The 72,089-nt window shown below is 41.6% G+C and overlaps 2 protein-coding genes, 1 long non-coding RNA gene and 1 pseudogene across 3 annotated transcripts in view; 2 read left to right on the top strand and 2 right to left on the bottom strand.

Annotated features, from left to right (window-relative positions):
• Positions 1 to 386: 386 nt before the first annotated feature.
• BEX4 (brain expressed X-linked 4) lies at positions 387 to 2,002 on the bottom strand. The gene is made up of 3 exons (XM_020901496.2): positions 1,850 to 2,002; positions 1,320 to 1,398; positions 387 to 982 (listed from the first exon to the last, which is right to left on the bottom strand). Exon 3 carries the CDS (start codon positions 975 to 977, stop codon positions 615 to 617), a length of 363 nt encoding a protein of 120 aa, XP_020757155.1. The 5' UTR covers positions 978 to 982; positions 1,320 to 1,398; positions 1,850 to 2,002; the 3' UTR covers positions 387 to 614.
• A 37,597-nt stretch (positions 2,003 to 39,599) lies between these two features.
• LOC139034195 (uncharacterized) lies at positions 39,600 to 43,621 on the top strand. The gene is made up of 3 exons (XM_070464628.1): positions 39,600 to 40,272; positions 42,667 to 42,719; positions 43,421 to 43,621. The coding sequence occupies exons 1-3, from the start codon at positions 39,600 to 39,602 to the stop codon at positions 43,619 to 43,621; spliced, it is 927 nt and encodes a 308-aa protein (XP_070320729.1).
• On the top strand, positions 41,356 to 48,015 carry LOC110142363 (E3 ubiquitin-protein ligase RNF168 pseudogene; annotated as a pseudogene).
• Positions 48,016 to 71,742: 23,727 nt separating this feature from the next.
• Positions 71,743 to 72,089, bottom strand: part of LOC139034194 (uncharacterized) — a 6,908-nt gene continuing 6,561 nt past the window's right edge. The window contains exon 3 of the long non-coding RNA XR_011486622.1: positions 71,743 to 71,902. This is a non-coding gene — a long non-coding RNA (uncharacterized lncRNA). The remainder of the gene's footprint in view (positions 71,903 to 72,089) is intronic.

Genomic DNA, 72,089 nt, shown 5'->3' with positions numbered 1-72,089 from the left:
ATGCAAAGAGCCAGCTCATTGGAAAAGACCCTGATGCTGGGAAAGATTGAGGGCAGGAGGAGAAGGGGACAACAGAGAATGAGATGGTTGGATGGCATCACTGACTCAATGGACATGAGTTTGAGTAAACTCAGGGAGATAGTGAAGGACAGGGAAGCCTGGCATGCTGCAGTTCATGGGGTTGCAAAGAGTTGGACACAATTTAGTGACTAAACAACAACAATAATGCATTCTTAAAGTCCTATCAGATATTGAATTATGAATATGATCCTTCCTGGTTGGTTGAGGACAAAAAATAACCAAAGACAATTGATATTTTGTGTCTAGGGAGCTAGAAGAGAAAAGGGAACATTAAAAAAAATAAAACAAGGTGTGTAAGAGGAAGATTGCTTTTAAAACTGCTTTATTAATTTCATATTATGAAAAGAATACTTTTTCTTATAACTGAATGATATTGCCCTCCTGACAGAAAGTTATACGATGAGACAAAATAGTATTCAGTTAGAAACTGGTAAGTGGAAACACCAAAAGATTTACAGAAAAAAGTAACTCACAAAAACTACAAGCATGTAGAGCAGAGGCCACATTATTAACCTCAGGAAAACTCTTAACATTCAAGGTATAAGGCAAAATTCATAATGATTGTCAGGTTCAGGAGTTTGGTAGGGCACATGATGTCTCATCTGCTGCTTCTTAGTCTTTCTTTTGATTTCCATCATCTGCCCCACATACTTTTCTACATTATCTCCCACTTCATTGTGATCAATATGCCTGTTGGGTATAGCCCATCGAAAATTAGGGACAAGTCGTCTAACCCATCCCAGCCAGATATTTCCTCCAGACTTCTGGACTTTGCCCCCTCCCAAGTCTAGTGATTCTTCTCCAGTCTTCAAAGGGGCCTGGTCCCCTCCTTCGTTTTCCTGTTGGGCATCTTCCATGTTGAAACTTTCTATTGCTCGTTCCTCTTTGGACGCCATTGCTCCTAGGAGACAAAAGATGCAACAAGGGACTATTTTCTGGGTGGAATGATCAGCACCGAGGACAGAGGCCCTACTACGCACCTCTCAATATTCCCAGTCCTGGTGGTCAAAGGCTTTTCAAATTTTCCTTTTCCCGCCTGAGAGGCCTCCTATGCCCTCTAGGAAGCCCCCAGTCCGAGCATTAACCCCCTACCGCGCTCCAAAGCCCCCATTTTTCCTGCCGATCCAGGCCCAGGTCTCTGCAGGCACCAAAATGGAGGACGGGGTTGCAGGGAGCATTTGGAGTCTTAGGGTTTTCCCCACGTTCCCCCCCCCCCCCCAACTGTCCCTCGCACCGACCTGGGCCTATCCTTGCTGTCTCCTGCTCCTCCTGATTCTTGCTGCAAGTGCGCCGCCACAACACTTCCGACTCGCAGACCTACAGAGGGTCGGGGTGGGGGCAGGTGGATACTGCAGCCGGGCGCTCGGCTCCTTTCTGGCCCTGCGTCCCCTACCCCCAGCCACCCCCACCCAGTGTGCCCCGCTCCCATGCTCAACCGCCCCCTTCCCAGTCCCCACACGCCGCGCCGACCAACATTTTCTAACCCGAGAAGAACGGGGGCGGGGCAGGGGTGTGGGAAAAGCTCGCGATGGTGCGAGAAGCAGGTGTTAGCAAGGGCCTGCCGCCTTAAGGCCTCCCGGCCAGTCCCCCACCCCAGCCCCGGGAAGGCCTACCACTTTCCGCGGCCAAATCCCGGGTGTCGGGGCGGGGGCGGGGTGGCGTTGGAGCTGCAGTGTGCACTCCAAGGCAACGGACTGCCGAGGAGGGGTCCGCAGGCTGCGTCCGCTCGCCCGCGCTATCTTTACGGACCCCACTCCGGGTCCCTTACCTGCTCCTCTCGCTTCTCCTCCTCTTAGGGGTCGTCCCCGGCCCGGGCTCCCTCGGGGCCACTAGGAGCAGGTACCAAGAGGCAAGGAGGCGACCGCCGGGTCTGACGCGAAAGCGGGGCGTGCAAGCAAGACTAGGCACTGGCCGGTCACGTGGGGCTTGTGTCGCCACGGAAAGCCACGCCCTCGTCCCGCCCTTCCTGCCCCTCGGGGTCTCGCAGAGCCAGCGGTGCCTTGCAGAGCCTTTGGTGGTGCACACACACCTTCCGTTGTCCCTCACTCTTCACCACCACCACCCGCCGCCCTGTGACACTTGTCCAGGAGCCGGCCGCAGAACCCTCCTTTCTTCACGTGTTCCTGGGCCTTTCTTTGCCGGCCACCTAAGGGCAATATCTTCCCAGGAGCAGATAGCCATTCCCATTTCTCTTCTGAGGACTTGCCTTTTCCCTCCTCTGCACTCTGGATACCCCTCTCCACCTGCTGGGATTTAGGCGCAGCATTTTAGGGGATGCTAAACCCCTCAGCACTGAAGATAATCACACTTTAATGCACTATTCTAAAAAACAAAATTAATGCAAGAATATCTGTGATGAGCAAGGTGTCCCACCCACTTCACTTCCAAGCTGTTATTCTCATTCATTCATGATTGTCTCAATCATTGTCTCAATCTTGGTATCAATCTTCATTATGATTGTCCACCGTTTTCTTATTTTCTCTGTATGCAAATGCATGGGGGAGAGTGGGGAACAGGAAATGAGTCAAGGAGATGGCGTTGATTCTAATTATTTTCACACTTTTTTGTTTTGTTCCTATTTTTGATTAAAAATTCCTTCTATTTATAGTTTACATTAACTTTATCTTTTATTATGGAAAATTTCAAACATATGCAAATATAGAACAGTATAATGAAATACAATGTACTCACCACTGAGCATACACAACAACTGAAAATGTATCGAGACAACTCATGGCCAATCTTATTTAATCTATATCCCCTTACCCACTTTCCACCCTTAGAGATTATCTTTGAAGTAAATCCCAGACATATCACTTTGTGCACTTCTACAAGGACTCTTTTAATTACAACCATTATACCATTAACATGTGCTTAAGTTGCTTCAGTTGTGTCTGACTCTTTGTGACCCTATGGATCATAGCCTTCCAGGCTCTTCTGTCCATGGGATTCTCCAGGCAAGAATACTGGAGTGGGTTGCCATGCCCTCCTCCAGGGAATCTTCCTGACCCAGGGATGGAATCCATGTTTCCTTTGTCGCCTGTGCTGCAGGTGGATTCTTTACCAATAAGCCACTGGAGAAGCCCCTTGGCTATGACAATTTGATGGTACTGTGTCTTGGTGAGTGTATCTTGCTTTGTTTGTTGAGCTTCTTGGATGTGTGTATTTGTGATTTTCCTCGAATTTTAAAAGTTCTATCCATCATTTCTTCAAATAATCTTTCTTCCTTCTCTCTCTTTTTTCTTTCTGCTCCTCAGACTGAGTAATAGACTTATCTTAAAGTTTCCTGATTCCTTCTTCTGCCTGTTGACATTTGATGTTGAACCTTGATATTGAATTTTTCATTTCGGCTATTGTACTTTTCAGCTTCAGGATTTCTGTTGGTTCCTATTTATTTATTTTTCCTGTTTATTGATATTCCCTATTTGGTGTGACATCATTTTCCTGGTTTATTTTAGTTCTTTATCCTTTACCATTTTGATCATATTAAAGACAGTTGATTTAAAGTTTTTGCCTAATAAGTCCAATCTCTGGGCTTTCTGAGGAATGTGCATGCTAAGTTGCTTCAGTCGTGTCTAACTCTTTGTGACCCCATGAACTGTAGCCCACCAGGCTCTTCTGTCCATGGGATTCTCCAGGCAAGAATACTGGAGTGGGTTGCCATGCCCTCCTCCAGGGGATCTTCCCTACCCAGGGATTGAACCCACATCTCTTATGTCTCCTGCACTGGCAGGCAAGTTCTTTACCACTAGCACCACCTGGGAAGCCCTTCTGGGGGACAGTTTCTACTAATTTTATTTTTCCTGTGAATAAGCCATATTTTATTTGCATGTCTCATAATTTGTTTCCTGTTGAAACTGGACATTTTGACTATTATTATGTGATGAAGGAGTCCTTGGGCCTAGAAAAGAAAACAATGGTCTCAAAGGCCCTTGCTGAATCATCTAACTTTGGGGAAAACAAAACCGAACTTTAGGTCCCGCCCTGATGCTCCAGGCCGGTTGCATCTATCTGGGACTTATCACCCCCTGTCCAGAAACCTTCCACCCCCTACACCTGCCCAGAAGACTTATCACCCCCTGCCCAACTACAAATGCCATCTCAACTAAAGAATACCCAAAACATCCCGCCTGATTAACGTTTCCCTTATCGCTTCCACAAACCTCCCTATAAATATGGAGCCTCCCTGATCCCTCTCGGCGCTCAGCCTGGTCGTTAGGCCGACTGTTGCCCCTCCTTGCCTGAATAAAGGTAACCTACTTCTGTTGAGGTCGTCTTTCCTTTTCTGCCTCGGCCTGAACTATACCTTACCTGTGATACCTCTGGGAATCATATTCTTCCCTCTCCCCTGGATTTGTTGTTGCTGGCCATTGTGATTTGTAGTTGAATTTTTGTTTAGAGATTTTTCAAAACTGTTTTTGTAAAGTCTTCATCCTTTATCATATGTATCCACTGAAGTCTGTGTTGCCTAAACTTAGTGATCAGCTGGTGTTTGGACAGTTTATATAAATACCTGGAGTCAATAAAAGTTAAGAAGAAAAAAGAAGAAACACTCTTCCAAGTCTTTGCTGATTGGTCCTTGCTGGGGAATGCATTCAGTGTTTAGCCAGGAAATTTACAACTCTCTTAGTTTTTACTTCCTACTTCAGACTTTCCCTGGGTGGCTCAGATGGTAAAGAGCCTGCCTGCAGTGCGGAAGACCCGGTTTCAACCCTCGGGTTGGGAAGATCCCCTGGAGAAGGAAATGGCAACCCACTTCAGTATTCTTGCCTGGAGAATCCCAAGGACAGAGGAGCTTGGTGGGCTACAGTCCGTGGGGTCGCAAAAAGTCAGACCACAACTGAGTGACTAACACTTTCTTTTCTTTCAGAGTCTGAAGGACATCTGGAGGTGAAAGCTTGGAGTCTCCTCAGGCCTGTAAAGCACATTCCCATTCTGGGCATATGTGTGGCTTTCTTGATCCCCCTGTATATTAGAGAACTTTTAAAAGCCCTTATTCCCCCCATGTGTCTCCTTTCACAACCTCTTTCTCCCAGTTTTTTCATTACATTTATTGTTTATGCTGAGTTTTGTCCTTTGCCCTAGGCAGCTAGGGCAAATATCTGAGCCTTTAAATGCTTTTAGCAAAAACCACTTTACTCCTTTGGAAAGCTCTGAATCAGGCAAAACAAAGAGAAACATTTTGCCAGATGAGTTGAGATCCAGAGCAACAATTCACTGAGAATAAACTCCATAATGCTCCTTCTGGTACTAGCAACCTTCAGCAGTTAATCTGGGGTGTTGGGGGTGACTCCTTGGCAGTTTAAAATACCACAGCACTCACACTGCAACACAGGAGCTTCTCTCTTCAACAGGTTTTCCCCTGGTAATGGAACAAATGGAATATTTCCTGCCATATCAGTAAACAAAGGATGTCACAGTCATCAGCAATTGCAGCCACCACACGGATGGTGAGCTGGTGAGCCCTGAGGGAACTCAGGAAGGAAAGAATACCTGCCATCTAGCAGCCATCAGACTGCAATCACTTCCTACTCTGAGCCCCGAGGAAACTCAGGATATGAAAACACAGGATACTGGCCCCAGATAGCTGAGGTGCACATCAAAGGAATGATTTCAGTGAGTCCAGACTCTTGCATCTTCCCATATAGAGAAAAGCACTAAATTCTGTAACTTGACATATCTGGTTTCTCTAACCAACAGCAGTCTTTTGATGTTCCTGACTACCTGCTCTTTGTTGCAAAACTCCTATATATATTGGCTCCTCCCTCACCTCCTTGGAGCAGCAGTTTCTCAGAGCTATCTGGGATGCTGTTTCCCCAGCTGAAGCCCTCATTTTGCCCCAGATAAAACTTAACTCACACCTCCCACATTGTGCATTTTTTTCTAAGGCAACATTGCTGTAGTTGTTTGTGTTTTTTATTTTTTTGTTTGTGTTTTTTTAAAAATTAGATTCCAGTGTGATGCAAAAGTTTATTCTGACAGTTTTTGGTATGGACTCTGGATTTCTTATTACTCTGCAATTTTTGAGATGTCTTCTCTGTATGTTTTTAAACTCTCTACAATATATGTCAGCATGCAATTTTCTTTCAAAATTAACCTAAGAAAGCAGTACAAGATTATGCTTGATTTTCAGTAATTTTAAAGTAGAATACTTGGTTAATTATGTTTGGTACTTTGTCACAAATAAATTTATATATTTGACTTGATTAAAAAACATACTCTCTGGAATATAGCTATGGGAATTTCATATTTCTAAATATGTTTAAAAGTTATTACAAGGTTAAAAATTATAGATGAATGTAAAAAATAAGTTTTGTTACCATTGTGAATAGTAAATATTTGGGTACTGTTTGAGTTCTTCTCAATTAAAAAATCATTTCTATTCAAAACAAATTTACTTAAGTTTTAAAGTTTACTAGTACATGTTTTCCCCATTTACCTCATGCTCTTACCATGTCTGGTTACAGGAGCCTTCCTTCCCTTAAGTCTCACAAAAATAATCAGGAAAAAAAATGAGTGAAAGAATAACTACACATGACAAAAGATCCAAAATGATAATGAATGTGAAAGTGAAAGTTGCTCAGTCGTGTCCAACTCTTTGTGACCCCATGAACTATACAGTCCATGAAATTCTCCAGGCCAGAATACTGGAGTGGGTAGCTTTTCCTTTCTCCAGGGGATCTTCCCAACCCAGGGATTGAACCCAGGTCTCCTACACTGCAGGCAGATTCTTTACCAGCTGAGCCACAAGGGAAGCTCAAAAATTATAATAAAACATCATAATGAAATAGAATAAGTCCTAGCAACATTAAAAAACCCCATTTGTGCAACACGCTATTTCTAGTCATATGGAAATCAGCACAAGATACAACCACACTTGCTCCATGAGCCAGACTGTGGCATTATTTAGAAATTACCAACCCACAAAATGAAAGAAGGATTTGCATATTAAAACTCAGAGCTCTAATACTTGAAATATACCACATAGACTTTGAGATTGAGGATCCATGTTATTAATGGTCAGTTGATTTTGCAAAAGCATCAACCTCATTTTTCAGCCATAATTGCAGAGACTGAAATGCAAGTTTTCTGACTCTGCATTAGGTATATTTCTCATCACACAAGTATACTTCTTAGTTCAATTCTCCACATCAGGGATTTCTGGGATAAAGTTACAATACAATATCCTTTAACATTCTCCCCTCTCCCCTAATAGGCAAGACGTGGCTTGCAAAGTAAACATCCTAGTGGGTTATATGCAGAGGGAAGCAGGCCATTACAAAAGGAGGGATAAGTCTAGTGAAGTGGGAGAGTTACTTGTCCAAAGTGGATAGAACACATAAACAGCCACTCCACAGGTTTCTTTTGTGGCTATCCTAGATAGAAAGACCCATGGTTGGGCCCACTCTAAAGAGGTTCATCCCAGAGGTAGCATCTTGTAAAGGAAAGAGCACAGCCGAATTGGGAGATGAACACCTGGGCTCTTAATACTGGTTCTGTCATATGCTCACTGAAGACTCTTGAAGTTCATATGTTGGGAGTTCCTTTGTGCCCATTTTTGTCCACCTTTCCCTTTCATTCCACATTCTTTCCTTTGGCAGCCATCTCACCTATACTTATATCTTCAATCGCCATTCATCCACATATGACTTCTGTGTTTCCCTCTCTAGGTCAGTCTCTGATCTAAATATCTTGCTACATTCTTAATATTCCCACGGGTATACAAAAATATTGAGAAATTGAGATGGTTCATCATGTTCCCACCAAAAAGGATCCATTATACATTGCTCATCCCAGTTGATATCACTATCTGTCACACAGATAATCAGGTGAAATAACTGAGGATCACACTAACGCCTCCTTCTATATCCCCCATCCAGCTCTCAAATCTTTCATGAGTTCATCTGTTTGTTCATTATTTCATATGTCCTTTTGTCTAGTAGAAAGAAGACTATTGCTGGCTCAAGGGAGAATGGGGATAATCAGTCACACAATCAGAGTCCTAGAGTGATCCATTGCAATTAGAAGGGGCTACTTTAGGAAGTTTTTTTCACAGCAGGCAAAGTAGGGAGCATAGGTGGTGAGGCAGGTAAATTGGTATGTTTGGTGCTAGGGCCGTATAGATAATCTCTTCTGTGATAGCATCTACTTTTCCAAAGAAACTAGAAGCCAAAAGAGCAGTTAAAAATGTTGAGGTCTGAGAGAGTGTTGAAGGTTTGGACACAGAATAGATTGTTGTGCCACAGGGTTCTCAGATACTGAAAAAGTATATTGACAATGGAAATGTGGTAAATTTCCCAGCTAGGCCTGAGTTCTTTTCCTTATCTTACAATAGCTTCCCTTGTACTTTTTTTTCTCACAACTCTCCCTACTTTTCCCACCAGGTTCCAGCCACACTGGTTTTTATGTTTCTGGAACAAGTCATACTCATTCCCACTTCAGAGTATGCTATTCCTTAGGCTAATATCAAAAGATTGCATACACACTCAGCTCATTCTTATCATCAAAGTCTCAGCTGAAATGTCACGTCCATAGCATGGCCTTCTCTAGTGACAAAACATGGTGCAGCTCCAGGGATCATCATGTACATTGTAGTCAAAGTAAGTGATGATCTTTAAAGTTGTCAAACTGGGTGGCCCTGGAAATCCTTGACTGCTCTCTACATAAATGTTATTTTTGATCCCATTTCTCTGTTTTATTTTCTTCATGGCACTCCTTGCTCATTGAAATTAATAAGTTATTTTATGTGTATCCAAAAAATAATGGAAGCCCTATAAAGGGAGGGGCCTTTCCTGTCCTAAGCACCCAGTAAACAAGTGCTTCATGGTTCAGTTGTTACCTACCAGGTACACTGATACAGAAACAGATAAAGTTGAATGGCAAAACCAAATTCTTGAGTTCTAGACTCCAGGGAAAGTATTTAGCAGGTCTCAGTTAAGGTCTTAGAAGTTGCGATTTTAACAAGATCCCAGCTGATTCTTATAAAAGTGACCCGTGCCTCATGCTTGCTGCTGCTGCTGCTAAATCGCTCCAGTCATGTCTGACTCTGTGCGACCCCATAGACGGCAGCCCACCAGGCCCCCTTGTCCCTGGGATTCTCAAGGCAAGAACACTGGAGTGGGTTGCCATTTCCTTCTCCAGTGCTTCATGCTTAGGCCAATGCATCTTTTAAAATGTTACCCTCATTCTCAGACATAAATTGTGGCAATATTTTCTTAGGTTGGCCTCCCAAAGTAAAAGAAATAAAAGCAAAAATAAGCAAATGGGACCTAATCAAACTTACAAGCTTTTGCACAGCAAAGAAAACCATAAACAAAATGAAAAGACAACCTACAGACTGGAGAAAATCCTTGCAAATGATGTGACCAACAAGGGACTAACTTCTAAAATATACAAGCAACTCATACAAGTCAGTATCAAAACAAACAACTCAATCATAAAATGGGAAGAAGACCTAAATAGACATTTCTCCAAAGAAGACATACAGATGGCCAATAGGCACATGAAAAAAAAGATGCTCAACATCACTAATTTAGAGAAATGCAAATCAAAACTACAGTGAGGTATCACCTCACACTGGTCAGAATGGCCATCATCAAAAAGTCTACAAACAATAAATGCTAGAGAGAGTGTGGAGAAAAGGGAACCCTCCTACACTGTTGGTGGGAATGTAAATTGGTGCAGCCACTATGGAGAACAGTATGAAGGTTCCTTAAAAAAAATAGAGTTACCATATGATCCAGCAGCCCCACTCCTTGGCATATATCTGGGAAAGATGAAAACTCTTATTTGAAAAGATACATGCACCTCCTGCTCTCCACCAAGGGGCCCCTTCCCAATAAACTCTCTTGTCTTGTCACACACACACACACACACACACACACACACACACACACACACATACACACACAACACACAGAATGGAGGCAAAGTGGGAATCAAAATGGCATCTTCTGAAGTGCCCCACTAGGTGCCCAACATTGGTACTTTAAAAATGAGGAAGGCTGAATGTCAGAGCAGTTAAATATGATTTTCAGGTCCCACATTTAAAAGGCTAAGATCATCTCTGCGAGGGTTGTCTGACTCTAGTGACTATGGTCTCACCACTCTCCCACTTGAACTTCTCTTCTATATGGTGACCTTGCAAGGATGAGGAATGAATGAGTTTATGCTTTCTGGGTAGGAAAATCTATGCTGAGTGGTACAGGTTACCAGGGGATTTGTACTAATATTTATCTTCCTCCAATTGAAGATTTCTGATAGATACACAGGATTAGAGCTCATGTAAGAAGTCTGGGATGAAATGTGGGTAGGATCCCAGCAGATACCTAATACATGCATGGTAGCCATGTTATATTTTACTCTTTCTTTTTTATTTTTTACTTTTAGCAGTTAAAAATTTTTTTAAAATTTATTTATTCTAATTGGAGGCTAATTACTTTACAATATTGTAGTGGTTTTGCCATACATTGACATGAATCAGCCATGGGTGTACATGTGTTCCCCATACCTGAACCCCCTCCCACCTCCCTCCCCATCCCATCCCTCTGGGTCATCCCAGTGCACCAGCCCTGAGCACCCTGTCTCATGCATTGAACCTGGACTGGCGATCTGTTCCACATGTGATAATATACATGTTTCAATGTTATTCTCTCAAATCATCCCCCCACCCCGCCTTCTCCCACAGAGTCCAAAAGACTGTTAAATACATCTGTGTCTCTTTTGCTGTCTTGCATATAGGGTTATTGCTACCATCTTTCTAAATCCCATTATATGCATTAGTATACTGTATTTGGTGTTTTTCTTTCTGGCTTACTTCACTCTGTATAAAACTCTCACTGTTTGCAGATGACATGATCCTCTACATAGAAAACCCTAAAGACACCACCAGAAAATTACTAGAGCTAATCAATGAATATAGTAAAGTTGCAGGATATAAAATTAACACACAGAAATCCCTTGCATTCCTATACACTAACAATGAGAAAACAGAAAGAGAAATTAAGGAAAACAATTCCATTCACCATTGCAACAAAAAGAATAAAATACTTAGAAATATATCTACCTAAAGAAACAAAAGACCTATATATAGAAAACTGCAAAACACTGATGAAAGAAATCAAAGAGAACACAAATAGATGGAGAAATATACCATATTCATGGGCAAGAAGAATCAATATAGTGAAAATGAGTATACTATCCAAAGCAATCTATAGATTCAATGCAATCCCTATCAAGCTACCAACGGTATTTTTCAGAGAACTAGAACAAATAATTTCACAATTTGTATGGAAATACAAAAAACCTCGAATAGCCAAAGCAATCTTGAGAAAGAAGAATGGAACTGGAGGAATCAACCTGCCTGACTTCAGGCTATACTACAAAGTTACAGTCATCAAGACAGTATGGTACTGGCACAAAGACAGAAATATAGATCAATGGAACAAAATAGAAAGCCCAGAGATAAATCCACACACCCTATGGGCACCTTATCTTTGACAAAGGAGGCACAAGAATATACAATGGAGAAAAGACAGTCTCTTTAACAAGTGGTGCTGGGAAAACTGGTCAACCACTTGTAAAGAATGAAACTAGAACACTTTCTAACACCATACACAAAAATAAACTGAAAATGGATTAAAGATCTAAATGTAAGACCAGAAACTATAAAACTCCTAGAGGAAAACATAGGCAAATCACTCTCCGACATAAATCACAGAAGGATCTTCTATGACCCACTTCCCAGGGTAATGGAAATAAAAGCAAAAATAAACAAATGGGACCTAATTAAACTTAAAAGCTTTTTCACAGCGAAGGAAACTATTTTACTCTTTCTGAGTCTGATTATTCTCTCTGAAAACTAAAGTTGCTGGACTAGGTAACTGATAAGGTCCCTGTCTGCTTTGTTTTTATAAGGGCTAAAGATGTCTACTTGGTAGTTTTTGTATGCTACAAAGTGAGTCAGAGTTCCTCATCAACACCCCATCCCTCCTTGTAGGCTGTACTTCTGCCATATGAGACTGTCTCCTGGCTGTTTAGTCCAAACACATTGGGTACATTTCCTCTTCCATGTTCTTTGCATAGTCAAGAATATCCATATATGTATTCCACCTCCTCTCAACATCCTACTCCTCCTGTACGATTTAGCTCAAAACTCATCTCCTTCCCTCATGATTCTGACTGGCCTTGCCTGGCACACAGTATTCTCTCAAGAAGGACAAAACAAAAGAACGAGGCAAAAAAAAAAAAAAAAAAAAAAAAGAATGAGGCCATTGCAGTGAAGGCTTAATATTCTTAATGCATAAAAGCAATAAATATCAGGACATGTGGTTAATTGTATTGGTAACTAGGGAAATGGAGGTGAAAACAACAGAAAGCAATATTTCAGAGTAATCAGTTGAGGAAGACTTATTTTAAAATTCTCTAAATACCAAAGTTCTGATTTGCTTTTGGTTTTATTTTTTGTTTGTATGATACATGAATTGAGACTTTTCACCCATTGCTGGTGGCAGTTTAAAAAGGTAGAAACATTTAGGGGCATAATTTTCTAATTTCAAGTAAATCTTATTCATATCCTAAGACTCAGATGTTTCATGCTTAGGCACATAACACCTGGAAACTCATATATACATACATACATATATTAATAAAACACTATATTACTTAAGGAGTGGGGTGAGTATTTTGTAATACTTTTTAAGGCCACATAGCTTGTTAAGAGGATTACTAGGATTCTAACCCTGATTTTTCTCACTCTACACTAGCATACTGACTCCCCCACAGATAGTCACCTTTTGAGACTCAGGTTTGGGTTTGTGTAAATTTATTTGATGTGAAAACCCTCATAGAATCTTGCAGGTGTAAAGAACAGAACCACTAAGTAGGAGGTTGTAGACAAGTTTAGGGTTGAACAGAGAGAGAGGTGTGAAGTAAGAGTTTGAATTCAGGTCGCCAATGCCTGGCATATAGAAGTTGCCCATAAATATATAGTGAAAGGAGGAATGAAATGTCAATATTGGAAAGATCAGTCTCTGACAGTGATCATATTTGTTCCCAACATTTTCTTAATTATATACAAGATAAAGGCTTGTTTTATACTTCCAGTTTTAGAATCTGCTTTGTAAAAATTAATTTTTAAAATGTTAACTGTTTTGACAATGTGAAATATGAACTTTGGGTGATAAAGTATATGTAGGTTTATTGATTGTAACAAATGTAGCACTCTGAGGTGGAATATTGGTAGTAGTGTGGGGGAGATTGTGTGGGTGTGCAGGGGCATGGGGTGTATGGGAACACTCTGAACTCTCTGTACTGCTCAATTTTTCCTTGAATTTAAAGCTGATCTACAAAATAAAGTCTACTTAAACAAACAAAAATATTCATTGCTTTGGTTTTCCTTCCTTGCTAAAGGAAAGTGTTTTTCTTCGAGAAAATTTAGAAATTAGAGGTCTTCATCAGCTGGTGACAAGGACTGAAATTGCAACTTGAATCTCATGGTTGAGAATAACAGATTAGGAAGGGGTGAGGGAGGACTAGGGTTCCCTTAAACTCATGTAACAGACTTTTCTAGATGTGAAATGCAGCACAAGACCCTGTGCTTCCATTGATACTACCTATGCAGTCTCTGAGCCTCATGACAGACAGATCCTACCTGATCAGTAAAATTTGGGATGATGGTATACATAGTTTCTAATTTGCTTACACCCCTCTTCATGATTAATTATGGACATATTTTCAGAAAAGTAAATCTCTCATTACAATAATAATTTGCAAATAAATTTAAGACCAGATTCCAATCTCCTGTTTTAAAATGTTATTTTTATTATAATTACATAAGTAGTAAAGTTTGGATGTAAGGTAAATTCAAACAACACAGAAATACATATAATGTCTATATTTTGCCACAGCGCTGGAGATATCCATTACTGTAGTTGGTGTATGTAATAATTTATATATAATGTACACTATTTGAAGAGCTTTATAGAAATACCATTTTGTCGGAGAACATTCCCCACATACAGTCACCTGTAAATGCTGAATTCAGTGTTTACACATTGTCCTGGCAATGCAGAAGAATCAGAAAAACTAAAGATTGTTTATCATATTCACCAACTTTTAGGCCTTGAACCCTCTATTTTCTTTACTAGGCCTTACATTTTCAACATTAATACGAACTGGCTTATGTTTCTCTTTTCAATGAATAGATAAACAAATATACCAAAACCCCGAAAAACCCTTCCCTACAAATCAATATTCCTGAGCTACATCCTCCCCTCTCTCTTTTCATTTTCACAAACAACAAACTTCTCAAAACGTGGGGAACTATTAATATATTCACAGTCTCCACTTTCCAACTTCCCTGTCATTCCTCAGCCCATCCTTGTCTATTGCCTCTCCATTTAGCTCAAACTGTTCTTAACAAGGTCACCAATGGCATCATTGTTATAAAATCCAAAAGGGTTCCTTTCAGCCCATTTCTATATAGGAGCCCTGTTTCCGATGAAAACAATACATGCTCTTTGTTTCACCTTGTTAAAAAAAATCACAAACTTACAGAAAAGTTGCTGGTATAAAACAAAAGATCCTCTGCCCCACCCCCTTCTCTGGACCGTAAAAGAGCAAGTTACCAACACAATGCTGATGCTCCATAGCTCCCAAATACTTTAGAGTGTATGTTTTAAAGACAAGAATATTCTCCTGTGTAACTGGAAGACAACCATCAAAATCAGGAAGTTATCATTAATAATAGTTATTACAAGCTAATCCTCAGACCCTGTTCAAGTTTTTCCAATGATCTTAACAATATCCTTCATAGCAAAAGGATACAGGACAGAATCTTAAATTGTCATGTCTCTTTAGTTTTCCACAGTCTAGCAAAGCTCCTCAGTTTTTTCTTGACTTTGATGACCTCAACATTTTTGAAGACTGTGAGTCAGTTATTTTAAAACCCTTTCCTCCCTCTCTTCCCTTCCATTGCTTATTGCCTTGAGACATTCAGAGTCACAATTCTATATCTGACCACCAGGGGTATTGTCCACATTGACTACATTTTACAAAGGAAAAGCTATAATTTTCTTTTCTTCTTTCTTTCTTTTTCTACTCTTATTTCAGTAACTCATCAAATTGTTTACTATTTCCATTATACTTTTCAAGTCTGTTTTGTATATGACTTCTCTGGCATGTGATTGATTTGAACCAACACTTCACCTAAGAAATTACATAAATGGCAAATAGGTACATGAAAAGATGATCAACATTATTAGTCAATATGGAAATGTAAATTAAAATTACAATGAGGCAACACTACACCCCCGTGTGAATGGCCAAAATTAAAAATAATGACTACACTAAGCACTGACAATATCGTGCTTGGAGGATTGAACTCTCATACACTGCTGATGGGAATGAAAAATGTACAACCACTTCAGAACCAGTTTGGCAATTTCTCACAATATCGATCTTAAATTTGTCATATGCTCCAGTAAATTGAACCCCTAAGTAGTTACCCTACAGGAAGAAAGCATGTGTCCATCTAAAGACTTAAATATAAATGTTCATACTGGTGTCATTTAAAAGAGCTTCATATTGGAAAGAACCTCATATCCATCACCAGATGAATGGATAAAACAAATTGTGATATATCCATATAACGGAATACCATTCAGCAATAAAAAGAAATTACCTATACAGGCAACAAATGAATAAATCTACAAATAGGCTGAATGAAAGAAGCTAGAAAAAAGTACATTCTGTGCAATTCTATTTACATAAAATCATAAACAATGAAATTAATTAATAGAGACAGAAGTCTAGTGGTTTCCTGGGAAGGGAAAAGATCCAGGGGAGGAAGTTTGAGGCCAGAGGCAAGTGGGTGGGGAGGTTACAAAGAGGCTCCTTTGTAGTGTTAGTTTCATGATATAGACATGAGGTAGGAGGTAGATGGACTCCCCACCACCCAGGAAAAGTAATTTAAGTTCCTTCCTTGTGGACAAAAACTCCAAACTATCAATAGCAGAACAATTGAGAGAGGAGGCTGGGCCCTACCCAGATAAGAAGTAAAAGACCACATATTATTCATTTTTTCTCCTTCAGAGGCACAGGTCAGTAGTGGCCTGCTGCGGGGACAGGGTTTCTGGATGCAGTAAACCTTGGAGGTGCAGTGTGAAATGAGTCCTCTTGGAGGAGGTCACCATTAGCTCCACTATAGAGCCACCAAGCAGATGACCCACAAACTGGAGAACAATTATACCAAAGAAGTTCTCACACTGTTGCAAAAGTTCTAGGGCCCACAACAGATTTCCCAACCTGGGGATCCAGCAAAGGGACTGAGAACCCCCAGGGAATTTGACTTTGAAGGCCAGTGGGATTTGATTACAGAACTTCCACAGGACTGGGGAAACAGACTCTTTGGAGGGCACAACAAAACCTGTGTGCACCAGGACCCAGGAGAAAGGAGCAGTGACCCCACAAGAGACTGAGTCAGACTTGCCTGTGAGTGTCCAGGAGTCTCTGGTGGAGGCATGGGTCAACAGTGGCCTGCTGCAGAGTCAGGGGCACTGACTACAACAGTCCTGGGAGCTGCAGTGTGCTGGCATAAGTCCTTTTGAAGGAGGTTGCCATTACCTCCATTACCCCTACCATAGTTTGGCCTCAGGACAAACTACAGGGAGGGAACACAGCCCCACCAAGCAGCAGAAATTGGATTAAAGATTTACTGATCATGGCTTTGCCCAGCAGAGGAAGACCCAGTATTCCACACAGCTAGTCCCTCCCATCAGCAAGCTTGCACAAGCCTATTATCCTCATCCATCAGAGGGAAGACAATATGGAAACCACAATCACAGAAAACTAAACAAACTGATCATGTGGATCACAGCCTTGTCTAACTCAATGAAACTATGAGCCATGCTGTGTAGAGCCACCCAAGACAGACAGGTCATGGTGGAGAGTTCTGACAAAACGTGGTCCACTGGAGAAGGGAATGGCAAACCACTTCAGTATTCTTGCCTTGAGAACCCCATGAACAGTATGAAAAGCAAAAAGATATGACACTGAAAGATGAACTCCCCTAGTCGGTACGTGCCCAACATGCCACTGGAGGAGAGTGCAGAAATAGCTCCCGAAGAAAAGAAGAGGATGAGCCAAAGCAGAAAAACATGCCCTGTTGTGGAAATGTCTGGTCGTGAAAGTAGAGTCTGATGCTGAAAAAACAATATTGCATAGGCACTGAGAATGTGAGGTCCATGAATGAAGGTTAATTGCAAGTGGTCAAACAGGAGATGGGAAGAGTGAGCATTGACAGTTTAGGGATCAGTGAACTAAAATGGATGGGAATGGGTAAATTTACAAATGGGAACCCCTTATGATTATACAGTGGAAGTGACAAATAGATTCAAGGGATCAGATCTGATAGAGTGCCTGAAGAGCTATGGATGGAGGTTTGTGACATTTTATAGGAGGTGGTAATCAAGACCATTCCCAAGAAAAAGAAATGCAAAAAGGCAAAATGGTTGTCTGAGAAGGCCTTACAAATAGCTGAGAAAAGAAGAGAAGCGAAAGGCAAAGGAGAAAAGGAAAGATACATCCATCTGAATGCAGAGTTCCAAATAATAGCAAGGAGAGACAAGAAAGCCTTCTTCAGTGATCAATGCAAAGAAATAGAGGAAAACAATAGAATGGGAAATACTAGAGATCTCTTCAAGAAAATTAGAGATATCAAGGGAACATTTCATGCAAATATGGACACAATAAAGGCATGGACCTAACAGAAGCAGAAGATATTAAGAAGAGATTGCAAGAAAACACAGACGACCTATACAAAAAAGATCTTAATGATTCAGATAACCATGATGGTGTGATCACTCACCTAGAGCCAGACATCCCAGAGTGTGAAGTCAAGTGGGCCTTAGGAAGCATCACTATGGACAAAGCTAGTGGAGGTGATGGAATTCCAGCAGAGCTATTTCAAATCTTAAAAGATGATGCTGTGAAAGTGTTGCACTCAATATGCCAGCAAATTTGGAAAACTCAGCAGTGGCCACAGGACTGGAAAAGGTCAGCTTTCCTTCTAATCACAAAAAAGGGCAATGTCAAAGGATGTTTGAACTACCACACAATTGCACTCATCTCACATGCTAGCAAAGTAATGCTCAAAATTCTCCAAGCCAGACTTCAACAGTACATGAACTGTGAACTTCCAGATGTTCAAGCTGGATTTAGAAAAGGCAGAGGAACCAGAGATCAAATTGCCAACATCTGTTGGATCATAGAAAAAGCAAGAGAATTCCAGGAAAACATCTACTTCTGCTTTATTGACTATGCCAAAGCCTTTGACTATGTGGATCACAACAAACTGTGGAAAATTCTTAAAGAGATGGGAATACCAGACCATCTTACCTGCCTCCTGAGAAACCTGTATGCAGGTCAAGAAGCAATAGTTAGAACCGGACATGGAACAATGGACTGGTTCCAAATCAGGAAAGGAGTATATCAAGGCTGTATATTGTCACCCTGCTTATTTAATTTATATGCAGAGTACATCATGCAAAATGCCAGGCTGGATGAAGCATCAGCTGAAATGAAGATTGCTGGGAGAAATATCAATAAACTCACTTATGCAGATGACACCACCCTTATGGCAGATAGCGAAGAGTAACTAAGAGTCTCTTGATGAAAATGAAAGAGAAGAATGAAAAATCTGCCCTAAAACTCAACATTCAAAATACTAAGATCATGGCATCCAGTCCCATCACTTCATGGCAGATATATGGGGAAAGAATGGAAACAGTGACAGACTTTATTTTCTTGGGTTCAAAAATCACTACAGATGGTGACTATGACATTAAAAGATTCTTGTTCCTTGGAAGAAGAGCTCTGACAATCCTAGACAGCATATTAAAAAGCAGCGACATTACTTTGCTGACAAAGGTCATTATAGTCCAAGTTATGGTTTTTCCAGTAGTCATGTATGGGTGTGAGAGTTGGACCATAAAGAAAGCTGAGCGCCAAAGAGAATTGATGCTTTTGAACTGTGGTGTTGGAGAAGACTCTTGAGAGTCCCTTGGACTGCAAGGAGGTCAAACCAGTCAATCCTAAAGGAAATCAGCCCTGAATATTCATTGGAAGGACTAGTGCTAAAGCTGAAGCTTTAATACTTTGGCACCTGATGTGAAGAACTGATTCATTAGAAAAGATCCTGATGCTGGGAAAGATTGAAGGCAGGAGGAGAAGGGGATGACAGAGGATGAGATGGTTGGATGGCATCACTGACTCAATGGACATGAGTTTGAGCAAACTCTGGGAGACAGTGAAGGACAGGGAAGCCTGGTGTGCTGCAGTCCATGGGGTTGCAAAGAGTTGGACATGACTGAGGGACTGAACTGAGCTGAACTGAAGATGGGCCTCAGGACTACTACAAAGAAAGTAGCTGCTAATGGAATGACATTCCACTTGTTAAATCTCTTTCCCATGAGATCAAAGTACCTTCTCTACTTTTAGGCTAGAATCTCACAGGAGCTATTTATTTTCATTTTCTTAAATATTTATTTATTTTTGATTGTGCTGGGTCTTCATTGCTTCACTCAGGCTTTCTCTAGTTGCAGTGAGCTGGGCTACTCTTTGTTGCAGTGCATGGGCTTCTCATTGTGGTGGCTTCTCTTGTTGTAGAGCACAGGCTGTAGAGTGCACAGACTTCAGTAGTTACTGCACATGTGTTCAGTAATTTTGGCTCCTTGGCTCCATAGCTCAGGCTCAGTAGTTGTGGCACTTGGGAACAATGCCCCATAGCATATAGGATCTTCCCATACCAGGAATCGAACCATTGTTCCTTGAATTGCAAGGCAGATTCATAACTGCTGGACCACCAGGGAAGCCCCGGAGCCATTTCATAACATGCTTTCGTCCAGATCTATGAACTCACTAGAGCCAGATGTCATATTCCTCCATGGAGTGAAGCGTTGGGGTCTCCAGAGGACCACTGCCCTTGAACCTGGAGTAGAAGCTCCATCAGCCATCAGGACACAGGTCCTCAGAACCTCCCTCCTTCAGACACCTGATATAGCAAGGCCATCAGCATGAGGAACCCACTCCAGTACTCTTGCCTGGAAAATTCCATGGATGGGGGAGCCTGGTAGGCTACAGTCCATGGGGTCGCAAAGAGTCAGACAGGACTGAGCGACTTCACTTTCTTTCTTTCTATAGTTCCTTTTGGAGAAGGAAATGGCAACCCACTCCAGTGTTCTTGCCTGGAGAATCCCATGGACAGAGGGCCTGGTGGGCTATGGTCTATGGGGTTGCAAAGAGTCAGACACGACTAAGCAACACACACACACACACACACACACACACACACATCAGCATGAGAGCTGCACAAGGAAAGACACATCCAGCAATCACCATGGTTTACCAGTGTAACTGCGTGCCCTGCACCATGCTAGGCACTGGGTTAGTTGACAATTACACTGAAACAACTGGGTAGTGATTGTAACAACCAGATGTTACAATGAGCTTCCCACCACAGCCTTTTTCTTCTCCTTTCCTCATCTATCCCTTAACAACAAAGTTGAAAAGGAGTAAGAAGTGGCCTGACTTCATACAGACGTTCACGATCCCGCAGTAACCAAAGGGCCATAGGCTTACTCATGTGTTACCAATGAATGTTCTCAGCGATCCTGTGGGGAAAGCATTCTTATCCCCATTTTACAGAGGGAAAAACTGAGGCTCAGAGAGAGTCGCTACCTGTCTCACCTCCCGCGCCTTAAGGAGGAAAGTGGCTCCAAGACACCCCTGGCGCAGGACGCCACACTCACTGGAGCCTGGCGGGACCCCAGAGCTTTACCTACGAGACAGCGGGACACCGAGCCCCAAAGCGGGAAAGCGGCAGCTTGAATGCGGATCCCTTTGTCTCCCCACACCCCAGAGCGATCCAGCACCCTCTGCTGGGCCCCATACCCTCAACTGAGTCCCAAACACCTGAAGATTGAACCTGTGGTACTCCTCAGGTTACGCGTCTCCGCAGAAAAGTTGTCACGGTCGCCAAATTTACGTCAGGTTTCCATGGCAACGGCGAAAAGCAGGCTAGTCCGCCACATCCGGAAATGCCTTTTCACCCTCCTTCACCACCCTGAACTTTGGTGAAAGCAGAGCACATTAGCTTTGGCTGCCACCAGAAAAAGCGTACTAATTAGATGCACTTGACTGGGATCAGGGAAACTGGCAAACTCCAGGAGGAGAGTGGACCCAGAGAAGTATCCTGGGGTTCTTAGAGATGGGCTAATCAGAAGGTTAACAGATGTCATCTGTGGCAGAACATTCAGAGAATGCTTGTAATCATGTGACTGAACAATCTAGGAACTCGGAAAGATGTCATTTAAAGAAACATTCAGAGGTGCTTCAGGGAGGCAGGCCTAGAATAATATAATCATTTAATAGGCAGAAAGAAACCTGGTTGATTCCCTATACAATTGGTTTCTGTTTGGGAAATTCTTATTATCCATTCCTGATATTTTCTTCCATGAGGAGGGACATCCATGACCAAAACATTTCTAGCTTCTCTATAATTCACTTCTCTACTGTGGGAATCACTTACCTGATTCGTGGCTTTGGAAGGAGGAACACACAGCCCAGACCCTTTGCCTTCAAAACTCTTGAAGCAAGGTGCCTTTATGGAGCACATATTTGCTTTGCTCTCAGGGGTGTGTCCACAGCTCTTCTCTGAGTATTGGTGGCTCCCCAACTAGTCCTATGATCTGTTACAGAATGTTTATGTCTTTAAGGGGTTCCCCAAATACACCCTTTCTCCACATCTGGATTCTGACCCAAGAACTATGACAAAAGAATAAAAAGAACATCAATTCTATTACTTATAAAGGTGATATTGGGGAAAATGGTTTAGATTTGTAGGCAATTGAGCTTCCTTTTAATGAACCCCAGAATCGTACTGACTTGACCAACTAAAAGTGCTTCATGAGGACTTCCATGGTGGTCCAGTAGTTTACAATCTGCCTGCCAATCTAGGAGACACAGGTACAATCCCTGGTCTGGGAAGATTCCACCTGCCACCGGGCAACTAAGCCCAATTGCCACAACTACTGAGCCCATGCACCAGGGAGCACTAGAGCCTGTACTCTGCAACAAGAGAAACCACCATAATGAGAAGACTGTGCACTGCAACTAGAGAGTAGTCCCCCCCTCCCCTGCTGCAACTACAGAAAGTCTACACACAAAAAGGAAGACCCAGTGCATCAAAAAAAAAAAAAAAAAAAAAAAAAAAAAAACAAAAAAACAACTGTTTCAATTGCAGCAAGCAAGTTTTTTAAAAAGTGCTTCATGAGAGAGTCACAAAGGCCAAACACTACAATGTAGAGCTATCTGCTGCTGGTGAAGAAGCTCTGTCTATATGTGTTTAAGGAAAGTAACTTTTTGCCAAAGGTCATCCCAGTAGCAAGAGAGTGTTTCAGGAAACAACCTTTGACAATCATTTTTCAAAGTGAGTAAACACCCCTAGTTCTGACTGCATACTCACCAAGCAACTTTTTGAGGATATGATGCTCCATGGGTTCATGGAGCCAACTGTAGTAACAAACACAGGAGATTGCATTGGAGGCTCCTTTTGTGGAGGGGGATTAGAAGTAGGTTCTAAATCGCAAGAGTAAGGTGAAAAATATGCATCACGAAAATTTCCTGTGGAAATCCCTTCAAGAAGAAATGGAAATATTCAGAGATCGATACCCACATATAAACCGGCATGCAATCTATAGCCAAAACTATAATGAAGTCCTACCAATCCTTCAAGAATCAGTGAAACCCTATCCTAGTCAATGATTCCAGACCACAGGAAAAAGTATGTTTTGGATATTCATTTTTACTTAATAAATTCCCTCAAATAATAGTCATTTATTATCTCTCAGGATTTAGTATATTGATTTGGTTCAGTTGAGTGATTTTTGCCCTACATGATGTCTGTCACTCAGGCTCACAGTCATCTGGAGGTGTCATTTGGCTGGGATATCCAAAAAAGGGTACTCACATGGATGATTGGTGCTGATTATCTTCTGAGGTGCTCAATGGGGACTGTTAAACTCACAGTTTCCTACCCCAGGGTGTCCTGATTTAGTAAATAAAAATAAAGGACACCAAGTTAAATTTCAGTTTCAGATAAACAAAATCATGTTATATTTGGCATACTTTTGCTAAAAATCATTCTTTAGTTCTTTGGAATTCAAATTTAATTGGGTGTCCTGATTTTATCAGGCAACCTGACACAAGGAGAACTTTGTGGAGGAGAACCAAGGTGCTGGTAGTGAGGTATGGCTGTCTTGTCTTCATGATGTGTGTGACAAAAAAGCATGGGCTGCTCACCAGAAACAGGTGGCAGAGAGGTTTCCTCCCAAACCCAGTGCCATAGTTAAGGATACAATCGGCAGCCTGGGCACCTTTTTTGTGGGTGACAGATATGTACAAAATGTGTTAGGACACATACTGCTGCAGTGTTTATCTCTGTTCTCTCTATGTTTACCTTCCCTGCAGCAAGAGCCAGGCTTGATGCCCCTTCCCCTTGACCCCAAGGAAGTTTGTGACAGGGCTGGGAGCAGAAGTTGTCTTACATCCATGTTTCTTCCATCCTTTGTAAAACCTTGAACTCAGTATGAGGATTGGGCTGTTTGTACCTGCTACAGAAGGGAGGGTTTCTGAGAGCCTGGAGAGGGAGAGGAAGAGAAATTTCTTCTACACAGAGATGAGATCAGAGATCTACAAGTCCCTCCAGTAGTAGGGACCTAGCACTACTCCATGTCAATACTTGTGGTGGTTCTGTGGATGGTTCATCAAGGCTGGGAAAGCAGCAGTAAGAGATTTTCTCCTTTGAATCAAGGGGTCAGGGGATCTGAGGACACTGAGTCATCTATGTTGATGGTTCAACCCTGAGCAGTGTGGTCAGATGGGTCATGATGGCAAGGGTCTACCCTGGCTGCCTCAGGAAGACAAGATCCCACAAGTGGAACTGCCTTGTCAAAGAGTACACACATTGAATATTTTCAGTATTTACTGTTTAGTTGACCTTTACAATCTACAATCTTTTTATTAGTATTTAGTACACACAAGACAAGAGAGCCTGTTTTTGTAGATCTGAATCCATGATGAATTTTACACTTTTATTGCATGCTAATTTGATATCCTGGTACTAAAATGTTAGATTATTTTACTCTCTCTTCATTTTATGTCCTTATAAGTGGCATATTTTGTATTTGTGCCCAAGAATATATCCTGGAATAATTCCAGAATTTGAAAGAAAATCTGATCAGTGAGTTTATGTTTATACTGCTTCCTCTTTAAGTGGAAAATGTAAGGCTACAAGAACTTCATATACTGCTGGTGGAGGACAGATTAGTACAACCTCTTTTCAGAAACATTGGCAACATCCATGAGAGAAGGAAAAGTAAGATCCCCATCAGCTGCTACACTTTTGGACACTGACTGCAGAACATCTTGGGCACTCATGCTCTGGGAAATATGTGCAAAAATGGTCAAGGCCACACAGAGTCATATCAAAGCAGTCCCATAGTCACTTTATTAGAGAAATCTGAAAAAAAAAACCTACTATTTTCAGATTTAAAAGGAGGTTGCAAAGGGAATTTTCTCTAAGATGTGGGTGTGCTAAGTCACTTCAGTTGTGTCTGACTCTTTGGGACCCCATGGACTTAGCCTGCCAGGCTCTTCTGTCCAAGGGATTCTCCAGGCAAGAATACTAGAGTGGGTTGCTGTTTCCTTCTCCAGGGGATCTTCCCCACCCAGGGATGGAACCTGTATCTCTTATGTCTCCTGCATTGGCAGGTGGGTTCTTTACTACTAGCACCACCTGGGAAGCCCAAGATAATACTTATATATTTATAGCTGAAACATTCACACAATTATATATCTTATATTATCCTCAAAACAACTCTGGGAGGATGGCATCGCTATTCCCGTTGACAGGTGACGAACTCAGATTTACTGATGGAAGATCGATCTTTCAGAGTCATCTTTTAAGGAACAGGAATGAGATCTACCTCTTACGATCTCTAAAGGTCATCATCCAATGGTCTCCTTGACAGCTGATGGTCTTCTAGAATTTAAAACTTGTAGTTTTATATGTTTATAAACTATGCCCACTGAGGTAGTACTCACTCCCTATCCCCTCTTTGAAGAAGCTGATGGTGCAGATGAAATCCTAGTGCATAGTCATGTAGGGGGTAATGGATCTGCTGTCAAAATAAAGAGTTTGTTATTCCTGTCTCCTCCATATGTGTATTCTTTTTTATTTGGGGGCTCTATGGGAAACTGCTTCTCCCAATGTCAATCTAAAAGGTAAACTAAGGGGCAGTAAAATGACTAGGAATTAAAGAAATAGCTTGATGATCTTCTTCTTTCCCTCTGGATTCCTCAGTAAAGCCATCCTGCAATGCAGAAATGGCCTCAGGCTTGCTTTACTATGGAAGTGATGTTGCTGTTGTTTAGTCACTCAGTTGTGTCTGACTTTTTGCAACCCCATGGACTGCAGCACACCAGGTTTCCCTATCCTTCACTATCTCCCAGAGTTTGCTCAAACTCATGTCCATTGAGTCAGTGATGCAATCCCACAGTCTCATTCTCTATCATCCCTATCTCCTGCCCGCAATCTTTCCCAGCATCAAGTCTTTTCTAGTGAGTTAGCTCTTCGCATCAGGTGGCCAAAGTACTGGAGCTTCAGCCTCAGCATCAGTCCTTCCAATGAGTATTGAGGGTTGATTTCCTTTAGGATTGACTGGCTTGATTGCCTGGCTATCAAAGGGACTCTCAAGAGTCTTCTCCAGAATCACAATTCAAAAGCATCAATTCTTCATTGCTCAGCCTTCTTTATGGTCCAACTCTCACACCCATACATGACTACTGGAAAAACCATAGCTTTGACTATATAAACCTTTGTTGGCAAAGTAAATGTCTCTGCTTTTTAACACACTATCTAGGTTTGTCATAGCTTTTCTTCCAAGAAGCAAGCATCTTTTAATTTCATGGCTGAAGTCACTGTCCACAGTGATTTTGGAGCCCCCCAAAATAAAGTCTGTCACTGTTTCCACTTTTCCCCCATCTACTTGCCATGAAGTGATGGGACCGGATTCCACAATCTTAGTTTTTTTGAATGGCGAGTTTTAAGCCAGCTTTTTCACTCTCCTCTTTCACCTTCTTCAAGAGGTTTTTTAGTTCTTCTTTGCTTCCTGCCCTTAGGGTGATGTCATCTGCATATCTGCAGTTATTGATGGTTTCTTCCAGCATTCTTGATTCCAGTATGAGATTCATCTAGTCTGGCATTTCCATGATGCACTCTGCATGTAAGTTAAATAAGCAGGATGGCAATATACAGTCTTGACATGCTCCTTTCCCGATTTTGAACCAGTTCATTGTTGCATGTCTGGTTCTAACTATTGCTTCTTGACTCGCATACAGGTTTCTCAGGAGGCAGGCAAGATGGTCTGGCATTCCCATATCTTTAAAAATTTTCCACAGTTTGTTGTGAGAACAACAATATGGCAGAATAGAAGGATATACGCATCTTCTCCTGTGAGAACTCCAAAATTGCAACTCGCTGCTGAACAACCATCGACAGGAGAATGTTGGATCCCACCAAAAAAAGATACCCCACATCCAAGGGCAAAGGAGAAGCCCCAACAAGATGGTAGGAGGGGCAAAATTTAGAATCAAACCCCAGAAAAAGAAAAAGAAGTAAAAGGAATCCAGATAGGAAAAGAAGTGAAACTCTCACTGTTTGCAGATGACATGATCCTCTACATAGAAAACCCTAAATACTCTACCAGAAAATTACTAGAGCAAATATAGTATAGTAAATATAGAATATAGCAAAGTTGCAGGATATAAAATAAAAATAAAATTAACACACAGAAATCCCTTGCATTCCTATACACTAACAATGAGAAAACAGAAAGAGAAATTAAGGAAACAATAACATTCACCATTGCAACAAAAAGAATAAAATACTTAGGAGTATATCTACCTAAAGAAACAAAAGACCTATACATAGAAAATTATAAAACACTGATGAAAGAAATCAAAGAGGACACAAACAGATGGAGAAATATACCATGTTCATGGATTGGAAGAATCAATATTGTCAAAATGACTATACTACCCAAAGCAATCTATAGATTCAATGCAATCCCTATCAAGCTACCAACAGTATTCTTCACAGAACTATAAAAATAATTTCACAATTTGTATGGAAATACAAAAACCCTCAAATAGCCAAAATAATCTTGAGAAAGAATGGAACTAGAGGAATCAACCTGCCTGACTTTAGACTATACTACAAAGCCACCACCAAGACAGTATGGTAGTGGTACAAAGACAGAAATATAGATCAATGGAACAGAATAGAATCGAACCCCATACCCACTGGACAAGTTCAGAGGGCTCAAACAAAACCTTGTGTGCACCAGGACCCAGAGGCCCCACAGAGACTGAGCCAGACCTGCCTTTGAGTGTTTGAGTGTCTCCTGTGGAGGCATGGATCAGCAGTGGCCTGCTGCAGGGACAGGGGCTTTGGCTGCAGCAGACCTGGGTCACTCAGAGTTACCCACCATAGAGCCACCAAGCAGATGACCCACAAACTGCAGAACAATTATGCCAAAGAAATTCTCACACTGTTAAGAAAGTTCTAGAATCAACAACAGATTTCCCAACCTGGGGATCAGGCAAAGGGACTGAGAAGCCCCAGGGAATTTGACTTTGGAGGCCAGTGGGATTTGATTACAGAATTTCCACAGGACTGGGGAAACAGACTCTTGATGAAAGCAAAAGAGGAAAGTGAAAAATCTGCCTTAAATCTCAACATTCAGAAAACGAAGATCATGGCATCCAGTCACATCACTTCCTGGAAAATAGAAGGGAAAACAATGGAAATGGTGATAGACTTTACTTTTTGGGTTCCAAAAATCACTGCAGATGATGACTGCAGCCATGAAATTAAAAGACTCTTGCTCCTTAGAAGAAAAGCTATGACAAACTGAGACAACATATAAAAAAGCAGAGACATTACTGACAATGGTCCATATAGTCAAAGCTATGGTTTTTCCAATAGTCATGTATGGATTTGAGAGTTGGATCATAAAGTAAGCTGAGCACTGAAGAATTGACGCTTTTGAATTGATGCTTTTAAACTGTGGTGTTGAAGCTTCTTGAGAGTCCCTTGGCCTGCAAGGAGATCAAACCAGTCAATCCTAAAGGAAATCAGTCCTGAACATTCATTTGAAGGACTGATGCTGAAGCTGAAGCTCCAATACTTTGGCCACCTGATGCAAAGAACTGACTCATTAGGAAAGACCCTGATGCTGGCAAAGACTGAAGGCAGGGGAGAAGGGGATGACAGAGGATGAGATGGTGGGATGGCATCACTGACTCAATGGACATGAGTTTGAGCAAGCTCTGGGAGTTGGTGATGGACAGGGAAGCCTGGTGTGCTGCAGTCCATGGGGTCACAAAGAGTCGGACACAACTGGGCAACTGAACTGAACTGAACCGAACTGAATACGGTTAAATAATTTAGTGTAGTCAATAAAGCAGAAGTAGATGTTTTTTGGGAAATCTCTTGCTTTTTCTATGATCCAATTGATATTGGCAATTTGATCTCTGGTTCCTCTGCCTTTTCTAAATCCATTCTGCACTTCTGGAAGTTCTCAGTTCATGTACTTGAAGCCCAGATTGAGAAATTTTGAGGGTTACCTTGTTAGCATGTGAGATAAGTGCAGCTGTGTGGTATTTTGAACATTCTTTGGCATTGTCTTTCTTTGGGGTTGGAGGGAAAATTGAACTTTTCCTGTCCTGTGGCCGTTTTTGAGTTTTCCGAATTAACTGGCATATTGAGTGGAGTACTTTAACAGCAGCATCCTTTATGATTTGAAATATCTTAGCTGGAATTCCATCACCTCCACTAGCTGTGTTCCTAGTAATGCTGCCTAAGGCCCACTTGACTTTACCCCAGGATGTCTGGCTCTAGGTGAGTGATCACACCATCATGGTTATCTTGGTCATAAAGACCTTTTTTGTGCGGTTCTTTTCAATTCTTCTTAATATATTCTGCTTCTGTTAGGTTCAGGTTGTTTCTGTCCTTTATTGTGCCCATCTTTGCATAGAATGTTTCCTTGGTATCTCTAGTTTTCTTGAAGAGATCTCTAGTCTTTCCCATTCTATTGTTTTCCTCTATTTCTTTGCATTGTTCACTTAAGAAGGCTTTCTTATCTCTCCTTGCTATTCTTTGGAACTCTGCATTCAGATGGGTATATCTTTCCTTTTCTCCTTTGCCTTTTGCTTCTCTTCTTTTCTCAGCTATTTGTAAGGCCTTCTCAGACAACCATTTTGCATTTCTTTTTCTTGGGGATGGTTTTGATCACCGCCTCCTGTACAATGTTACTAACCTTTGTCTGTAATTTTTCAGGTACTCTGTCTACCAGTCTAATCCCTTGAGTCTATTCGTCACTTTCATTGTATTATTAGAAGGGACTTGATTTAGGTCATATCTAAATGGCCTAGTGGTTTTCCCTTCTTTTTTCAGTTTAAGCTGGATATAATCCTGAAGAATTGATGGCTTTGAACTGTGGTGCTGGAGAAGACTCAGAGTCCCTTGGAGAGCAAGGACATCAAACCAGTTCATCTTAAGGGAAATAAACCCTGAATATTCATTGGAAGGACTGATGCTGAAGCTGAAGCTCCAATACTTTGGCCAGTTGATGTGAAGAGCTGACTCAATGGGAAAGACCCTGATGCTGGAAAAAATTGAAGGCAAAAGAAGTTGGTGGCAGAGGATGAGATAGTTGGATTACTTTACTGACTCAATGGGTATGAATTTAAGCAAACTCCATGAGATGGTAAAGGACAGGGAATCCTGGTGTGCTGCAGTCCTTGGGGTCACAAAGAGTCAGAAATGTCTTAGCAACTGAACAACAACATCAAGAACAATAGGAAGTTAGGAGAAAGTAGATAAAAGGGGGAAATTGCTTTTTAATATGTGCTTAGTCGTGTAATCTATATTTCACTAAAGATTTCCCCATTGAGTCTTGTAGCCTCCAGAACATGTCTGAATCCTAATTTCTTTCAGTACTCACATTTCATTCTGTCCAGGATAGCAAATATTTTAGATGTAATGAGCCATACTGTTTTCTTTTTTTTCTCATTTATTTTTATTTGTTGGAGGCAAATTACTTTACAATATTGTAGTGGTTTTTGCCATACATTGATATGAATCAGCCATGGATTTACATGTGTTCCTCATCCTGAACCCCCCTCCCACCTCCCTCTCCATCCCATCCCTTTGGGTCATCCCAGTGTACCAGCCCTGAGCACTTGTCTCATGCATGTTAAAAACAATCATTAAATCTTGCTTGACAAGGCAGGAGTAAGTATTTCAAATTATATGGAGTGAGTTCTCATGATATGGAAGCATTCGCCGAGGAGTTCTAGAATAACACATGAAAAAGATGTCCATTTCTTCATAGGGGATTGGAATGCAAAAGGAGGAAGTCAAGAGATACCTGGAGTACCAGGAAAGTTCAGCCTTGGAGTACAAAATGAAGCTGAGCAAAGCCCAATAGAGTTTTGCCAAGAGAATGCACTAGTCATGGAAAATCCCCTCTTCCAACAGTACAAGAGATGACTCTACACATGGACATCACCAGACGGTCAATACCAAAATCAGATTGATTGTACTCTTTGCAGCTGAATTTGGAGAAGTTCTATACAGTCAGCAAAAATAGACTGGGAGCTGACTGTGGTTCAGATCATGAATTCCTTATTGCAAAATTCAGACTTGAAGAAAATAGGGAAAACAACTATGCCATTCAGCTATGATCTAAATCAATTCCCTTATGGTATACAGTGGAAGTGACAAATAGATTCAAGGAATTAGATCTGATAGAATGCCTGAAGAACTATGGATGGGGGTGCATAACATTTTACAGGAGATGCTGATCAAAACCGTCCCCAAGGTAAAGAAATGCAAAAAGGGAAAATGGTTGTCTGAGTAGGCCTTAAAAATAGCTGAGGAAAATATAGAAGTGAAAGGCAAAAGAGAAAAGGAAATGTAGAGTTCCAAAGAATAGCATCTGAAAGTAGAGTTCCAAAGAATAGCAAGGACAGATAAGAAAGCCTTAGTGGACAATGCAAAGAAATAGAGGAAAACAATAGAATGGGAAATACTAGAGATTACTTCAAGAAAACTGGAGAATCAAAGGAATATTTCATGCAAAGATGGGCACAATAAAGGACAGAAGTGGCAAGGGCCTAACAGAAGCAGAAGATACTAGGAATACAGAGAAGAACTGTCCAAAAATGGTCTTAATGCTGAATAACCACGATGGTGTGGTCATTCACCTAGACCGAGACATCCTGGAATGTGAAGTCAGGTGGGCCTTAGGAAGCATTACTAAGAACACAGTCAGTGGATGTGAAGGGATTCCAGGTAAAGATGAATACTCTTAAAGTGCTGCACTTAATAGGCCAGCAAATTTGGAAAACTCAGCAGTGGCCCCAGGATAGGTAAAGTTCAGTTTTCATTCCAATCTCAAAGAAGGACAATGCCAAAGAATGTACAAACTGTGGGACAACTCTGCTCACTTCATATGCTAACAGGTGGCAATAGTGTAAAGAACCCGCCTGCCAGTGCAGGAGACATCAGCAAAACAGGTTCAATCCCTGGATCAGGAAGATCCCTTGGAGGAGGGCATGGCAACCCAATCCAGTATTCTTGCCTGGAGAATCCCCTGGACAGGGGGGCCTGGCAAGCTATGGTCCCATAGTTTTGCAAAGAGTCAGACAGCTGAAGTGACTTAGTACAGGTGTTTTTCTGGAATCCCCTTGCTCTTTCTATGACCCAATGGATGTTGGCAACTTGATCTCTGGTTCCTCTGCCTTTTCTAAATCCATTTGTACATCTGGAAGTTTTCAGTTCACATACTAATGAACCCTAGCTTGATGGATTTTGAACATGACCTTGCTAGCTTGTGAAATGATCTCAATTGTATGGTAGATTGAACATTCTTTAGCCCTGCCCTTCTTTGGGATTGAGATGAAAACTGACTTTTCCAGTCCTGTGGCCACTGCTGAGTTTTCCAAATTTGCTGACATGTTGAGTGCAACACTTTAACAGCATCATCTTTTAGGATTTTAAATAGCTCAGCTGGAATTCCATCACTTCCACTGCTTTTCATAATCATGTTTCCTAAGGCCCACTTGACTTCACACTGCAGGATGTCTGGCTCTAGGTGAGTAGCCACACCATCGTGGCTTTCTGGGTCACTACTATCTTTTTTGTATAATTCTTATGTGTGTTTGCCACTTCTTCTTAATCTCTGTTGCTTTTGTCAGGCCCTTGTATTTCCGTCTTTCATTGTGCCCATCCTTGAATAAAATGTTCCCTTCATATCTTGATTATCTTGAAGATGTCTCTAGTCTTTCCCATTCTATTGTTCTCTCTATTTTTTTTTGAATTATTCACTTAAGAAGGCTTATCCAAGACACTCTATTTGTAGAAAAAAATGAAAAATGCATTTAGGAAAAAATCATTCAAAATCCCCGAAACCATCTTATTCATGGAGAAGAATTCCGAACAGTTGAGTATATATTTGCTTTTGAGACATTTTACTATATAAATATAACTGTTCGTCTTAGAGCATAGTAATGAGGTGATAGCCTACTTATCATTTTATACAACTGTTTTCTTTGGAGCAACACCAATGTGGGCTTCCTACGATGTGCTAGTGGTAAAAGAACCCATCTGCCAGTGCAGGAGACCCGAGAGTCAGGGATTCGATCCCTGGGTCAGGAAGATGACTTCGGGGAGGTCAGGGCAACCCATTTCAGTATTCTTGCCTGGAGAATCCCATGGACAAAGGAGCCTGGTGGCCTAGAGTCCATAGAATCACAAAGAGTCATGATATAGGCCCATGTAGTCATAAAAATGGGAATAGAAACATCAATGGCCAATTTAGGTATGATAATTCTAAGAATTGTTAATTATTATTGCTGACTCCCTCAGTTCTCCACACTGTTGTAAGTGCTAAACCTGTAGTTGCTCATTAAACCCTCACCACAGTCTATGAGGAGGACTTTAAACATCAGGGAAATGAGGCACATTGAGGGCAGGGCTAAGCAGTCACAAGACTAAGATGTGAACAGATTCTAGGTGCCTGCTGAGCCCCACATCTAACTAGTGCCCACTGCTAATTCTCACCTGATAAGACTCATTGTCATCAGGGCACACAACTCTTTTGAAAACCATACACAAAAACAAACTCAAAATGGACTAGAGACTTAAGTGTAAGGCCAGAAATTACAAAACTCTTTAATGAAAACATAGGCAGAATATTCTATGCCAAAAGTCGTAGCAAGATTCTCTTGGACCCACATCCTAGAGTAATGGAAATAAAAGAAAAAATAACAAATACAATTTAATAAAACTTAAAAGCTTTTGCATAGCAAAGGAAACCATAAACAAAATGAAAAGAGACAACCCTCAGAATGGGAGAAAATAATTGCAAACAAAAAACTGACAAAGGATTAATCTCCAAAATATATAAGCAGCTCAGTCAGCTCAATATGAAAAAAACCAAACAACCCAATCAAAAAAAAAAAAAAAGACAGAAGATATAAACAGACATTTCTGCAAAGAAGACATACAGATGGCCAATAAACACACGATAAGATGCTTCAACACTGCTCATTATTAGAGAAATGTAAATCAAAACTACAACAAAGTACCACCTCATACTAGTCAGAATGGCCATCATCAAAAAATCTACAAACAATAAATGCTGGAGAATGTGGAGAAAAGGGAACCCTCTTGCACTTTTGGTGGGAATGTAAATTGATACAGCCACTGTGGGGAACAGTATGCAGATTCCTGAGAAAAATTAGGAATAAAACTATTTGACAAAGGAGGCAAGGATATACAATGGAAAAAAGACAACCTCTTTAACAAGTGGTGCTGGGAAAACTGGTCAACCACTTGTAAAAGAATGAAACTAAAACACTTTCTAACATCATACACAAAATTAAACTCAAAATGGGTTAAAGATCTAAATGTAAGACCAGAAACTATAAAACTCCTAGAGGAGAACATAGGCAAAACACTCTCTGACATAAACCACAGCAGGATCCTCTATGACCCACCTCCCAGAATATTGGAAATAAAAGCAAAAATAAACAAATGGGACCTAATTAAACTTAAAAGATTTTGCACAACAAAGGAAACTATATGTAAGGTGAAAAGTCAGGCTTCAGAATGGGAGAAAATAACAGCAAACGAACCAACAGACAAAGGATTAATCTAAAAAATATATAAGCAACTCCTGCAGCTCAATTCCCGAAAAATAAATGACCCAATCAAAAAATGGGCCAAAGAACTAAACAGACATTTCTCCAAAGAAGACGTACAGATGGCTAACAAACACATGAAAAATGCTCGACACCACTCATTATCAGAGAAATGCAAATCCAAACCACAATGAGGTACCATTACATGCCAGTCAGGATGGCTGCTATCCAAAAGTCTACAAGCAAAAAATGCTGGAGAGAGTGTGGAGAAAAGGGAATCCTCTTACACTGTTGGTGGGAATTCAAACTAGTATAGCCCCTATGGAGAACAGTGTGGAGATTCCTTAAAAAACTGGAAATAGAACTGCCATATGACCCAGCAGTCATACACTGGGTCATACCCACTCCTGAGCATACACACTGAGGAAACCAGATCTGAAAGAGACATGTGCACCCCAGTGTTCATCGCAGCACTGTTTATAATTGCCAGGACATGGAAGCAACCTAGATGCCCATCAGCAGATGAATGGATAAGGAAGCTGTGGTACATATACACCATGGAATATTACTCAGCCATTAAGAAGAATTCATTTGAATCGGTTCTAATGAGGTGGATGAAACTGGAGCCCATTATACAGAGTGAAGTAAGCCAGAAAGATAAAGACCAATACAGTATACTAACGCATATATATGGAATTTTAAAAGATGGTAATGATGATAACCCTATATGCAGGACAGAAAAAGAGACACAGATGTACAGAACAGACTTTTGGACTCTGTGGGAGCAGACGAGGCTGGGACGTTTTGAGAGAATAACATTGAAACAAGTATACTATCAAGGGTGAAACAGATCACCAGCCCAGGTTGGATGCATGAGACAAGTGCTCAGGGCTGGTGCACTGGGAAGACCCAGAGGGATGGGATGGAGAGGGAGGCGGGAGGGGGGATCAGGATGGGGAACACATGTAAATCCATGGCTGATTCATATCAATGTATGGCAAAAACCACTACAATATTGTAAAGTAATTAGCCTCCAACTAATAAAAATAAATGGAAAAAAAAACCCCAAAAATCTATCATATGACGCATCAATTCCACTGTTGGGCATATATCCTGAGAAACGCACAACTCAAAAAGAAACATGTACCCTAAGGTGTACTGCAGCACTATTTACAATAGGCAGGACACAGAAGCAACCTAGACGTGGCATATACAGATGCATGGACAACGAAGTAGTGGTACATATGTACAATGGAATATTACTCAGCAAAGGAACAAATTTGAGTCAGTTGAACTGAGGTATACAAACCTAGAGTTTGTTACACAGAGTGACGTAAGTCAGAAAGAGGAAAACAAATATAGTAAATTAAAGCATATATATGAAATCTAGAAAAATGATACTAAAGAACCGATTTGCAGGGAAGGAATGGAGAACCAGACATAGAGAACAGGCTTGAGGACACAGCAGGGGAATGAGAGGGTGAGACGAATCACAAAAGTAGCACTGACATATATATATATATATATATATATATATATACCCATTACCACGTGTAAAAGACATAGCTAGTGAGAAGGTGCTATATAACACAGGGAACCCCAGACTGGAGTTTGTAAGAATAAAGGGGCAGGATGGGGGGAGGGGAGTTGAGAGGGAGAGGATATATATACATAGTTACAACTGATTTGTAATGTTGTATGGCAGAAACCAGCACAACATTGTAATGCAATTATCCTCCAATTAAAATTTAAACTGTCAAACTGAGGTCCAATATCTTCCTCCAATTTAATAACAAGAAACTTAAAGCACTGATATTCACCATTTTGGTTGTTATTGGAGGGGAATTTTCTTGTTATATGGAGGAAGGGACTGCCTCAACCTCTCATCTCTCTTCCTGTCTCTGAAAAATATTACTGTTCTAAAGGCTTTTCTAGGGATGTGGTAAGAATGTACTTGCTTCCCTGCCATTTTATGTTTTTAACATTTGCAAGAGCAATAGACATCTCTTTTAGGTAAAAAATAAATAACATAATTGTGAGGCGAGCAGAAGTAACGCCATGGCAGGCAGCTTAGATTAGGAGTAGGCCTTCCTACTTCTGGGTGGTAAGATTATCAGGCCACCTGGATACAACCAATCAGCTTAACACTGACCGCTGTTTGCCAATTAGGAACGGGGCGGAAACCCCCGGGAAAGGTCCCGCGCGCGCGAAAGTTTTGAGTGTGTTTGACCAATGAAATTGCTTTGCAAACTTGTAACCAATCTGCTTAAACCAACTACCAACGGCGTGTGCTCACCCTATAAATTTGTGTAACAGCTTGGGCTCGGGGCTCTCTGACCCCGCACCACTGCGTTGGATGTGGCAGGAGCCCTGACTCGAGTCAGCAATAAACTTCCCTTTTTGCGAGTTGCATTGTCTTGGAGGCCTTCTCTCTTCCCGCTCGGGGATTCGGACATCGGGCATAACATTTGGGGGCTCGTCCGGGATCCCTTGACCGGGGGAAGAGAACACTTCCAGGACAGAGGGGAAGGATAGATAATAGCACCGGTGCTCAGGCAGGACAGGAAAGTCCAGTGTAAATCCGAGGCCCTGCTGAGAAGCAGGAAGGTATCTGGCACAGGAGAAAGCTTTCTATAAAGGGGGAACGGATTGGACGTTCCAGCCGGCGCAAGACCGAGGCCAGCGAGCGCGCTGGAAGGCAGCCGGCTCTGCGGGAAGGAGAGTTCCTCTCCTGATCCCGAGTCTGGTGAGCAGTGGACGCCATTCGGTAAGGTGAACCTAGTACCGGGAGGCAAGAAAACTCAGGGGGCCCGAAAACCCAGCGCTGTGTTGTCGGCCGACGTTTGTCTGTCCGTGTGTTTGTCTTCGGCTCTCCGTGTTTGTGTGTGTGCCGGCATTGTCTCTGGTCTCGTTCTCTTCTGGTGCATCGTTCTCTTCTCTCTCTTCTGACTTATTCTCCTTCTCCTCTTCTTCTCTGATCTGCCCTCAACTCCTTTTCTTTTCAGGAGTTTCAGTGAACAGGCGAACGGTTGTGGGGGCAATTGATGAGTCCCGGCCAGGGCTACACCCTGGCGGACTCTGAAGGCCCTACAATAAGTGAGCCTCAGTAACTCCCGACCTCTCCTTTAACATCCTTAACTGAGGACGTGGCCTAAAATTCTTTGTGTGGGCACGGGTCAGGCACTTAAAGGCCATTAGGGCGCCTGCCACTTGAAGACTCCTGTGAGAGGATAAGGGGGTCACAGAATGGGCTAGAAACCCCTAGGGTGCCCGCCCCCAGCAAGAAAACTTCTGTGCAATGACGCAGGCATATAAACAGTTCCAAAAGCATACCATAAGCCCAACCTCTTGGCCGCCACCACTCCCGGTAGGATTTTTGGTGGTCGTTCTCAGTGACTTCTTCTCTCTCTCTCTCCCTACCATTTATTCTTTGACCATGGGTCAGGGGGAATCTACCCCACTTTCCCTCATGACTGACCATTTTTCGGATGTCAGGGCCAGGGCCCATAACTTGTCTTTGCTAGTCAAGAAAAGTAAATTAATAACCTTTTGCTCTGCAGAGTGGCCCGCCTTCCAGGTTGGATGGCCTCCGGAAGGCACCTTTCAACCGTCCATCATACAGGCTGTGAAGGAGAAGATTATGGCTCCTGATCCCTGGGGCCATCCGGATCAGGTCCCCTATGTCATGGTTTGGCAGGATCTAGTGGAAGATCCGCCTAAGTGGTTAAAACCTTTCGTTCACAAACCTCCTAGCTCTTCTAATTCACAGGTCCTGGTGATGAAGACCCCCCCCCCCGGAGAAAACCAAAAAGAAAGAGGACCCAAAACCAGTCCTTCAGGAATCATCTTATCCAAACCTGATAGATCTAGAAACGGAGATGAGGCCTCCGCCATATGTGCCCCCCTTGCAATTCCCTCCGAGGAGAGAAGCTCCCACGGGTGAACCGAGAGGATTAAGAGGGCCAACGGGAACCGACCATGAGGGGGGACCAGCATTGGGGACCCGGGGGAGAACTAGGGGAGATAGGGGTGGACAAGACCCTGGGGACCCAGAGTTACCTTCATCCACTGTTCAGGCGCTCCCCGTCCGAGTGGGACCAGCTAACCCGGACGGAGAGCGAACCTATCAGTACTGGCCCTTTTCCACGAGTGACCTGTACAATTGGAAGACTCCAAACCCTCCTTTCTCAGAGAAACCCCAAGGCCTCATTGACCTCTTAGATTCCATTTTGTTCACTCACAACCCCACCTGGGATGATTGTCAGCAGCTGTTGCAGGTGCTCTTCACCACAGAAGAACGGGAGCGAATTCTGGCAGAGGCGCAGAAACGGGTCCCGGGGGTCGACGGGAGGCCAACCGCCCAGCCTCATCTCGTGGACGAGGGGTTTCCTCTGTTGCGGCCTAACTGGGATTTTGAGCGAGCGGAAGGTAGGGAGCGTCTCCGAGTGTACCGCCAGACTCTGATGGCTGGCCTGCGGGCCGCAGCAAGAAAGCCGACAAATTTGGCAAAGGTAAATTTAGTAAGGCAAGAGCCCACTGAGAGCCCGGCAGCCTTCCTAGAGAGGCTGATGGAAGCTTTCAGGCAATATACACCTATGGACCCCCAGGCTGAGGAGTCACGTGCTGCAGTTCTGTTAGCGTTTGTAAATCAGGCAGCCCCAGATATTAGGAGGAAATTACAAAAGATAGAGGGATTGGGAGAACAGACAATACAGGATTTACTGAAAGCAGCTGAAAAGGTATTTAATAATAGGGAGACCCCAGAAGAAAGGGAAGAACGAATTCGACGGGAGGAAAGGGAATTAGCTGAGAAGATCAGGAAGGAAGATAGAGAATATAGAGCGAGGGAAAACCGGAAGAACCAGAGGGAGCTAGCCCAGATTCTTTTTGCGGGGATAAAGGCCGGAACAGAATTGAGGGAGCCTCGAGACCCCCAGACGGGAGAAAAAGAGAAACCAAAAAGGCAGGCCCTAAAGAAAGATCAGTGCGCCTACTGCAAAGAACAGGGGCACTGGAAAAACGAGTGCCCTAAGAGGGACCCGAAGAGAGGAACAACCCAGAGAGAGAGAATCTCCCCTGGAACTCGAGTTCTATATGCGGGGGAAGACAGTGACTAGGGGAGTCAAGACTCGGCACCCCTCCCCGAGTCCTGGGTAACCATACATGTGGAGGGGAAACCCGTTGGCTTCATGGTAGATACTGGCGCCCAACACTCTGTTTTAAATCAAAAACTGGGACCAATGTCTAAGAAAACCAGCTTGGTGCAAGGAGCCACGGGGACAAAAAGATATTGTTGGACCACAGAACGAAAAGTAAATCTGGGGACCCACCAGGTGTCCCATTCGTTTTTGGTGATACCAGAATGCCCAGCCCCTCTACTTGGAAGAGACTTGTTGACTAAAGTTAATGCTCAGATTCATTTTGACCCTGGGGGAATGACAGTCACGGATGGACTTGGACAGCCGATACATGTCTTATCCCTAGCCTTAAGAGATGAATACAGACTTTTTGCGCCTAAGCCCTCAGAGACCATAGCACCAGATGTACAACCGTGGGTCCATAAATACCCGTTGGCCTGGGCTGAAACGGCAGGGATGGGACTGGCCAAACAGAGACATCCGGTCGTCATCGAGCTAAAGGCCGGGGCAACTCCTGTGAGGGTGAGACAGTACCCCATGAGCCAGGAAGCTCGGCGGGGGATCACTCCCCACATTCGACGTCTCATGGATGACCTGCCTCCCACAGGGGTTCAAGAACTCCCCTATCTTCAAGAGAACAGCATTGAAACATGTATATTATCTAGGGTGAAACAGATCACCAGCCCAGGTTGGGTGCATGAGACAAGTGCTTGGGCCTGGTGCACTGGGAAGACCCAGAGGGATCAGGTGGAGAGGGAGGTGAGAGGGGGGACTGGGATGGGGAATACATGTAAATCCATGGCTAATTCATTTCAATGTATGACAAAAACTACTGTAATGATGTAAAGTAATTAGCCTCCAACTAATAAAAATTAAAAAAAAAAAGTTTTCAAGGAAAAAGAAAAAAAAAAAAAAGAACTCCCCTATCTTGTTTAATGAGACTCTGACTGAGGACCTCTACGAATATCAGACTTGCCACCCAGAGGTCATCCTGCTACAATATGTGGATGACCTTATATTGGCTGGAACCACAGAGGAGGCATGCAGCCATGCCACCGGGGACCTCTTACAGACCCTAGGCACCTTGGGGTATTGCGCAACAAGGATACCACCCTCCAGAAGGATGACAAAGATGGATGGTACCGAGATCAAAACAACAACCTGATATTGCCTGCCACCCTGGGTCGTCACCTGTGTGAACACCTGCACACAACTACACACTTGGGAGAAAAAAGACCCTAACACTTCTCCAGACGGCCTGCCTGAGGTTCCCTCGACAAAATGCAACTGTACGAGAGATAATTCAGGCTTGCAAAGCGTGCCAGCTAATGAGGGCAGAGAAGAAGCAGCACACAGGAACGAGGTACCGAGGGGAAAAGCCAGGGCAACACTGGGAGATAGATTTCACTGAGGTAAGGCCAGGCAAGTACGGGTATCGCTATCTGTTGGTTCTGGTAGATACCTTCTCGGGGTGGGTGGAAGCCTTCCCCACTAAGGGAGAGACAGCAATAGTGGTTGCTAAAAAGATCTTAGAGGAGATAGTGCCTAGGTACGGGCTGCCAGTGACTATGGGCTCTGATAACGGACCTGCCTTTGTGAGCCAGATTGTACAAGGGCTGGCCCAAGCTCTGGGGACATTGTGAATATAATCCCCAGAGCTCAGGACAGGTTGAGAGAATGAATCGGACCCTAAAAGAAACTTTGACAAAGTTGGCAATAGAGACTGGCGGGGACTGGGTGACCCTCCTTCCCTTCGCACTCTTTCGGGCGTGCAAACACCCCTTATAAGACACGGCAAAAAATTGGATTGTGCCAGAGGTTGGGGGTTGGTGGATTTGTTCACATACTGGGCTAACCCCATGTTTAAATGTGAAGGTTTTTAACCAGAGTCAAGAATTCTGTGTCTTGGTTGCTGTAATGCCAAAAATCTTATACCACTCTGAAGAGGTTATGTACTCACATTGGGACCGGGAAATGCTAAGACAAAAGAGAGAGCCAATCAGTGCGATCACCATAGCAACCTTGTTCAGTCTTGGGCTGGCAGGAGCAGGGACAGGAATAGCTTCACTATCTCTGCAAGGCCAAGGGCTTTCCTCCCTACGAGCCGCTGTAGATGAAGATATAACTCGCATAGAAGAATCAATCAGTCACTTGGAGAAGTCTTTGACTTCCTTGTCTGAGGTGGTCTTGCAGAATAGGAGAGGATTAGACTTGATTTTTCTCCAACAGGGTGGGGTCTGCGCAGCTCTGGGAAAAGAATGTTGTTTCTATGCAGACCATACAAGAGTGGTAAGAGAATCTATGGCAAAAGTGAGAGAGGGACTGGCGCAACGAAAGAGAGAACGGGAAGCCCAGCAGAGATGGTTTGAGTCTTGGTTTCAACGCTCCCCCTGGCTGACTACCTTAATTTCCACCCTCCTGGGTCCACTTATAGTAAAAAAAAAAAAAAAAAAAAAAAAAAAAAACCGCCTCAACACCATTCAGATTATGGTGTTGAGACGACAATATCAGCCAGTGGCCCAAGATGGAAAAGAGGAAGATTCCTCTACTTGAACAACAGACAGGGGGGAATGTGAGGCGAGCAGAAGTAACGCCATGGCAGGCAGCTTAGATTAGGAGTAGGCCTTCCTACTTCTGGGTGGTAAGATTATCAGGCCACCTGGATACAACCAATCAGCTTAACACTGACCACTGTTTGCCAATTAGGAACGGGGCGGAAACCCCCGGGAAAGTCCCGCGCGCGCGAAAGTTTTGAGTGTGTTTGACCAATGAAATTGCTTTGCAAACTTGTAACCAATCCGCTTAAACCAACTACCAACGGCGTGTGCTCACCCTATAAATTTGTGTAACAGCTTGGGCTCGGGGCTCTCTGACCCCGCACCACTGCGTTGGATGCGGCAGGAGCCCTGACTCGAGTCAGCAATAAACTTCCCTTTTTGCGAGTTGCATTGTCTTGGAGGCCTTCTCTCTTCCCGCTCGGGGATTTGGACATCGGGCATAACAATAATAAAGAGTAGAAAAGCAACGTTTGCCCAAAACGTACAACCCCCAAACACTTGCTGAATGTTTTTATCCGCATTTCATTGTTCAAGAATGCATTATATTCTTTCTTATGCAGGCATTTATATATTTATGCACGTAGGCATGTGTTTGTATACCGATCTACAAAAGGTAAGAGCTCATTTTAGTTTTTCAACCCTCCTATCACTACAGTGGGTTGACATATATCCTGAAAAAGACATGTCCAAACCGCAATCCCTGAACCTGTGATGAGACCATTTTGGGGAATAAGGTCTGTGGCATGAAACTACGGATATTGACATGAAATCATCCTGTATTTAGAGTAGACTCTATAATGAATGATTGGTGTCCTATAAGAAAAAGGAGAGAGGGAGAGCGTTGTGACCTCTAGCCCTTTTGAGATTGCTACAGCACTGCCCCCAAGACTAGGCTTCCCTGATAGCAACGTTCGTAAAGAATCCGCCTGCAATGTGGGAGACCTGGGTTCGATCCCTGGGTTGGGAAGATCCCCCTGGAGAAGGGAAAGGCTACCCACTCCAGTATTCTGGCCTGGAGAATTTCACAGGGTCGCAAAGAGTCAGACACCCCTGAGCGACTTGCACTGTGCAAGAGAGAGGAGGGTCGGCTCAGAGCCCTGAGAGGTGCACAGGTGCGGTCGACCCCACAGCAAAGGTCAAATGGAAGTCCCTCTGCTGAGGCGGCATCCCGGAAGAAGCACTGGTCTTCATGGAGTGGTGGCCTGGGGCCTGCACACCTCAGCGGTCTCGGGCTTAGCTTCTCAGAACTAAGGGAGAAGCCTCACCTGGAAACAGGGAGGAATGGAACTTGACGCCTGCCTTCTGCCTCACTAGAGAGCCCTGTGCCCACCACTGCCGTACTGCAACGGTTGTCAGTGCCTGGGGGCAGTCAACGTTCATTTGCTTCCTTTTGGGATACTTGTCTTTAACACGGACAAATACACCGCCTTCTGGGGTCGTACTGTTTACCTGGCCCACAGAACCTTTTTACTTAAAGACATTCCGGTGCTCCCAATCCTGGCATTCTGGTATTGATGTTGAATACACCTTATTAGCATATTAAAATGGCTGTACCCAAAGGCACCATCCCTTCCTTGTTGGAATGCCCGTGCCACATCGGTGTGGAAATCCTCATTGAGCCTGTGACACTGCCTTGCAACCAACGCTCTGTAAAGCATGCTTCAAATCGACTGTGGAGAAGGCAAATTTGTGCTGTCCTTTCTGTTGCCGCCGGGTCTCTTCGTGGACTCGGTACCACACCCGAAGAAATTCTCTTGTCAATATGGAACTGTGGGAGATAATTCAAAAACCCTAACCAGAGGAATGCCGGCTTAGAGTCTCTGGGCAACAATCAGAGGAAATCGTTGATGACTCTCAGCCAGTTCGTCTATTAAGTCAACCTGGGGAATTAAGAAGAGAATATGAAGAGGAGAGAAGCAAGGTGGAGGCAGAGCGACAAGCCATTCAGAAGGAAGAAAACAAAGCCAGTGAAAAATACATACAGAGACTACTGGCAGAGGAGGAAGAAGAGGAAAAGAGACAGGCAGAAAAAAGGCTCAGAGAGATGGAAGAACAACTGAAAAGTGATGTAGCGCTGGCAAGAAGGCCAAGCCTTAATATGAGCAATGTCTGTGAGGAAAGTGTCTCGGCTTTCTGCTCGGATTTCAAAAAATCTAATCCCGTCACAACCGAGTCACAAAGGAAAAGGAAGAGCAAACAAAAAAGCACTGGCGATATTCAAAAGAATTTGTCACTGAATTCTCAACTTGAGTCAGCGTCACAGTCTGAAGTTGTAGAAGAAGACAGGGAAACTTCCAGGTCCAAGGAAACTGACAGCAGTGATAGGAAGAAACCTACATGGCAAGACACAGAAATTGAGGAAGATATGCCAGCACTTTCTCCTCAAATATGCCTTGAAGTTCAAAAGTGAGATGCAGAAGCTTCAGTGGAGTCACCTAGACCTCAGTTATGTGCCAGTGGTGGAGAATGGTACCTTGAAGGAAAAGTGAAAACCAAACAAAGCAGTCATGAAAGAGAGTCATGTGTCATCAGTCATGAAGAACCTAAAGCTGGAGTTTCCTCTTCTGGAGAAGCTGCAGTTAAGTCTTTTGGCGAAACAGAGAGTGGATGTACAGTGTCAGATGTGACATAGACACTGAAAAATAACACAGTTGTGACAGAAAATGAGGAGCCTCGCCTCACCTACTGACCAGTAAAGATATCTCCAGAGAAAAAAACCAGGAATCTTTGTCTGAAGCAGTCAGCAATCCACGCTGTTCTACAAAAAGAAGAAAAATGTTCCTTAAAGCTTCCTCAGACCAAGAGTAAACAAGCCCGCTTTATCCCAAAACTGATAGATTTGGAACGTCTATTTTTTGAGAGACATAAACAGGAACAGGATAGGTTATTAGCATTGCAGCATCAGAAAGAGGTGAATCAAGAACAAATGAGGCCAACCTGTCTAAAAGGATCCCCAGATGAATATCAGTTACGGGCTATGTCTTCACCTTCAGGCAAATTACTAAATGGACAGAGGGAGAATACCAAAGAGAGGAGCTTCAAAAGACAAACTGATCTAGAGCATCCAGTACCTCACAGAGCCTCAAAAAGTGAAAATTGGCACCCTTCTTTTAAGTTCCAGTTGTAACATTATTCAGTTAATGCAAGAAAATACCAAGTTCTACTATAGATACTTGTACATAAAATGACTCATTCCCTACAGCCTGGTAAGTCAAAGAAAAGTATTTTTTCAGATGTTTCACAGATACACAAAGTAATGCTTGGGTAAGAAGAGTGTTTACAACCTAGTAAAGCTGGATGGTGAAGCTCTATCGTAGATTCTTTATAAATTTTTCGTTAGTGCTGTTCTGTGGGCACACTCATTGTCCCTGGTTAAAGGCCTGTGTGATTACAGGGGCAGAGTATATGGATGTGTTTCTGCCAAACCCAGTTGTAAGCAAGAGTTCTACTCCTTTCATTTTTTAATAACTGTGATGGACTAAGTTCAAGTTGACGGTCCTTATGGATGTAAAAATGCCTTGGCCAACTCCCAAGAAATCTTAATGTCCATGCATTTCCCCCAAGGTGCATATTTTAGTGCCTTTGAGCACTTCTTTGTCCTGACTAGTAATCAGAGCAACATTATAATATACCAAGTAACTAAGGAAGCCAGGCAGAGTTTAAAATCTGCTTTCTTGCAACTTTCTCATTACTTTTGCAGAGCACTTGAAGTGTATCTTCCACAACACTAATTTCCATCTCTAGTTTAATTGCTTTCAGTATTACAGCATTTTCTTTGACTTCAAATGGGTTAAATCATGAAGTCAGAAGAATCAGACTTTTCTGGAAAATGATGCCTTAGCTGAGAGAAAGGAAAGTTGGTGCAAAAGGAGTTAATCTTGGCTTGAGACTGAGTGGGTTAGACTGAGAATTTGGAAGTACTGGAACTGAGTGGATGATAGACAACTGGGTCTAGGATGGAGTAGCAGGTGGAGCTTGGCAATGTATTATTTCCTGTCTTTTCTTTGCTAAATGACACAGAAAGCATGTGCGTTTTACTGCTTTTCACACCATACTATGTAATCTGCTATTCCAAAACACAAAATGGGAATTTACTGTAGCAGAGTTATGTTGTAATATCCTGTGATGTAGAACCTGACTAAACATGTTGTTTCCTTACATTGCCATTTGTATTGATAATGACTCTTATTTGTGTTTATGCACAAAAAAGGAAAGGTTGATACTTGGATTTTGCCCTCTCTTATCCCCGAAAGTTAAATCAGAGAGCAGCAATTTCACTTGTGAAATTTGACGTAGAGACTGTTAACCTTTTATTTCATTAATATGAAAAACTTGGAACGAAAAAACAACAGTTTTAACAGCATTTCTGCTGATGTCTAGTTTGCCATCCTTTTAAGGTAATAATACAATAAAATGTCCTAGAGCTAATAATTCTAGCTTAAGTTTATCAATGATTTTATACATTATTATGTTTTTTGCCTGCAAATTACATAACTGAAATTCTGTAATCTTTTCATACTTGATGACATATACTTCAATATTGATTGGGTGATAATGGGTAGAATTCTGAAGCTAATTTAAACTTTAATTTCCCCTTTCTCATAAATGATTGTCCCCTGAGTGATGATTGTGCTGAAATGAAGTGTAGTTAGAAACTAACCAAATTTGTCTAAAATAGACTAAAATCTCTCTTTTCATCAAACCAATATTTTTTAAGACTACATTTTAAGGACTCCTTTAATTAGTTTTGTAATTACATCTTCCCAGAGTAGTCCATGACCAAAAAGGATATAAAACAGTGTAATGTATATGTAGCCACTTATTTGTCTGTGTAAAGTTTTCCTGACTAACGTCTTTTTTAAGGTAAATTTTAATTTTTCAGTTACTCTTTCTGAAACTCCTACCATAAATGCATTTTTGTGATAAACTAGTAAATGTTTTCTGTCAGTCATTAGTATATACTGATGCTTTTCCTCCCATTTTTATGGAAGAGATATGACAGTGTTTAATTTCTCAGGGAGTACTAAAACTGTGCAGAGCTTGAGAATCTGGAAATGAAAATAATTGTTAGAAAGAAAAAGAAGAGAAGGAGAGAGAGATGTCACACAGACAAGAAGGCCATGTGAAGATGGAGAGGAGATTGGGGCCCTGCTGGCAGAAACCAAGGAGCTCCAGAAGCATTCAGATCCGAGAAGAGGCAAGAATGGATACTACCCCAGAGCATTTGGAAGAAGCATGGTCGTGCCCAACACTTTGATTTTGGGCTTTATGTCTCCAGAATTATGAGAGAATACATTTTTGACATTTCAGACAACATAGTTTGTGGAGTTCTGTTAAGCAGTCTTTAGTAGCTAATATGCACAGTAACAGCATCCCCAAATGTTCTTGTAAATAATCAGCACACTGTGTTCTATATTCTTTAGGCCTACTGTGAGAGAAATTGCAATGAAGATTTATAAGATGAAATAGATCTAGATAACGTCTCTCATTACCAAGGTTTTTAAATGTATTGTCACTTTCGGTGCTCACAGCATCCCTGTGAGGTAGTCATTGTTACTAAATCCCATTTTATAGTAGGAAAACTAAAAAACAAAACAAAACAAAATGATAACTGAGGGACAGGGAGAAGAAGAACTTGGGGGAGAGGGAAGAGGTTACCCGAGAAAAATACAAAAGGTACGAAAGAGAGGCAGAAGTGTGTGTTGTTATTTAGTCGCCCAGTCGTGTCCGACTCTTTTGTGACCTTGTGGAATGTAGCCCATCAGGCTCCTCTGTCCATGGGATTCCCCAGCCAAGAATGCTGGAGTGGGTTACCATTTTCTTCTCCAGTGTCACCTCTACGCTGCTGCTGCTGCTAAGTCGCTTCAGTCGTGTCCGACTCTGTGCGACCCCATAGACGGCAGCCCACCAGGCTCCCCCGTCCCTGGGATTCTCCAGGCAAGAACACTGGAGTGGGTTGCCATTTCCTTCTCCAATGGCATGAAAGTGAAAAGTGAAAGTGAAGTCGCTCAGTCGTGCCCGACTCTTAGCGACCACATGGACTGTAGCCCACCAGGATCCTCCGTCCATGGGATTTTCCAGGCAAGAGTACTGGAGTGGGTTGCCATTGCCTTCTCCAGTGTCACCTCTATAGAACCCCCTAATTTAAAAAGAGGAGGAAGGGCTCACTGGAGTCATCAGAAACTCCTGAAAGAAGAGCTGGACCTGGGATAGTGGGTAGGACCTAAGGGGGCTAGATGGAAAGGAGGGGATGGGGAGTCCATCCTGACTGAAGTGAAGAGTGGGGCTGCCAGGTGAGCAGACAGGGCTCAGAGGTAACTGATGGGACACTCCAGGGATTTGAGGCCATCCGGGTGTAGGACTGATTGGGGAAGGACCATAGTTGCTTCCATGGGACACTACACAGCCCCTTTATACACTGATATGGTGTACAACATTGGTAAGGAGTAAAGCGCCCCGTGCTTCTGTCACTGGTCTACAGGGCAGAGAAGGACCAGGTCCACTGACATAGGGAAGTTGAGTTGATGCTAAGTTCCCAGAGCTTCCTTTAAAGTAGGAAGCAGGCATAAAGCAGAAGGATTCATGGCTAAGGGGTCCCCCATACCTCCTGGAGACCATACACGCCCTTTAGTTTCTCTCTGACCCCAGGTCCCATGGACTCCATCTGCCAGTGAGGTCCTGTCTGCCTCCCGGGGTCACATTCCTAACCAGAACACTCTGTCCACCCGTTAGCTCTCCCCACACACTCTGGTTTGTTCCATCTCTGCATCGTCCCTGAGATCACTCAGGCTTTTCTCCTCCTTCGTTCCCTCAACCCCTTTCATCAGCTCAGTGAGGTGTATCACAACACTGCTTTCCTTCACACCTATTATGATTTATCCCTTATAATGTTTCTTTGAAGAGTTCAATGAGTTACCCTCAGAAGTTATATAGCTAAGAGACAACCAAGTGTAATACAAGGATTAATCTGAAGTCTTCACAGTGAAGACCATACAAAATCTCGTATTTCAAGGAAATAAGAAAAATGAACAAAAAGAACACAAGGCTCCTTTGGCTTCAGAATCTCAATAAAAAATAGCCTCAACAGTGAAATTGTAGGTGTTAACATATCATGGAAAACAGATCTTGTGCCAACATTAAAATTAACACCAGACTTTTGTATAGATGGCATTTATTATAAACAGTAAAATATATATAATGTCTCACCTGTAAAACGTTCATGTTAAAGTGTCTCTAACGTGAGCTGCTTTAATATGTTGAGGCGAAAAAGTTTCAGAACATCACAGTGGAAGCAATCCAACACTGACAAACTCTAGTGATCAAAGACATTCTCTTTTAGTTTATGTAAAACAATTCATAATTACAGAGAGAATGTCCCAGTTGTGTGTAGTAGGAGACAAGTCACTTTTCCAGACCAAAAGGCACTCAAGACTTGGGATGAAATGAGCTCTGATCCTATCCAGCCAAGTGGAGCTGGTTCCTTTAAAGCAGTGGTTACATATTCTTCAGCTTGAGCCCTCAAGGACAAAGGAAATCATAAAACATTCCCTTCTCTTTAAACCTACCTTGGGCTTCCCAGGTGGCACAATGGTAAACAATCTACATTCAAATGCATGATACACAAGAGCCACAGGTTCGATTCCTGGGTTGGGAAGATCTCCTGGAGTAGGAAATGGCAACCCACTCCAGTACTCTTGCCTGGAAAATTTCATGGACAGAGGAGTCTGGCAGGCTACAGTCTATGGGGTCGCAAAGAACGGGACACAACTGAGCTTGCACGTGGGCATGCATGCACGTGCAAGCGCATGCACACACACACAAACACACACTCATTTCACCCATACTGGTCAGTCTCATTGCTTTGGTCAAGTGAGGGGAAGGCAGTTCAGTTCCAGTTCAGAGCCACCATGTTCCCATGCAGAGGTGCCATGTGGATGATCCAGACTTCATATATTTCCTGAGAGCCTCTTGCCACACATTTTCATGAGGTGATCAAGACCATATACTTTGAGACTGCTTCCTGACTAGGCTCCTTTCATGACAGACACTGACAGCGCCATTCTTCATGGGGCCAAGTAGTTTTCCTTGGTCAACTCCTGAGTCCCCATGGCAAGGCAAGAGGAACTTGAGAACATTTGTTGCTGGAGTTTTGTGGGAGCATGAGAGAATATGTGAGTGTAAGTCTTCTTCACTCCAAAATCACTGAGTCTACTTCGGTGTGGTGCTGGACTTAACTAGCCCAACTCTTGTGCACTAGTTTTCCCCCCACACTTCCTTTTTTGTTTTTTCGTTTTTTTTTTTTTTTCTATTTTGTCTTCATTTTGTTAAATGGCAGGTATTGGATCCCACCCTCAATGAAATAAAAACACTATATACCGGGGAAGACAAATAGAGCAACAGTTCTATCAGAAAATATAGGCTTGAAGAGCATGGCACTATAAATGCTTGCATGACCAGTCTTACTAAACATGCTCAGGGCTGAAAGTTTAGCATCAATTTCTTTTTTTGCTTTTTTTAACCTTTAGAATTTAAACACAACTTTTAACATAGAACAATTCAACAGTAGTGAGTATAACCTTGAGTATCGATACTGTTGTGCAAATTGAAGGTGGGTGGTTTAGTCCAGAGCTGACCATCCTGCTATCAATCCATGGCACCTAACAGTACCTGTGATCACATTTGTTTATAACAACCCCTTCTTGTTTTGGTGTTAATGAGAAAACTGGTATCCTACTGCGATATTTGCTCTTGCTAAAACATCTAGTAATTGGTGTATGTAGCTAAATTTTCTGTTTCAAGGAATAAAGAAAATATTATCTCTTTCTAGAAGCTATTTCACAATCACCTGATCAGTGCAAATGTATGATAAAGCTTCTTCCAGGCAGATGGTGTCTGAGCATCCCATCAAATGACACAAGGGACAATACTGGCAATGAGAATCACACAGCTTCTTTAAAAGCAAACATTGTGAAGATGAAGGTTAAATGAACAAAGGGGTCAAGGTCCTATTCATACCCTGGATTCTGTGCTAATTCTGAACAAATCACACCTTTTGTCCATGTGACGAAGTGAAGTGAAAGTCGCTCAGTCGTGTCCGACTCTGCGACCCCATGGACTATACAGTCCATGGAATTCTCCAGGCCAGAATACTGGAGTGGGTAGCCTTTCCCTTCTCCAGGGGATCTTCCCAACCCAGGGATCAAACCCAGGTCTCCCGCATTGCAGGTGGCTTCTTTACCAACTGAGCTATCAGGGAAGCCCGTCTATGTGATATTGGTACCCATTAGATTTCTGTGAATATGTGGAGTTACAGGATTTTATTTTATTTATTAATTATTTATTTATTTTACTTTACAACCTTGTATTGGTTTTGCCATACATTGACTTGGATCCACCATGGATGTACATGTGCTCCCCATCCTGAACCCACCTCCCATCTTCCTCCCCATGCCATCCCTCTGGGTCATCCCAGTGTACCAGCCCCGAGCACCCTGTATCATGCATTGAACCTGGACGGGCGATTTGTTTCACTAATGATAATTTACATGTTTCATTGTCATTCTCCCATATCATCCTGCCCTCGCCCTGTCCCACATAGTCCAAAAGAGTGTTAAATACATCTGTGTCTCTCTTGCAGTCTCTCACACAGGGTTATCGTTACCATCTTTCTAAATTCCATATATATGTGTTAGTATACTCTATTGGTGTTTTTCTTTCTGGCTTACTTCATTCTGTATAATAGGCTCCAGTTTCATCCACCTGATTATAACTGATTCAAATGTATTCTTTTTAGTGGCTGAATAATATTCCATTGTGTATATGTACCACAGCTTTCTTATCCATTTGTCTGCTGATGGACATCTAGGTTGCTTCCATGCCCTGGCTATTATAAACAGTGCTGCGATGAACATTGGAATGCACGTGTCTTTCAATTCTGGTTTCCTCACTGTGTATGCCCAGCAGCAGGATTGGGTCATATGGCAGTTCTACTTCCAGTTTTTTAAGGAATCTCCGCACTGTTCTTCATAGTGGCTGTACTAGTTTGCATTCCCACCAACAGAATAAGAAGGTTCCCTTTTCTCCACACCTTCTCCAGCATTTATTACTTGTAGACTTTTAGATAGCAGCCATTCTGACTGGTGTGTAATGGTACCTCATTGTGGTTTTCATTTGCATTTCTCTGATAATGAGTGATGTTGAGCATCTTTTCATGTGTTTGTTAGACATCTGTATGTCTCTTTTAGAGAAATGTCTGTTTAGTTCTTCGGCCTACTTTTTGATTGGGTCTTTTATTTTTCTGGAATTGAGTTGAAGGTGTTGCTGGTATATTTTTGAGATTAATTATTTGTCCTTTGCTTCGTTTGCTATTTATCCCATTCTGAAGGCTGCATTTTCACCTTGCTTACAGTTTCCTTTGTTGTGCAGAAGCTTTTAATTTTAATTAGGCCCCATTTGTTTATTTTTGCTTTTATTTCTCAATATTCTGGGAGGTGGGTCATAGAGGATCCTGCTGTGGTTTATGTCGGAGAGTGTTTTGCCTGTGTTCTCCTCTAGGAGTTTTATAGTTTCTGGTCTTACATTTAGATCTTTAACCCATTTTGAGTTTATTTTTGTGTATGGTGTTAGAAAGTGTTCTAGTTTCATTCTTTTACAAGTGGATGACCAGTTTTCCCAGCACCACTTGTTAAAGAGGTGGTCTTTTCTCCATTGTATATTCTTGCCTCCTTTGTCGACGATAAGGTGTCCATAGGTACGTGGATTTATCTCTGGGCTTTCTATTTTGCTCCATTGATCTATATTTCTGTCTTTGTGCCAGTACCATACTGTCTTGATGACTGTGGCTTTGTAGTAGAGACTGATGTTGGGCAGGTTGATTCCTCCAGTTCCATTCTTCTTTCTCAAGATTTCTTTGGCTATTCGAGGGCTTTTGTATTTCCATTCAAATTGTGAAATTATTTGTTCTAGTTCTCTGAAAAATACCGTTCGTAGCTTATTAGGGATTCCATTGAATTTATAGATTGCCTTGGGTATTGTACTCATTTTCACAATATTGATTCTTCAAATCTATGAACACGGTGTATTTCTCCATCTATTTGTGTCCTCTTTGATTTCTTTCATCAGTATTTTATAGTTTTCTATATACAGGTCTTTTGTTTCTTTAGGTAGATTTATTCCTAAGTATTTTATTCTCTTCGTTGCAATGGTGAATGGTATTGTTTCCTTAATTTCTCTTTCTGTTTTCTCATTGTTAGTGTATAGGAATGCAAGGGATTTCTGTGTGTTAATTTTATATCCTGCAACTTTACTATATTCATTGATTAGCTCTAGTAATTTTCTGGTGGAGTCTTTAGGGTTTTCTATGTAGAGGATCATGTCATCTGCAAACAGTGAGAGTTTTACTTCTTCTTTTCCTATTTACTTCTTTTTCTGCTCTGATTGCTGTGGCCAAAACTTCCAAAACTATGTTGAATAGTAATGGTGAAAGTCCTGTTCCTGACTTAAGCGGAAATGCTTTCAATTTTTCACCTTTGAGGATAATGTTTGCTGAGTGTTTGTCATATATAGCTTTTATTATGTTGAGGTATGTTCCTTCTATTCCTGTTTTCTGGAGGGTTTTTATCATAAATGAATGTTGAATTTTGTCAAAGGCTTTCTCTGCATCTATTGAGATAATCATATGGTTTTTATTTTTCAATTTGTTAATGTGGTGTATTACATTGATTGATTTGTGGATATTGAAGAATCCTTGCATCCCTGGGATAAAGCCCACTTGGTCATGATGTATGATCTTTTTAATATGTTGTTGGATTCTGTTTGCTAGAATTTTGTTAAGGATTTTTGCATCTATGTTCATCAGTGATATTGGCCTATAGTTTTCTTTTTTTTGTGTGGCATCTTTTTCAGGTTTTGGTATTAAGGTGATCATGGCCTCATGGAATAAGTTTGGAAGTTTACCTTCCTCTGCAAGTTTCTGGAAGAGTTTGAGTAGGTGTTCGTCTCTAAATTTTTGGTAGAATTCAGCTGTGAAGCCATCTTGTCCTGGGCTTTTGTTTGTTGGAAGGTTTCTGATTACAGTTTCAATTTCCATGCTTGTGATGGGTCTGTTGAGATTTTCTATTTCTTCCTGGTTCAATTTTGGAAAGTTGTACTTTTCTAAGAATTTGTCCATTTCTTCCAAGTTGTCCATTTTATTTGCATATAGTTGCTGATAATAGTCTCTTATGATCCTTTGTATTTCTGTGTTGTCTGTTGTGATCTCTCCATTTTCATTTCTAATTTTGTTGAATCTAGAAAATCAATTTTCTCCCTTTGTTTCTTAGTGAGCCTGGCTAATGGTTTGTCAATTTTATTTACCTTCTCAAAGAACCAACTTTTGGTTTTGTTGATTTTTGCTATGGTCTCTTTTGCTTCTTTTGCATTTATTTCTGCCCTTATTATTAATATTTCTTTCCTTCTACTAACCCTGGGGTTCATAATTTCGTTTCTTTTCAAGTTGCTTTAGGTGTAGAGTTAGGTTATTTATTTGGCTTTTTTCTTGTTTCTTGAGGTAAGCCTGTATTGCTATGAACATTCCCCTTAGCACTGCTTTTACAGTGTCCCATAGGTTTTGGGTTGTTGTGTTTTCATTTTCATTTGTTTCTATGCATATTTTGATTTCTTTTTTTATTTCTTCTGTGATTTGTTGGTTGTTCAGCAGTGTGTTGTTCAGCCTCCATATGTTGGAATTTTTAATAGTTTTTCTCCTGTAATTGACATCTAATCTTACTGCATTGTGGTCAGAAAAGATGCTTGGAATGATTTCAATTTTTTTGAATTTACCAAGGCTAGATTTATGGCCCAGGATGTGATCTATCCTGGAGAAGGTTCCATGTGAGCTTGAGAAAAAGGTGAAATTCATTGTTTTGGGGTGAAATGTGCTATAGATATCAATTAGGTCTAACTGGTCTATTGTATCATTTAACGTTTGTGTTCCTTGTTAATTTTCTGTTTAGTTGATCTATCCATAGGTGTGAGTGGAGTATTAAAGTCTCCCACTATTATTGTGTTATTGTTAATTTCCCCTTTCATACTTGTTAGCATTTGTCTTACATATTGTGGTGCTCCTATGTTGGGTGCATATATATTTATGATTGTTATATCTTCTTCTTGGATTGATCCTTTGATCATTATGTAGTGTCCATCTTTGTCTCTTTTCACAGCCTTTGTTTTAAAGTCTATTTTATTTGATATGGGTATTGCTACTGCTGCTTTCTTTTGGTCTCTATTTGCATGGAATATCTTTTTCCAGCCCTTCACTTTCAGTCTCTATGTGTCCCTTGTTTCGAGTTGGGGTCTCTTGTAGACAGTATATATAGGGGTTTTGTTTTTGTATCCATTCAGCCTGTCTTTGTCTTTTGGTTGGGACATTCAACCCATTTACATTTAAGGTAATTATTGATAAGTATGCTCCCATTGCCATTTACTTTATTGTTTATACACCCTTTCTGTGTTTCCTGTCTAGAGAAGCATTTGTTGGAGAGCTGGTTTGGTGGTGCTTAATTCTCTCAGCTTTTGCTTGTCTGTAAAGCTTTTGACTTCTCCTTCATATTTGAGTGAGATCCTTGCTGGGTACAGTAGTCTGGGATGTAGGTTATTTTCTTTCATCACTTTAAGTATATTCTGCCATTCCCTTCTGGCCTGAAGAGTTTCTATTGAAACTCTTATCTATTGAAAAGCTGTTATCCTTATGGGAATCCCTTGTATGTTATTTTTTTTGTTTTTCCCTTGATGCTTTTAACATTTGTTCTTTGTGTTTGATCTTTGTTAATTTGATTAATATGTGTCTTGGGGTGTTTCACCTTGGGTTTATCCTGTTTGGGACTCTCTGGGTTTCTTGGACTTGGGTGATTATTTCCTTCCCCATTTTAGGGAAGTTTTCAACTATTATCTCCTCAAGTATTTTCTCATGGCCTTTCTTTTTGTCTTCTTCTGGGACTCCTATGATTCGAATGTTGGGGCATTTAACATTGTCCCAGAGGTCTCTGAGGTTGTCCTCATTTCTTTTAATTCTTTTTTCTTTTTTCCTCTCTGTTTCATTTATTTCTACCATTCTATCTTCTACCTCACTTATCCTATCTTCTGCCTCTGTTATTCTACTGTTGGTTCCCTCCAAAACGTTTTTGATCTCATTAACGCATTATGAGAGTGGAGGTATGGAGGCATTTGATGAACTCCTATCGTTTAATGTTCCCTGGGTTCAGGAGTTCTCTGGTATTCTCAGGATTTGGACTTAAGCCTCCAGCCTCTGGTTTTCAGTCTTATTCTTACAGTAGCCTCACAACTTCTCCATCTATACAGCATTGATGATAAAACATCTTGGTTAATGATGAAAAGTTTCTCCACAGTGAGGGACACCTGTAGAGGTACACAGAGTTACATGGAGAAGAGGGAGGGAAGGGGAGTTAGAGGTGATCAGGAGGAGCAGAGGGGGTATCAAAAGGGGAGAGAGCAAGCTAGCCAGTAATCACTTCCCTATGTGCTCTCCACAGTCTGGACCCCTCAGAGATGTTCACGGAGTTACACAGAGAGGAGAAGAGGGAGGAAGGAGACAGAGGTGGCCAGGAGGATAAAAGGGGGAATCAAAAGGAGAGAGACATATCCAGCCAGTAATCAGTTCCCTAAGTGTTCTCCACAGCCCAGAACACACAAAGAGATTCACTGAGTTGGGTAGAGAAGAAAAGGGGGTGGGGGGAGATAGAGGCGACCTGGTGAAGAAAAAGGAGAGTCAAAAGGGGTAGAGAGCAATCAGGCCAGTGATCCCGCTCCCAAGTAAAAATGGGTACTGAAGATTGGGTTCTTAAAGGTACAAAGTTGATAACAAATACCAAAAAGCAAAGATTAAAAATCTTGAGTAGAGGTTAGATTCCCAAAAATACAATATTAAAAAAAAAAAAAAAAAAATCAAACAAACAACAACAAAACAAAGCAAAGTCACCGAAATTATAAAATATATGTATATGAAGTTTGCTTTAAAAAATAGGGTCTTTTTTTTTTTTTTTTTGCAAGGAAATAGCAGGTTATAAAAACGAAAGTTAAAGGAGTAATGGGGACTTAAAAATTAAAAATTTTTTTTTAAATTTTTTTAAATTTAAAAAATGATAGTAGTAAAAATATATCTAAGACTTTCTCTGGAGCTGTTGTGGACAGTGTGGGGTCAGTTCATCTTCAGATAGTTCCTTGGTCCGGCTTGTACTTCTCAAGGTCTATAGGCCCCTTCCTATGTAGTCGGTGCTAACTACAGGGTTTTAATCTATTGCACCTGTCACTTCCAAAGCGGTTCCCTCTGTTTATTTTAGCTTCTGTTTGCTGGTCTCTTCAGTGTCTAATTTCCACCCTGACACAAGGGGCACGTGGTGGTCACTTTTTTTTAGGCTTGCTTGCTTGTTCAGTCGTGCTTTGGGGAGGGAGAAACACTGCAAACAAATATCACTGGCGTGTGCTCACAGTGATTCAGCTGCACTGGGTTTGCCCCCTCTCACGGCGTGTGTGCTTTCCCAGTCTACACTGCTCAGACTCTAGGTTGCTCTGCCGGGAACTGTCTGATGCAGGCCCTGGTTTGCATGCACTTCCCAGGTCTAAGCCGCTCAGGTTCAGGTTCTCGGGTACTCCACAAAGGCGCAGACTTGGTTGGGCCTGCGTTTTGCACCTGTCCCAGGTCCGAGCAGCTCAGGTGACCAGGTGCTTGGCATGTGTAGTCGCCCCCAGTTGAAGGCTGCGGCTTATCCCCTCCCCTGTTCCAGCCGCTCGGTTTTCTGGGTGTACAACAAGCACGCCTTCTCAGGTGTGCCGTGTGTCTATTCTGGGGAGCTGGTCTCTGGCTGCGACCCTCCCGGCGGATGTCGATTGTCCAGAATCCCAAGAAGTCTTGGTTAGCAGAGAAGTCTGCTTGCAGTTTGGTAGGGATGCCTCTCTGGGGCCCGCGATTGCCCCCTTCCGGCTCTGGCTGCCCGCACCTGCCTGCGGATGGGCCGGTTCACAGCTGGCTAGCTCTGCTCAGTCCTTTGTTCTGTGAGTGTGCCTAGTGGGTCTTAGGTTAGGGCTTTTCGCCTTTTCGCAGGATAGCTATCCCACAGTCTGGGTTGTTATCTCAAGCTAGTTCCCTCAGATTGCCCTCAGGGCATTCAGGCCCGGTCCTTACCCTAAGCAATGCAGCCCACTCCTCCCTGTCCCTCCCCTGCTTGCTAGTGGGGGATGCGAGCATCTGGGCTGCTGCTCCACTGGGAGTTGCTGTTAGGCACATAATCTGTGGGTTTTAATTATTTATTTATTTTTCCTCCTGGTTATTTTGCCCTCTGAGATTCCAAGGCTCGCCACAGACCCGCCAGAGAGAGTGTTTCCTGGTGTTTGGAAACTTCTCTCTTTTTTAAGACTCCCTTCCCGGGATGGATCTCCATCCCTACCTCTTTTGTCTCTCTTTTTATCTTTTATATTTTGTCCTACCTCCTTTTGAAGACAATGGGCTGCCTTTCTGGGTGCCTGATGTCCTCTGCCAGCATTCAGAAGTTGTTCCATGGAATTTGCTCGGCGTTCAAATGTTCTTTTGATGAATTTGTGGGGGAGAAAGTGGTCTCCCCATCCTATTCCTCTGCCATCTTCTACAGGGTGAGGGATGTTCATAAATTGTAAATGACCACTCTACTCTGAAAAATTGATGTCATATGTTATTGGAGAAAATAATTTTATTATCTTGGCAAATAAAACCATGAATTCTATTTAAAAAATCCCTTCATGCTCAAAAGTTTTCTTTCATTAACATTGTAAGGGGAAAGTGGCAGGATGTGAGAACACAGTAGATCAGTAAGATGGATGATGCAGCCCGGCCCAGGGCATTCTGACCTCAGCCCCATCCTGATGTTTCGCTTGCACATTCTGTATTCTCATGAACAACAGAGAATTTTTTTTTTTTTTGAAAGTTGCTCAGTCATGTCTGACTCTTTGCCACCATTCTCCAGGCTAGAATACTGGGGTGGGTAGTCTTTCCATTCTCCAGGGGATCTTCCCAACCCAGGGACTGAACCCAGGTCTCCCACATTGCAACAGCAGAGGATGGTGACAGTCTCCTCAGTCTCACCCATTTCTTCCAAGAAATGAGACGGTGGTGCCTTGAAGAGCATGCGTATATTTTCTTAGATTGTGTTGCTTCTCCCCCTCTCCCATTCCTGGTAGAAGAAAACTCAGAAGATCTTTTGACTTGAATATTTGCCCATTTAGTAAAACTGCACCATCACTACATACTTTTTATTTAAAGATTTATTGATTTATTTATGGTTGCAATGAGTCTTCATTGCTGCACATGGGCCTTCTCCAGTTGCAGCGAGCAGGGGCTACTCTCTAGTGGTGGTGCAGGAGATTCTTATTGTGGTGGCTTCTCTTCTGGTGGAGGAAGGGCTCTAGGCATGCAGGCTTCAGTCGTTGCAGCATATGGGCTCAGTAGTTGCAGTTCACAGGCTTTAGAGTGCTGGCGCAGTAGTTATGTTGCATGGGCTTAGTTGTCCCACAGCATGTGGGATCTTCCTGGACCAGGGATCGAACCTGTGTCTCCTGCATTGGCAGGTGGATTCTTCACCACTGAGCCACCAGGGAAGCCCACCAAATGATTTTTTAGGTAAATTAAGTTAAATGAAGACAATGATTGATTCATTCACATATGGGAGCATCGATAGGTCCCGGAGTTAAGCTCGACACATTCTTCCAACCTATGCTGCCATGCATGGGCTGGTGGTTTTGAAGAGGTCCTGAACTACAGTTGAGGACAGTTGTGGACTGGTTTCTGTAACTGTGAGTTCCATTTCCAGATAACTTGGGCTTCTTGATCCCAAACAGCACATGCTGTCAACTTGGGCTCAAGTGGAGCCCATGCTGATTCAAGGCTTGAGTTCTGGAATGCTCCAGAACCTGAAAGCAGAAAGTTTGCATTTCCTGGGGAACAGAGACAAGATGCTATTTTGTCTTGGAAATGAATTTTCTTCCTTCTGGTTCTTTTCCTTCTTCCTATACCTTTCCTCCTGGCTCAGACGCAGCCAAGGTGGATGGGACCCCTTGCATTCTGCCTCCTCCTCCTGCTGCATGGAGCCATGCAACTGGGTGGGGGCCCTGAAGAGAAGTGGACCTTGGGCAGGCTGGACCTAGCTTTTGTGCACTTATTTCTGCAGAGTTAAATCCAACATCATGACCACTTCCCAAACAGAACTGCATTTGTTGACTCAACCACCCCCCTTATGTTTGGGTAATTCTGTGCTGTGAGGAGGCACATGGGTTATTCCTATTTTACTCAAATGTGCATTTTACTGTTGTCCACACTAACTGACCTTTTAAAACTGTGTTTAGTAGAATCTCTGCACAGGATTTCCCCTGGGATATAATAGTTTGTTTCTGTTAATAGAAATGGGTTATCTGGAGATCTGGAGATGTTCCTTCATACACAGTTGGCCCTATCACTTTGGATTCTTTTCTTGGTAGCTTTCATGCTTTACCAGGTGGGCCCACAATGCCCCTTTCATTTATCTTAAATTCATCTCTCTTCTAAACTCTTGAAGATCGGGATTAACAAAGATGCAAGGGGTAATTCCTAGGCTCCCCTGAATCCTTTGACCTTAGATAAGAACTATTTAATAACCAGGGAAGTGATCTGACAAAATCAGATAGGTGCTATTAGTACAGTTTGGAACATCTGGAAAGCATTACATTGAAATAGAGGTATGTTTTAAGGAAAGAGAAAAGATCATTGAGGCAAAAGTAACCAAATATCCAAGGAGGTGATGTTCACTTCCAAACTGCCTGTTTAGAATATGGAGAAAATGTGTATCCTTATCTGTCACTCATTCATTGATTCATACACTCATATTAGTAAATAATATGTGCCCCAAACAGCAGCGAGGGTCAGCATGCCCAGCTCTTTCCATTGGTGTGGTCAATAAAGTCCCTTTATCATCTATAATTTGTAGAACAAGACACTTTAAGTTTTTCTCTACATACATTGAAACAACATCCTTTAGTATCATACTGCGTTTTGTTTTGTTTTGTTTTGTTTTTTACCACTCTGCATGGCATGCAGAATCTTAGTTCCCCAACTGGGGATTAAACCCATGCTCCTTGCAGTGGAAGTGTGGAGTTTTAACCACTGAACCTCTGGGGACATCCCTGGTGTTATATATTTTGCTTCTACTATTAAACAGAATTTGGAAATTTCAAGAGGAAAAGGAAAGTATTTAATCATATTTTGGGGGCTGTTCTTCCTTCCAGATGTTTCTAGATTTATTCTTTTACTAATTCCTTTCTGTTTCCTCTACACATTCTTCAGGGTGTATCTGCTGGTGAAAACTTTTTCTTAGTCTTTCTTCACTTGAGAATGCCTTTTTAATCCCCAATAATTTCTGAAGGATAATTAAGCTAGATACAGGATTTGAGGTTGTCAATTCCTTTATTTCAGCACTTGGAAAATGTGCACTTCCTTGTGGACCACATCATTTCTGATAAGAAATTGCTGTCCTTTATATACCACTTTTCTCCTATAGGTGGTGTAGGTTGTGTTTCTTTCCCTGATTTCCCTTTTGTATTTACTTTTCTGAGCTTTGACTATGAATGTGTCTTTTCCTAAACATCTTTAGGTGTATTCTGCTTTGAGTCCACTCAGTTTCTTAAAAATATAGATTTAGACACATGTGTAATCAACTAATTTATTTTTATAGATTATTTATTATTTTTTATTTATTTGTTTATTTTTGGTTGCACTGGGTCTTTGTTGCTGTGTGTGGGCTTTCTCTAGTTGTGGTGAGTGGGGGCTACTCTCTAGTTGTGGTGTGCAGGCTTCTCATTGTGGTGGCTTCTCTTGTTGCAGAGCATGGGCTCTAGGCACACAGGCTTCAGTAGTTGCAGCTCGTGGGCTCTAGAGTGTGGGCTCAGTAGTTGGGGTGCACAGGCTTAGTTGTTCCTCGGTATGTGGGGTCTTCCTTGACCAGGGATGGAAACTGTGTCCCCTGTATTGGCAGGCTGATTCGTAATCACTGGAACACCAGCGAAGTCCCTGGTCAATTAATTTATGACAAAAGGAACCAAGAATATACACTGGGGAAAGGACAGTCTCTTCAAGAAATGGTGTTGAGAAAATTAGACAACAACGTGCAAAATAATGAAACTTGACCAGTATCTTCAACCATACACAAAAATGAACTCAAAATGGGGTTAAAGACTTGAATGTAAGACCTGAAATCTTTAAACTCCTAGAAGAAAACAAGCAGTACACCCCTTGACATAGATCTTGGCAGTGATTTTTTAATCTGAAACCAAAGCAAAATCAACAAAAATAAATGGGACTACATCAGACTACAAAGCTTCTGCACAGCAAAGGAAACCATCAACAGAATTAAAAGACAACCTACCAAATGGGATAAAATAATTGCAAATATCTGATAAGGGGCTAATGTCCAAAATATACAAAGAACTCATACAGCTCAATAGCAAATACTACTACTACTACTACTACTAATAATAATAATAATAATAATAATAATAATAACTCTATTTAAAAATGGACAGATCTGAACAGACATTTTTCCAAAGAATACATACAGATGGCCAACAGGTACATGAAAAGTTGTTAAACATTATTAATTGTTGGGGAAGGGTAAATCAAAACCAAAATGAGATATCACCTTACACTTGTTAGAATGACTGTTATTTTAAAAATACAGTAAATAGCAAGTGCTGGCAGTGATGTGGAGAACTTTGTGCACTGTTGGTGGGAATATAAATAGGTGCAACCACTGTGAAAAACAGTCTGGAGGTTCCAAAGAAAATTGAAAAAAAAAGAGAGAGAGAACTGTCATATGACCTGGCAGTTCCACTTCTGGGTATTTATCCAAAGAAAATAAAAACACTAATTTGAAAAGGTATATGCATCCTCATGTTCATTGCAGTATTATTTATAGTAGCAAAGATATGGAAACAACCTAAGTATCCACCATGTGTGAATGGATAAAGACAATGTGGTACATGTATTTAATGGAATATTATTCACCCATAAGTAAGAATAGGATCTTTTTGCTTGGGATAACACGGATGGATCTTGAGGGCATCACACTAAGTAACTCAAACAGAGAAAGATAAATACTGTTTGATGTCTTTTATGTAGAATCTAAAACAATTCCCCCCCAAACAAGCTGATATATACAGTGACTAGTTTGGTGGTTGCCGTAGGTGAGGGGTGGGGGGTTATAAAAATGGAAAACTTTTTTTAGCTTAAATAAAATGAGTAAAGAATTTTAATTAAAAATGTAAGTTTAGATTTTTGGCCAGATTTGATGATTATTAGCCATTATTTTTCAAATTCATTTTCACCCATGCACTTTTTCTCCTCTCCTTCAAGAACAAAAATGAGAAGCATAGCATATCCTTAGTTAGATCAGTGGGTCCCTGAGACTTTGTTCTTTTTTGTACCTTTTTTGTACCTTTTTTGTACCTTTTCTCTTTGTTGTTCTGACTGTATAATCTCTAACATGCTGTCTTCAAGTTCACTGATTCTTTTCTCTATTCTGCTCTTCAGTCTATCCATTGAGCTTTTAATTTATGTTTCAGTTCTAAAATTACTAATTGGTTTTCTCTGTATCTTGTGTTTCTTTGCTGAGACTTGATTTTTTTTCATTTGTTTCAAGCATATCTGTAAGTAATTGTTGAAACATTTTTATAAGATCTACTTTAATTTCCTGGTCAGATAATTCCAACATCCATGTCATCTCTGTGTTGGTGTTTGTTGATTGTCTTTTCTCAATTTGAGATTTATCTGGTTCTTGGATATTGTATCCAGATTTTGAAGGATGTGATATGACACTCTGTATCTTATTTAATTTTATTTTTATTTATTATTTATTTGGCTTTGCCAGGTCCTCATATTGAAGCACCTTTTCATTATTAGAATAAGCTCCATAATGTGGAGCTCCATATTAAGCTCCATAATTTTGAACTGTGGTGTTGGAGAAGACTCCTGAGAGTCACTTGGACTGCAAGGACATCAAACCAGTCAATCCTAAAGGAATCAGTCCTGAATATTCATTGAAAGGACTAACGCTGAAGTGGAAACTCCAATACTTTGGCCACCTGATGCAAAAAATGGACTCATTGGAAAAGACCCTGATGCTGGGAAAGATTGAAGGCAGGAAGAGAAGGGGACGACAGAGGATGAGATGGTTGGATGGCATCACCGACTCGATGGACATGAGTTTGAGCAAGCTCCAGGAGTTGGTGATGGACAGGGAAGCCTGGCATGCTGCAGTCCATGGAGTCACAAAGAGTCAGACACAACTGAGCGACTGAACTGACACAGAAGTCTGGTAACAAGGTATGTTGGTTCCACCTTGTGACAAAAGCCTGAACTGCAGCTTAAACATTTGGGAACAGGAAAGTGGGACAGAGGGGCAAACTCACCAGACAGAGATTTCTAGAAGTCTGGATGGAAAGCGGGGAATTGCTTGGGTATGGCTATACTGATGGCCTCTTTCTGGCCATTTCATATAAAGGCGATCATATAATACATGATCTTCTCCATATTCGGGTTTTCACTTGGCATAAATTTTTCAAGGTTCCTCTAAGCTATAGCATATATCAGTACTTCATTCCTTTTTATAAGCTATAGCATATATCAGTACTTCATTCCTTTTTATTGGCAAATAACATACCACGTTTTATTGATTAATTCACAAATTGGTGACTATTTAGGTTGTTTCCACTTTTGACTATTATTAACAATGATTTCCATTTGTATATTAATATTTAACTGTCTTATTCAGTTTGCATTCCCACCAACAGTGTAAGAGGGTTCCCTTTTCTCCACACCCTCTCCAGCATTTATTGCTTGTAGACTTTTGGATAGCAGCCATTCTGACTGGTATGTAATGGTACCTTATTGTGGTTTGGATTTGCATTTCTCTGATAATGAGTGATGTTGAGCATCTTTTCATGTGTTTGTTGCCATCTGTATGTCTTCTTTGGAGAAATGGCTGTTTAGTTCTTTGGCCCATTTTTTGATTGGGTCATTTATTTTTCTGTAATTGAGCTGTAGGAGTTGCTTGTATATTTTTGAGATTAGCCTTTTTCTGTTGCTTTATTATTATTTCCTCCCATTGTGAAGGCTGTCTTTTCACCTTGCTTATAGTTTCCTTTTGTTATGCAAAAGCTTTTAAGTTTAATTAGGTCCCACTTGTTTATTTTTGCTTTTATTTCCAATATTCTGGGAGGTCGATCATAGCGGATCTTGCTGTGATTTATGTTTGAGAGTGTTTTGCCTATATTCTCTAGGAATTTTATAGTTTCTGGTCTTACTTTAGATCTTTAATCCATTTTGAGTGTATTTTTGTGTATGGTGTTAGAAAGTGTTCTAGTTTCGTTCTTTTACAAGTGGTTGACTTTCCCAGCACCACTTGTTAAACAGGTTGTCTTTTTTCCATTGTATATCCTTGCCTCCTTTGTCGAAGCTAAGGTGTCCATAGGTACGTGGGTTTATCTCTGGGCTTTCTATTTTGTTCCATTGATCTATATTTCTGTCTTTGTGCCAGTACCAGACTGCCTTGATGACTGTGGCTTTGTAGTAGAGCCTGAAGTCAGGCAGGTTGATTCCACCAGTTCCATTCTTCTTTCTCAAGATTTCTTTGGCTATTCGAGGTTTTTGTATTTCCATACCACTTGTGAAATTATTTGTTCTAGTTCTGTGAAGAATCCCGTTGGTAGCTTGATAGGGATTGCATTGAATCTATATATTGCTTTGGGTAGTATAGTCATTTTCACAATATTGATTCTTCCAATCCATGAACACGGTATATTTCTCCATCTGTTTGTGTCCTCTTTGATTTCTTTCATCAGTGTTTTATAATTTTCTATGTATAGGTCTTTTGTTTCTTTAGGTAGATATACTCCTAAGTATTTTATTCTTTTTGTTGCAATGGTGAATGGTATTATTTCCTTAATTTCTCTTTCTATTTTCTCATTGTTAGTGTATAGGAATGCAAGGGATTTCTGTGTGTTAATTTTATATCCTGCAACATTATTGTATTCATTGATTAGCTGTAGTAATTTTCTGGTGGAGTCTTTCGGGTTTTCTATGTAGAGGATCATGTCATCTGCAAGCAGTGAGAGTTTTACTTCTTCTTTTCCAATCTGGATTCCTTTTATTTCTTTTTGTGTTCTGATTGCTGTGGCCAACACTTCCAAAACTATGTTGAATAGTAGTGATGAGAGTGGGCACCCTTGTCTTGTTCCTGACTTTAGGGGAAATGCTTTCAATTTTTCACCATTGAGGATAATGTTTGCTGTGGGTTTGTCATATATAGCTTTTAACATGTTGAGGTATGTTCCTTCTATTCCTGCTTCCTGGAGTTTTCCTTTTATCATAAATGGATGTTGAATTTTGTCAAAGGCTTTTTCTGCATCTATTGAGATAATCATATGATTTTTATCTTTCAATTTGAATGACCCAGCAATCCCACTCCTGGGCATACACACCGAGGAAACCAGAACTGAAAGAGACACATGTACCCCAGTGTTCATTGCAGTACTGTTTATAATAGCCAGGACATGGAAGCAACCTAGATGCCCATCAGCAGACGAATGGATAAGAAAGCTATGGTACATATACACAATGGAATATTACTCAGCCATTAAAAAGAATACATTTGAATCAGTTCTAATGAGATGGATAAAACTGGAGCCCATTATACGAGTGAAGGAAGTCAGAAAGATAAACACCAATACAGTACACTAACGCATATATATGGAATTTAGAAAGATGGTAATGATAACCCTATATGCAAGACAGAAAAAGAGACACAGATGTATAGAACAGACTTTTGGACTCTATGGGAGAAGGTGAGAGTGGGATGATCTGAGAGAATAGCATCGAAACATGTATATTATCAAGTGTGAAACAGATCACCAGTTCAGGTTGGATGCATGAGACAAGTGCTTGGGGCTGGTGCACTGGGATGACCCAGAGGGATGGGATGGGGAGGGAGGTGGGAGGGGGGTTCAGGATGGGGAACACTTGTAAATCCATGGCTGATTCATGTCAATGTATGGCAAAAATCACTACAATATTGTAAAATAATTAGCCTCCAACTACTAAAAATAAATAAAAAAAAGTCTTATTCAATTTGAAAAGGTTACTTTCCATTTATAGTTATTATAAAATATTGGCTATATTCCCCATGTTGTACAATACATTCTTGAGTCTATCTTATACCCAGTAGTTTGTACCTCCCACTCCTACTCCTTCACCCCTCTTTTGTTCCTTCCCGCCCACCACTGCTAGCCATGAGTTTGTTCTCTATATCTGTGAGCCTATTTCTGTTATATTTGCTAATTTGTTTTATTTTTTAGACTACACACGTAAGTGATATCACATAGTATTTGTCTGTCTCTGTCTTATTTCACTTAGCATAATGCCCTCCAAGTCAATCCATGTTCGTTGCTTGCTGCATGGCATTATTTCATTCTTTTTATGGCCGAGTAGTATTCCATTCATTGGAAGAACTGATGTTGAAGCTGAAACTCCAATACTTTGGCCACCCGACACGATGAGCTGACTCATTTGAAAAGACCCTGATGCTGGGAAAGATTCAGGGCAGGAGGAGAAGGGGACAACAGAGGATAAGATGGTTAAATGGCATCACCAACTCAGTGGACATGGGTTTGGGTGGACTCCGGGAGTTGGTGATGGACAGGGAGGCCTGGCATGCTGCGGTTCATGGGGTCTCAAAGAGTTGGACATGACTGAGCGACTGAACTGAACTGAAGTATTCAATTCTCTCTCTCTCTCTCTCTCTCTCTCTCTCTCTCTCTCTCTCTCCATATATGAAGTGAAGTGAAGTGAAGTGAAGTGAAGTCGCTCAGTCGTGTCCAACTCTTTGCGACCCCATGGACTGTAGCCTATCCAGGCTCCTCCATCCTTGGGATTTTCCAGGCAAGAATACTGGAGTGGGTTGCCATTTCCTTCTCCATATACATACCACATCTTCTTTATCCATTCATCTGTTGATGGACATGCAAGTTGCTTCCATATCTTGGCAATTATGAATAATGCCATGAACGTTAATGCACATGTATCTCTTCATGTTCGTGTTTTTGTTTTGGTTATATACCCAGAAGTGGAAATGCTGGGTTATGCAGTAGTTCTATATTTTAGTTTTTAAGAACCCTCCATACTGTTTTCCACAGTGGCTTCACCAGTTTACACTCCCATCAACAGTGTACCAGGGTCCCTAAATCTCCACATCCTAGGCAACATTTGTTATTTATGCGGCTTTTGTTAATGATAGCCATCTGACTGGTGTGAAGTGATATCTCACTGTAGTTTTGATTTGCATTTCTCTTATCATTAGCAATGTTGAATATCTTTTCATGTACCTATTGGCCATTTGCATTTCTTCTTTGGAGAAGTGTCTCTTCAGTTCTTATGCCCACTTTTTAATTGGTGCGGGGTTGTTTTCTTAATGTTGATTTGCATGAGCTGTTTATGTATGCAGAATATTAATCCCTTATCAATCATATCATTTGCATATATTTTCTCCCATTCAGTAGATTGTCTTTTCTTTTTGTCAGTGGTTCCCTTTGCTGTGCAAAAACTTTCAAGTTTAATTAGGTCCATTTTGTTTATTTTTGCTTTTATTTCCTTTACTTTAGGAGATGGATCCAAAAAACAAACAAACAAAAAAACATTGCTGCAATTTATATCCAAGTGTGGTCTGCCTATGATTTCCTCTAGGAGTTATGTAGTATGCAGCCTTACATTTAGGTCTTTAGTCTATTTTGAGTTTATTTTCCTGTATGTTAGGGAATGCTCCAATTTTATTCTTTTATTTGTAGTTGTCCAGTTTTCCCAGCACCATTTATTGAAGAGACTGTCTTTTCTCCATTGCAAGAGCTCTCTGTTTAACTGTCTGAGGATCTGTCACACTGTTTTCATGACTCTGACAATCCTGAAGAGTACCGGCATATTTTGTTATTTTTTTTCATGATTAGACTGTGGTTGTGAATTTAGGGGAAAAAATACCACAGAGTTGAAGTGCCCTTCTCATCACATCATATCTGGGAGGACATGGTACCCACATGACATCACTGAATCATTGGAAAGGTTGACCTTGATCACTGGGTTAAGATGCTATTTGCTGAGTTTCTCCAGTGTACGATAACAGTTTTCCATTCACTTACTCTATTCTTTATAAATGAATCACTAAGTCAGGCCTGCCTTCAGGGGTAGAAGGGGGGAGATTCATCTCATAGAGGGAAGGTGTCTATTTGAATTATTTTGAATTGTTTAATCAGGAAAATTTATCTCCTCTTTTTATTAATTCATTTATTTATATTAGTATGGATTTGTATATATTTTTATTATAAGATTTGTGTTATTTTACTGAATGGATACATCCTAAAAATTTGATTTCTGTAATGCAGTACAAGTATTTTGACTTAAGAGCCAGGAACCTGCCAAAGACTTATCACCACCATTACACTGGTATTTCAAAACTAGTATATTGCTTAATTGTGGTATAACAGACAATACTTTAGGTGACACATTTAACTGTGGCAAAGTGTGAGACATAATTTTAGATGATTTCATTGCATACTTGGAAATCTTTAACAAAGAAATGAAAACAGGTACATCAGAGTTTATTTAAATAACCACAAATAATTGCTAACATGTCTTAAATTTATTTGCAAAATCCCTTTCAGTGAAGCAAGAATATGGGATGTAAAAGGGAAAGCATATGCTTTATTTGAAAGTGCGATGTCTAAGGCACAGCCTTCACACTGTCTGACTGATTCTATGGAAGGTACTTTACAATTTGAGCTTTTTGGTAACTGATAGCATGATGATATAATCTTTGTATAATCATATACAAATCTTTGTATTATCATATACAAGCAAATGAATTCTGTCCTGGGGACAGACATACCTCCTGGAGAAATATCTGTTTGTCTACATTTGACTCATGATCTATAAATGTGACAAAGAGGTGACTATTGACACTGTCATGGTAAATTTAAAAGTGTGGGAGGACACAGCCCATTAGATAAGGGATGAAGATTGAGTCACAGGGCAGGTGCAAGGAGATGTGAGTTGAGTATCAAGAATTCTTTGTAAAATTTTGGTGCGAAGGGAAGAATATACATCAAGAGGACAGTAACTAGAGATGTGGACAGAGGCTCACAGCAATAAATGATGTTGTAAAAATCACCATTTATAGAACACTTGAGTAGGTTGAGATCTTAATGAGAAGGATCCATCTCTTCTTAGATGTAACATCTCAAGGTACCATATCAGGCTTCTCATGCCTTACTGCCTTGTTTCCATTCTGGAGACACCTAAGACTTACCCAAAGAGTTTTGTAGAGTTTCTTCCTAATGTCTGTCAAATATATGACTGGAAGAATAGATGAATTCACAGTGTGTCATAGATGTGATAAGAATTTAAGGATCTTTATCCATGAGTGTGGAACTCCTCAGGGAGATGACTGAACCTGTGTGGTGGGTGGTTGAGAGGATATAGCTCCTCAGGACTCTGCAGCTGAGGCTGCAAGATGCTGCTGCTGCTAAGTCGCTTTAGTCGTGTCTGACTGTGTGACCCCATAGATGGCAGCCCACCAGGCTCCTCTCTCCACAGGATTCTCCAGGCAAGAATACTGGAGTGGAGGCTGCAAGGTGGGAGCCCTCAATTTCAGAGCTCAGCAGCAGATTTAGTCAGACAGCCACACCTTATGTCCTGGAGGGATCCATCCCTGGCCTGAGCAGGCTTGCCTTCCATCTGGGGAAAGAGACTACTGTCTGCTCAGAAGCACGTTGTGGTCTAGCTGTGTGCCATTTAGAAAGCCTTGAGAATGAGCAAATCCAGCTCCTCTCTAATCCTGAACTCAACATACATCACAGAGATATTCTCAACCTCTTTCCAGGGATACACACTCACTGGGAACCCCCAGAGCCCACACACACACACACACACACACACACACACACAACTGGAGCTTACAAGCAGGCAGTAGCATTAGGAGAAACTGTAGGCTTATGTGACTGTCACTCATTGTTAGGCTTCCTATGTAACTAGACCCATTTGCAGTGAAAAAAATGACAGTTATGACTGATAGAGTCTTGTATAGGAGGAAAGCTTTTATTTTCAATAACCTTGATATGCAGGTAAAAATGGTGGCAATAGATTTTCCATTCATCACATCAGAACGTATAACAACAAACTATGGAGTATTTCCAGTGGGTGAGCATGAGGGGAAGCCTACATGTTATGTTACAGCTGGTGGGGCCCTCAATCAGTACGTCTTTCCAGGTTGATTTGTCAGTGTCCATTAAAGAGTCTGTGCACTTCCTGTCTGTATGTATTTGGGGACTGCTCCTTCAAGTATTAATTCTCAACAGGAGAATTGTCCCTCTATTAGAGAGTGCATATTCCTTATGACATATAGGTGGTCTGGGGACTCTGCTTTCAAAAATACCTATAATAGTTTAAACATAGTCCCTAGTTTCTTTGCTTTAGCTTTACTGAGGTATAATTGATATGCCAAAAAATTACACATGCTTAACATATATATGTATTCTTGAAGTTGGACCTATGCATAAACCCATAATAATCACCAAACCAAAGCTGATGTATCCATCAACTCCAAAATTTTGCTTGTGTTCTTTTCACACTCCCCAGGTTTTACAGAATAGGAAATTGAGGTCAAATCAGGTTTATTGTCTTGCAAAAATATAGGCAGACCTGGCATCCTGGAGTCAGAAATGAAGAGACAGATTACAGAAGTGGCACAGGTCAGCAGGAAAGCAAAATTTACTTGATTTTGGCGTGATGTGTGGCTGAGCCTCATGCGGTCTGTGTGTGGACATGTAAGGTACTAGTCTCTGCTTTTCTTAGTAGCAGGATGACCCCCAGCCAGGTTACTTAATCTCTGTATAT

Source organism: Odocoileus virginianus, unplaced genomic scaffold (assembly GCF_023699985.2).
Source record: "Odocoileus virginianus isolate 20LAN1187 ecotype Illinois unplaced genomic scaffold, Ovbor_1.2 Unplaced_Contig_37, whole genome shotgun sequence".
Lineage (NCBI taxonomy): Eukaryota > Metazoa > Chordata > Mammalia > Artiodactyla > Cervidae > Odocoileus > Odocoileus virginianus.
This window is presented reverse-complemented; position numbering and strand designations above follow the sequence as displayed.

What these genes read in the sequence shown, in the direction of transcription:
- BEX4 (XM_020901496.2), bottom strand. Translation starts at nt 977, where the DNA reads ATGGCGTCCAAAGAGGAACGAGCAATAGAAAGTTTCAACATGGAAGAT.
- LOC139034195 (XM_070464628.1), top strand. Translation starts at nt 39,600, where the DNA reads ATGGTAGATACTGGCGCCCAACACTCTGTTTTAAATCAAAAACTGGGA. An exon ending in AAGTGCTTGGGCCTGGTGCA is followed by an intron (nt 40,273 to 42,666) that starts CTGGGAAGACCC and finishes TTTCTTATGCAG; the next exon opens with GCATTTATATATTTATGCAC. An exon ending in TGTATACCGATCTACAAAAG is followed by an intron (nt 42,720 to 43,420) that starts GTAAGAGCTCAT and finishes CTGCCTCACTAG; the next exon opens with AGAGCCCTGTGCCCACCACT.